This window comes from Lissotriton vulgaris, chromosome 5 (genome assembly GCF_964263255.1).
Source record: "Lissotriton vulgaris chromosome 5, aLisVul1.2, whole genome shotgun sequence".
NCBI classification, from domain to species: Eukaryota; Metazoa; Chordata; class Amphibia; order Caudata; family Salamandridae; genus Lissotriton; species Lissotriton vulgaris.
The window spans coordinates 158,430,301-158,502,389 of NC_141693.1; positions in this window are offsets into that span (position 1 = coordinate 158,430,301).

The following is a 72,089-nucleotide window of genomic DNA, read 5'->3' on the forward strand; positions in this document are numbered from 1 at the left end:
ATGCTTGAACCTACATATTCCTTGAGGTCTGTTACAGTTGCCTCGATTGAAGCCCCAACAGACCCCCCGCTTTCCACCATTCCCGCCGGTTTTCGGCTGGTGATCGCCACCGGCGCTTGCTCGAAAGGGCACCGCGGGCTTTTGGCGGGAAACCCCTGACCCACTCCCGCCCGGCGAGGATGTACCTGCCGCCCCCGGCAGGAGTTGCTTATGCCATGAGACCGAGTCGAGGCAGTCCCATGTCAGAGAGGCATCATATTGTTTTGCTTTTCAGAATTTCATGTCGTAACCTTTCCATTCCTCTCCCTCATACATTGCATAAAAATCCATAATACGAGTTTGATAGCAAGACAGTTCAGTTAATACTTCGGGTTTACGTTCCCCCATAACTGCAGTAAATATTGCAAAGGCCTTCGCCCAATTCGTTATCGTTTCATCCACCCTGAACTCTGCCATCTTGGCGCGCCACACGCTCGGGTGCCACAAATCTTTCTGGGTTTCGGGATATTCCATCTCGTGATGGTCAGTTAATAACGAAAACATATTGACATACTTGTCTCCCCATATCAACTCTTTTGTGGCCATAGGGATGTGCTGTGCCACCCTCTCCCGCCTTGAGGGTAATGAGCCCTCCCCCGCCATTGGCAAAGCGAGCTTACCCGGTTCGGTCGTTGTTCCCGCCGTTTTCTCGAGACCAACTGCCGGTCCTACCGGTGTCACCTGTGGGGAAACAAGAGGAAGATTCGCCTTTGCGGCATCTCGCGACTGCCGCAACTGCTGTATTAGTAACTTGGACTCTTCGGCCGTGTCTCCGGGCGCCTTGGCACCCCCTGCTTTCTTATTGAGCCATGCGGCCAACTGGGTGGCCAATTCAGGAGGCATATCCTCATCGTTAGCGGGGGTAATCACAACCGGGATCGGTTGACCCGCGTCTGGGATTGGTACCGGGCCGTCAGCTGGTGTGACCGGGGTAGGGAACGGGGCCTCCACTGAAACCGCCCTCTTTTTGACTCGCTTTCTTCCACCCTCGGGGACGATTCCCGGCAAGGCCGGGCCTATTACCTTCTTAGGGTTACCAGGATTGCTCAGTGCAGCCAGTTGCTTTTTGACGTCCGCCAGGCCTCGACCGATCGACGGGACTAGTCCGAGTTTCCGCTCCATGCCAGCCATTCGGTTCATCAACAGGCGTAGCACCTTATCCGTCTCGGAACCCTTTCCTGCTTTCTTGCCAGCCATGGTTTCGATTTATCGGCTCCTTAGACGAGCAACGAGGTCCTGGACTCTTCGCCTTCGAGTAACTGAAAGAAAAACAACAAGATTACAAGTTCTCAAAATTGCTGCTTGTTCCGTCGAGGGCTCACGAGCAACGAGTGGGTGCAGCCTTCAGAGCACAGGAACAAGAGGACGCTTCTTCGGATTTCCGCTCTATTTATTCTTCTGCGGGAGGGCGTGTACCCTCCTCCGGAACGCCTACTGGGCGTGGTCATCGGTGTAGGTGTCTAGGACAACCCCTCTTGGGCGGGAAAAAGGCGCGTCCCGGCTACGCCGCTTCGGGCATACCAGCCGAGACACGCCCCCCGCCCAAAATGGTTTCCCGTGAGGATCGAGGCACCCAAACATACGTTCGGGGGGACCGAGTGGTCGCCCCTTTCCATTTTTAAAAGCGCCAAAGTTTGGGCAAAGTCTGTCACAAATTCCTTTCTTTGTGGCATCATCAGTCTGATGTGACTATTGAATTGTTCACAGTGGGGGCAGGCAGGGGGGCCCGTTACTAAATGAGGTGTAAATGATTGCAGCAGCAGGGCCACCAAAGGAAGCCGTTTTCGCTGCTGATTGATTACTCCTCCAGTGAAACACTTCTCCTAAAGTGTTGTTGGGCAGGCTCCTGGCCCCAGATACTGAGGGGAAGGGGGAGGAGGTCGTGGCGACTACAAAGGCCTTCCTCAATCTCCATCACACAGGGCTGGACCGGCTCGCAATACTTTTTACATTAGACCATCCCTGCCGTCCCGGGACGCATTTTTAAAATAAAGAAGTAGGGGAACGGACTGTGTTAAATTTAAAAAGTAGGGGCACGCCGTGCCCTTCCGATCCCGCCCATTTCTAACACTGACTGTACCCTGATTTAGAAGAGGGAATTGTTTGAAAAATTCTTGAATTAGATTTAAGTTTTAATGTTAATGTTAGTGCTAGCAGCATCAAGATTATAGGCAATAATAGAACAATTTGCTTTGTGCCTAGACATGTTCTTGTCAACTGTATTTTGGTATCATTACTTGTCATGTATATAAATATATATATATATATATATATATATATGTATATATATATATATATATATATATATATATATATATATATATATATGCGCAATTCGCTGTCAACAGTCGCCTCACACGGACAAAAATGACGAAAACCGGACCCCAGATTCTTGGTGCCAATCAAGTGATGTTTATTTGATGCCCAGCAAGCCCGCCAATATGCGTTTTGAACCCCGCTCGGGTCTTGGGGCCATATGTATCAAGCCTTTTGTGATTCGTTAAGGCCAAAATTCACAGAATTTCGGCCTTAGCGAATCGCAAACAGCCTTTTTTCCGATTTTTAAATTTTGCTTAAGCATTTAAGGAATCGCAATTTTGCGATTCCTTAAATGCTATGTATGAAGCTTTTCAAAATTGCAAATTCAGGTTTAGAAATCGCAAATTACCACCAACTTGTAGTTGGTGGTAATTTGCGATTTCTTGTAAATATGCACTATTGTGCATTTGTGAGGGTGGCATATGACGCACATACATGTCCATTGGGCATGTATGTGCGCCATATGCACACACATGTCATTTTCAGGGGTGCAGCAGGGTGTCCTTGGGACACCCCTGCACCCTTGAAATAATTCTCAAATTGCCATTAGCAAATTGCGAATTTGCAAATTGAGAATTATTTCACAGTCATATCTATGGGCCTCCTGGCCCATAGAAATGAATGGGAAATTATTCCTTATTTGCGAATTCACAAATTGCGAATTCGCAAATAAGGAATAATTGGAAATCTCTTAAAAAATAGCGATTTTCAACATACATACCATTTTGCGATTTCTAAATAGCGATTCCTTAAAAATCGCTATTTAGAAATCGCAAATGGTGATCGTGATACATATGGCCCTTGATCACATGACCCCCCCAAAAAAACACATATATATATATATATTTCAACAAACAGGTGCCCCCAGGTGAGGACGCACTTGAGACATCAGGCGGAGGCTGTGATTTCCAAAAGCATCCTTTAATTTCGTTTCTGCTCGGTCCGATTTACAATGCCTTTCACAATTAGTCCATTCAGCCCTACGCGTTTCGGAGCTCCTGCTCCTTGGTCACGGGCATTGGATGATGTCAGCTGGGTGGGGAAGAGGAGCCAACCCGGTCTCTCCACTTTTTAATTGATGACAACCACAGGTGGGACACGCCCTCCGGTGGGCTCGGCCAGCATTAACAGGTTTCTGGGACCTGTAGTTCACCCCTCATGCTTCGTGCATTTTTAATTCCTTCAATGGAGTTTCCCTCCAGGGTGACATCATTAATGTTCATTTTAACCTCTCTGGTGAGGAGCAAATATCGGATTCCGACGTTTTGGCAGAGTTCTCAATATGATGTCAGCCTGCATGCGCTTCCAGGCAGTCTGTGCGCGCAGCCCATTATCACTTTTAATGGTAGTGCGATCCTCTCGGCCAGGACGGGCCGAAATATTTCAACAAACAGGTGCCCCCAGGTGAGGACGCACTTGAGACATCAGGCGGAGGCTGTGATTTCCAAAAGCATCCTTTAATTTCGTTTCTGCTCGGTCCGATTTACAATGCCTTTCACAATTAGTCCATTCAGCCCTACGCGTTTCGGAGCTCCTGCTCCTTGGTCACGGGCATTGGATGATGTCAGCTGGGTGGGGAAGAGGAGCCAACCCGGTCTCTCCACTTTTTAATTGATGACAACCACAGGTGGGACACGCCCTCCGGTGGGCTCGGCCAGCATTAACAGGTTTCTGGGACCTGTAGTTCACCCCTCATGCTTCGTGCATTTTTAATTCCTTCAATGGAGTTTCCCTCCAGGGTGACATCATTAATGTTCATTTTAACCTCTCTGGTGAGGAGCAAATATCGGATTCCGACGTTTTGGCAGAGTTCTCAATATGATGTCAGCCTGCATGCGCTTCCAGGCAGTCTGTGCGCGCAGCCCATTATCACTTTTAATGGTAGTGCGATCCTCTCGGCCAGGACGGGCCGAAATATTTCAACAAACAGGTGCCCCCAGGTGAGGACGCACTTGAGACATCAGGCGGAGGCTGTGATTTCCAAAAGCATCCTTTAATTTCGTTTCTGCTCGGTCCGATTTACAATGCCTTTCACAATTAGTCCATTCAGCCCTACGCGTTTCGGAGCTCCTGCTCCTTGGTCACGGGCATTGGATGATGTCAGCTGGGTGGGGAAGAGGAGCCAACCCGGTCTCTCCACTTTTTAATTGATGACAACCACAGGTGGGACACGCCCTCCGGTGGGCTCGGCCAGCATTAACAGGTTTCTGGGACCTGTAGTTCACCCCTCATGCTTCGTGCATTTTTAATTCCTTCAATGGAGTTTCCCTCCAGGGTGACATCATTAATGTTCATTTTAACCTCTCTGGTGAGGAGCAAATATCGGATTCCGACGTTTTGGCAGAGTTCTCAATATGATGTCAGCCTGCATGCGCTTCCAGGCAGTCTGTGCGCGCAGCCCATTATCACTTTTAATGGTAGTGCGATCCTCTCGGCCAGGACGGGCCGAAATATTTCAACAAACAGGTGCCCCCAGGTGAGGACGCACTTGAGACATCAGGCGGAGGCTGTGATTTCCAAAAGCATCCTTTAATTTCGTTTCTGCTCGGTCCGATTTACAATGCCTTTCACAATTAGTCCATTCAGCCCTACGCGTTTCGGAGCTCCTGCTCCTTGGTCACGGGCATTGGATGATGTCAGCTGGGTGGGGAAGAGGAGCCAACCCGGTCTCTCCACTTTTTAATTGATGACAACCACAGGTGGGACACGCCCTCCGGTGGGCTCGGCCAGCATTAACAGGTTTCTGGGACCTGTAGTTCACCCCTCATGCTTCGTGCATTTTTAATTCCTTCAATGGAGTTTCCCTCCAGGGTGACATCATTAATGTTCATTTTAACCTCTCTGGTGAGGAGCAAATATCGGATTCCGACGTTTTGGCAGAGTTCTCAATATGATGTCAGCCTGCATGCGCTTCCAGGCAGTCTGTGCGCGCAGCCCATTATCACTTTTAATGGTAGTGCGATCCTCTCGGCCAGGACGGGCCGAAATATTTCAACAAACAGGTGCCCCCAGGTGAGGACGCACTTGAGACATCAGGCGGAGGCTGTGATTTCCAAAAGCATCCTTTAATTTCGTTTCTGCTCGGTCCGATTTACAATGCCTTTCACAATTAGTCCATTCAGCCCTACGCGTTTCGGAGCTCCTGCTCCTTGGTCACGGGCATTGGATGATGTCAGCTGGGTGGGGAAGAGGAGCCAACCCGGTCTCTCCACTTTTTAATTGATGACAACCACAGGTGGGACACGCCCTCCGGTGGGCTCGGCCAGCATTAACAGGTTTCTGGGACCTGTAGTTCACCCCTCATGCTTCGTGCATTTTTAATTCCTTCAATGGAGTTTCCCTCCAGGGTGACATCATTAATGTTCATTTTAACCTCTCTGGTGAGGAGCAAATATCGGATTCCGACGTTTTGGCAGAGTTCTCAATATGATGTCAGCCTGCATGCGCTTCCAGGCAGTCTGTGCGCGCAGCCCATTATCACTTTTAATGGTAGTGCGATCCTCTCGGCCAGGACGGGCCGAAATATTTCAACAAACAGGTGCCCCCAGGTGAGGACGCACTTGAGACATCAGGCGGAGGCTGTGATTTCCAAAAGCATCCTTTAATTTCGTTTCTGCTCGGTCCGATTTACAATGCCTTTCACAATTAGTCCATTCAGCCCTACGCGTTTCGGAGCTCCTGCTCCTTGGTCACGGGCATTGGATGATGTCAGCTGGGTGGGGAAGAGGAGCCAACCTGGTCTCTCCACTTTTTAATTGATGACAACCACAGGTGGGACACGCCCTCCGGTGGGCTCGGCCAGCATTAACAGGTTTCTGGGACCTGTAGTTCACCCCTCATGCTTCGTGCATTTTTAATTCCTTCAATGGAGTTTCCACCCAGGGTGACATCATTAATGTTCATTTTAACCTCTCTGGTGAGGAGCAAATATCGGATTCCGACGTTTTGGCAGAGTTCTCAATATGATGTCAGCCTGCATGTGCTTCCAGGCAGTCTGTGCGCGCAGCCCATTATCACTTTTAATGGTAGTGCGATCCTCTCGGCCAGGACGGGCCGAAATATTTCAACAAACAGGCACAGACTGCCTGGAAGCGCATGCAGGCTGACATCATATTGAGAAGTCTGCCAAAACGTTGGAATCCGATATTTGCTCCTCACCAGAGAGGTTAAAATGAACATTAATGATGTCACCCTGGAGGGAAACTCCATTGAAGGAATTAAAAATGCACGAAGCATGAGGGGTGAACTACAGGTCCCAGAAACCTGTTAATGCTGGCCGAGCCCACCGGAGGGCGTGTCCCACCTGTGGTTGTCATCAATTAAAAAGTGGAGAGACCGGGTTGGCTCCTCTTCCCCACCCAGCTGACATCATCCAATGCCCGTGACCAAGGAGCAGGAGCTCCGAAACGCGTAGGGCTGAATGGACTAATTGTGAAAGGCATTGTAAATCGGACCGAGCAGAAACGAAATTAAAGGATGCTTTTTGAAATCACAGCCTCCGCCTGATGTCTCAAGTGCGTCCTCACCTGGGGGCACCTGTTTGTTTAAATATTTCGGCCCGTCCTGGCCGAGAGGATCGCACTACCATTAAAAGTGATAATGGGCTGCGCGCACAGACTGCCTGGAAGCGCATGCAGGCTGACATCATATTGAGAACTCTGCCAAAACGTCGGAATCCGATATTTGCTCCTCACCAGAGCGGTTAAAATGAACATTAATGATGTCACCCTGGAGGGAAACTCCATTAAAGGAATTAAAAATGCACGAAGCATGAGGGGTGAACTACAGGTCCCAGAAACCTGTTAATGCTGGCCGAGCCCACCGGAGGGCGTGTCCCACCTGTGGTTGTCATCAATTAAAAAGTGGAGAGACCGGGTTGGCTCCTCTTCCCCACCCAGCTGACATCATCCAATGCCCGTGACCAAGGAGCAGGAGCTCCGAAACGCGTAGGGCTGAATGGACTAATTGTGAAAGGCATTGTAAATCGGACCGAGCAGAAACGAAATTAAAGGATGCTTTTGGAAATCACAGCCTCCGCCTGATGTCTCAAGTGCGTCCTCACCTGGGGGCACCTGTTTGTTGAAATATTTCGGCCCGTCCTGGCCGAGAGGATCGCACTACCATTAAAAGTGATAATGGGCTGTGCGCACAGACTGCCTGGAAGCGCATGCAGGCTGACATCATATTGAGAACTCTGCCAAAACGTCGGAATCCGATATTTGCTCCTCACCAGAGAGGTTAAAATGAACATTAATGATGTCACCCTGGAGGGAAACTCCATTGAAGGAATTAAAAATGCACGAAGCATGAGGGGTGAACTACAGGTCCCAGAAACCTGTTAATGCTGGCCGAGCCCACCGGAGGGCGTGTCCCACCTGTGGTTGTCATCAATTAAAAAGTGGAGAGACCGGGTTGGCTCCTCTTCCCCACCCAGCTGGCATCATCCAATGCCCGTGACCAAGGAGCAGGAGCTCCGAAACGCGTAGGGCTGAATGGACTAATTGTGAAAGGCATTGTAAATCGGACCGAGCAGAAACGAAATTAAAGGATGCTTTTGGAAATCACAGCCTCCGCCTGATGTCTCAAGTGCGTCCTCACCTGGGGGCACCTGTTTGTTGAAATATTTCGGCCCGTCCTGGCCGAGAGGATCGCACTACCATTAAAAGTGATAATGTACTGCGCGCACAGACTGCCTGGAAGCGCATGCAGGCTGACATCATATTGAGAACTCTGCCAAAACGTCGGAATCCGATATTTGCTCCTCACCAGAGAGGTTAAAATGAACATTAATGATGTCACCCTGGAGGGAAACTCCATTGAAGGAATTAAAAATGCACGAAGCATGAGGGGTGAACTACAGGTCCCAGAAACCTGTTAATGCTGGCCGAGCCCACCGGAGGGCGTGTCCCACCTGTGGTTGTCATCAATTAAAAAGTGGAGAGACCGGGTTGGCTCCTCTTCCCCACCCAGCTGACATCATCCAATGCCCGTGACCAAGGAGCAGGAGCTCCGAAACGCGTAGGGCTGAATGGACTAATTGTGAAAGGCATTGTAAATCGGACCGAGCAGAAACAAAATTAAAGGATGCTTTTGGAAATCACAGCCTCCGCCTGATGTCTCAAGTGCGTCCTCACCTGGGGGCACCTGTTTGTTGAAATATTTCGGCCCGTCCTGGCCGAGAGGATCGCACTACCATTAAAAGTGATAATGGGCTGCGCGCACAGACTGCCTGGAAGCGCATGCAGGCTGACATCATATTGAGAACTCTGCCAAAACGTCGGAATCCGATATTTGCTCCTCACCAGAGAGGTTAAAATGAACATTAATGATGTCACCCTGGAGGGAAACTCCATTGAAGGAATTAAAAATGCACGAAGCATGAGGGGTGAACTACAGGTCCCAGAAACCTGTTAATGCTGGCCGAGCCCACCGGAGGGCGTGTCCCACCTGTGGTTGTCATCAATTAAAAAGTGGAGAGACCGGGTTGGCTCCTCTTCCCCACCCAGCTGACATCATCCAATGCCCGTGACCAAGGAGCAGGAGCTCCGAAACGCGTAGGGCTGAATGGACTAATTGTGAAAGGCATTGTAAATCGGACCGAGCAGAAACGAAATTAAAGGATGCTTTTGGAAATCACAGCCTCCGCCTGATGTCTCAAGTGCGTCCTCACCTGGGGGCACCTGTTTGTTGAAATATTTCGGCCCGTCCTGGCCGAGAGGATCGCACTACCATTAAAAGTGATAATGGGCTGCGCGCACAGACTGCCTGGAAGCGCATGCAGGCTGACATCATATTGAGAACTCTGCCAAAACGTCGGAATCCGATATTTGCTCCTCACCAGAGAGGTTAAAATGAACATTAATGATGTCACCCTGGAGGGACACTCCTTTGAAGGAATTAAAAATGCACGAAGCATGAGGGGTGAACTACAGGTCCCAGAAACCTGTTAATGCTGGCCGAGCCCACCGGAAGGCGTGTCCCACCTGTGGTTGTCATCAATTAAAAAGTGGAGAGACCGGGTTGGCTCCTCTTCCCCACCCAGCTGACATCATCCAATGCCCGTGACCAAGGAGCAGGAGCTCCGAAACGCGTAGGGCTGAATGGACTAATTGTGAAAGGCATTGTAAATCGGACCGAGCAGAAACAAAATTAAAGGATGCTTTTGGAAATCACAGCCTCCGCCTGATGTCTCAAGTGCGTCCTCACCTGGGGGCACCTGTTTGTTGAAATATTTCGGCCCGTCCTGGCCGAGAGGATCGCACTACCATTAAAAGTGATAATGGGCTGCGCGCACAGACTGCCTGGAAGCGCATGCAGGCTGACATCATATTGAGAACTCTGCCAAAACGTCGGAATCCGATATTTGCTCCTCACCAGAGAGGTTAAAATGAACATTAATGATGTCACCCTGGAGGGAAACTCCATTGAAGGAATTAAAAATGCACGAAGCATGAGGGGTGAACTACAGGTCCCAGAAACCTGTTAATGCTGGCCGAGCCCACCGGAGGGCGTGTCCCACCTGTGGTTGTCATCAATTAAAAAGTGGAGAGACCGGGTTGGCTCCTCTTCCCCACCCAGCTGACATCATCCAATGACCGTGACCAAGGAGCAGGAGCTCCGAAACGCGTAGGGCTGAATGGACTAATTGTGAAAGGCATTGTAAATCGGACCGAGCAGAAACGAAATTAAAGGATGCTTTTGGAAATCACAGCCTCCGCCTGATGTCTCAAGTGCGTCCTCACCTGGGGGCACCTGTTTGTTGAAATATTTCGGCCCGTCCTGGCCGAGAGGATCGCACTACCATTAAAAGTGATAATGGGCTGCGCGCACAGACTGCCTGGAAGCGCATGCAGGCTGACATCATATTGAGAACTCTGCCAAAACGTCGGAATCCGATATTTGCTCCTCACCAGAGAGGTTAAAATGAACATTAATGATGTCACCCTGGAGGGAAACTCCATTGAAGGAATTAAAAATGCACGAAGCATGAGGGGTGAACTACAGGTCCCAGAAACCTGTTAATGCTGGCCGAGCCCACCGGAGGGCGTGTCCCACCTGTGGTTGTCATCAATTACAAAGTGGAGAGACCGGGTTGGCTCCTCTTCCCCACCCAGCTGACATCATCCAATGCCCGTGACCAAGGAGCAGGAGCTCCGAAACGCGTAGGGCTGAATGGACTAATTGTGAAAGGCATTGTAAATCGGACCGAGCAGAAACGAAATTAAAGGATGCTTTTGGAAATCACAGCCTCCGCCTGATGTCTCAAGTGCGTCCTCACCTGGGGGCACCTGTTTGTTGAAATATATATATATATATATATATATTACCTACTGGCGGTCGCCAGTAGGTAGTTATAGTTAGGATTTTTTTCAATGTTAAATCTCAAAATTCTATTTGGAATAACTTTGGAGCTGGTTGACGAATCTGCCTTAAAATTTCCTCAAAATGGCCTCGCGGCGCCCCGGTCCTTCCTTGAAAGTTTGGGGGGGATTTGTCAAGCGGGGGCCGAGATAAAAGGGGGTAACAAAACGTGTTTTCCCCATGTTAATTTCCATAGGGCGATCGACCTCACTTTTAGCCCGAACGGCTGAATGGATTTACACCAAACTTGGCAAAATTGTAGGGACTGGTAGCCCGATGTGCCTTTGCTATGTCTCAAGATATGTGCTCCAGTGGATTTTGAGTAATTTAGATTCAAAAAAATATATATATCTATGGCAGCGCCCCGGTACGCGCACCGGGGAGCGCTACGGGCGCGCCATGCGACTTGCGCACGGAAAGCTGATTGGCTGTCGGGTGTCTGTAAACATTCTAAACAGTCCGGAGCGGCCGCCATCTTGTGTCTTGGTAGGATCGAGACACAAGAGGTGGCCAAAACAAAGGGGGAAATGACCATAAGGGGGCAGGGTAGAGTGAGTGATGTCACTGACCATGTCATGAGTGATGTAATATGTGACGTCATCAGCAGTGCATTGCAGGCGTGCAAGGTATAGTGAGTCCAACTAACTATAACGTGGAATTTCATTGGTTTTATGTCAGTAAAATTTCCCGCTAACTATAACTGCTGTGAAACCTATGGTTTTTTCAGTGAATATATATATATATATATATATATATATATATATATATATATATATATATATATATCGACGTGCTTTTCTTGTGAAAGAAAACAGAAGCCACCATGGGGAGGTTCCAGGGAACAGCCTTTATTCTCACAGCAACAGGCAACAGGCAAATGCATTTCGGCCGCGAGGCCTTTCTCAATGCCCCCAGTTGCAGAAAATGAGCACGCCTCCTATCCTCGGACTACTATCAGTGTCCTGCTCAGTCTTGATTGGCTGTTGTCTCCATTCCTCCCACTCCGGCCGGAGTGGGCTGCCCCACATGCAGCTCTCACCAGATTGCTGAACTGCATGTCCCAGAATGCCACATTCCAGCAAAGGGATTACAAGGTTCGAGAAGTCCGCCTGTTCAAGTGTGTGACTGGCAGGTGAGTTCAAGAGTAGAGCGTGCCTCCATTTCCGTCATTATCGAGTTAAGTGCTCCCTCGAGTCCCCAAGCCGCAGCTACCCTAAACACCCAGGTTGCGTTTTTGCGAGGCTTCGAATGACACAGCATCCGATCCACAGAGAGGCGGAATTGCCTCTACATCGCGTCTCTTCCTTCTGGGGTCACCAGGTGTGCACCGGACAATCTGCTACCGCAGAAAACAATCACGCATCAGCCGAAGCTGCCGCTGCCAATGGATCCGGTGTAGCTTGCGCTGCGGGTTGCTTCCAAACCGTGTCACTGGCGAAACACGGTAATTGATATCGACGTGCTTTTCTTGTGAAAGAAAACAGAAGCCACCATGGGGAGGTTCCAGGGAACAGCCTTTATTCTCACAGCAACAGGCAACAGGCAAATGCATTTCGGCCGCGAGGCCTTTCTCAATGCCCCCAGTTGCAGAAAATGAGCACGCCTCCTATCCTCGGACTACTATCAGTGTCCTGCTCAGTCTTGATTGGCTGTTGTCTCCATTCCCCCCACTCCGGCCGGAGTGGGCTGCCCCACATGCAGCTCTCACCAGATTGCTGAACTGCATGTCCCAGAATGCCACATTCCAGCAAAGGGATTACAAGGTTCGAGAAGTCCGCCTGTTCAAGTGTGTGACTGGCAGGTGAGTTCAAGAGTAGAGCGTGCCTCCATTTCCGTCATTATCGAGTTAAGTGCTCCCTCGAGTCCCCAAGCCGCAGCTACCCTAAACACCCAGGTTGCGTTTTTGCGAGGCTTCGAATGACACAGCATCCGATCCACAGAGAGGCGGAATTGCCTCTACATCGCGTCTCTTCCTTCTGGGGTCACCAGGTGTGCACCGGACAATCTGCTACCGCAGAAAACAATCACGCATCAGCCGAAGCTGCCGCTGCCAATGGATCCGGTGTAGCTTGCGCTGCGGGTTGCTTCCAAACCGTGTCACTGGCGAAACACGGTAATTGATATCGACGTGCTTTTCTTGTGAAAGAAAACAGAAGCCACCATGGGGAGGTTCCAGGGAACAGCCTTTATTCTCACAGCAACAGGCAACAGGCAAATGCATTTCGGCCTGTTAATTTCCATAGGACGGTCGACCTCACTTTTAGCCCGAACGGCTGAATGGATTTACACCAAACTTGGCAAAATTGTAGGGACTGGTAGCCCGATGTGCCGCTGCTATGTCTCAAGATATGTGCTCCAGTGGATTTTGAGTAATTTAGATTCAAAAAAATATATATATCTATGGCAGCGCCCCGGTACGCGCACCGGGGAGCGCTCCGGGCGCGCCATGCGACTTGCCCACGGAAAGCTGATTGGCTCTCGGGTGTCTGTAAACATTTTAAACAGTCCGGAGCGGCCGCCATCTTGTGTCTCGGTAGGATCGAGACACAAGAGGTGGCCAAAACAAAGGGGGAAATTACTATAAGGGGGCAGAGTAGATCCTCCCTGACCCCCTAGGTTTGATATGGGGGCTTTAAAAGGGCCCCGCGGGGCAAAAAAACTATTTTTTTATTTCTTTTTTTTTGCGGGGGGAGCGCCCGGTACACGCACTGGGAAGCGGACCGGGAAGTGTACTATGGGGAAAAAAGAATGATAGACTTTTCAAATATTGTATGTTTATTGATTGTTCTTTTTGTTGGGTTTTTTTTGGCTTTTTTTTATTTAAGTAGCAACATGTAGGTACCAATGCAGAGTCTAAAATTTAATATACACCGTCTCCTTTGTAGATATCTTGCATGTTGTTTCAGAAGTTATTGTGGTATATGGAATTCATACCATAGTCTGTCAGGAAAGCAGAAACAATATGGAGGCAGGAGATGATAAAGAGATGTTAAATACACATTGGAGATAATATAGTTGGAGAAAGGAAGTAACTATGAGCAAACTTACTATGTAACACAAAAAAGTTGCACAGTATATTTTAAGACTCACTTTATATTATATCTTTTTGGGTACTATTTCATAATTTTCATATAAAAAAGAATAATGTCTCAAACAATTTTAACTTTTTAAATTTAAATTTATTGTTGAGATTTTTCAAAATCTAAAATAATTTGCAACATTAATTCATCTGGTATTTCTTCCTTTTCATTCCATGATTCAATTTCTTCAACACATTTAATCAAGTCTTGGTCTACAGTATCATCCAAAAAGTCTATTTCTTCTTTGACTTCTTTAGGATTGTTTTCCATATTTATTTGAAATGAAATATTATTTTCATTTTGTTGTGCTTCCATTTTCTTGCTGTAAATTGCATAAAAAATAAATATATCAGTAGAGATAGGGCACTGTTGGGTTTAAGTTCAGACAGGTACATGTGAGTTTTTAACAGTGAAGTTATCTTTGGGCAGTGTATGGTTTCAGGCAGGAAGTAGAACTATTAAAAAGTGCCTGTGATGAAGCCTAAGTAAATTCATAATTATACCACAGAAGCCTAACTTAATCAATAATTTAAATAAATAAGCCTTTCTCAATGTCTAACTCTTATTGAGGGACATTATATAACTATCTGAAAACGTTTTCCCAAATTAACTTAAGGTGCATAACATAGTTCACCTTTCAAATTAACAACTTACCTTCTTCAAAGTAGTTGAAGTTTTCTGTCAAATTCTTTTCCAAATGTACCTTAGGCAGTGTTAGTCAAAATGGCTGCGTGCTCTCTCATTTTTTATATATATTCATGTACTTAACCAATCAAATGTCAGCACATAAAAGTACAAAATGTAAGTAACATTTTAATTGGTTGAAAATTCAAACAGTTTCATATGTGTTTTTGTCATGTAATTTACCTCAGGATATTTAGACAGGGCTACATCCCAAATGGCTCAATGGAATACCACCAAATTTGGGTAAATGGTAGGGACTGCTATGTAGTAGGGCCTATTCTATATTTAATGAAAGTGTCTCCAGTGTTTTTTCTGTAAATTACTTTCCCACCTTTTTTTAGCGAGCGCTTACCGGTGCGCGCCCCGGTACGCGTACCGGCAGCATTACGGGAGTCGTCCATTTTGTATTTCGGTAGAATTGAGACACAAGATGGAGGGCAAACAATGTTGGGGATGGGTAAGGGGGCACAGTAGACACTTCCTGACCCTCTAGGTTTTCTGAGGGGTGCTTAGGACGCTCATATAGGCAAAAAATAAAAAATAAAATAAAAAAAATTCGCGGGGGAGCGCCCGGTACGCGCACCGGTAAGCGTACCGGGGAGCGTACTTTGGTGAAAAATAGTGAAAAAAGTTAGAAAAAGATAAACGTTTTGAATGATCAGAGGTAGGGTAGCTCTGAAAAGAGCTTTTGGGTTCTGTGGCTGATTTAGGTACCTACAAGTAGGTTCCAATGCACAGTCTTAAATTCAGGAGGAATATTCTATTCCCCTCATCTGAGAAGTGCACACCATCTCCTCTGTAGATGTCTTGCATGTTGTAACGCATGTTGGAATCAATTGGTGACATCTCAATCCTCTCTGGCCAATCCAGTTGATTTCCACATTTTGTAAATTAAGGTTGTGTACATTTCTGTTATCAGCATACCTGTGAGCCCAGTGGATGTAACTATAAAAAACTGTATACATAAAAAAATTATATTAAATACATATAAAATATATTTTTCCTTTAAAAGAAGAATACATTTTACAGCTTTTGATATTTGCTATTAAAAAACCATTGAAATTCACTGAAAAAACCATAGGTTATATACCATATATAGTTAGGAATTAGCATTTACAAAACCTTGAAAATTCACTGAAAAAACCATAGGTTATAGACCATATATAGTTAGGAATTAGCATTTACAAAACCTTGAAAATTCACTGAAAAACCATAGGTTATAGACCATATATAGTTAGGAATTAGCATTTACAAAACCTTATTTTACTCACACAAAACCATTGAAATTCGCATATATAGTTAGTTGCACTAACTATATATCGCGCACCCGCAATCCACTGCTGATAATGTGACATATTACATCATTCATGACATGGTCAGTGATATCACTGATGACATCACTGATGACAACTCAAATGACATCACTGATGACAACATCCAGTTACTGTATGTTTCTGTAAAGTTAAAATATGTCTTACATATTGAAGAATGAGTGGATGTATAAGTGTCTGGATGAAGGATTTAGTAGGTGCATGACTGACTGTATGAGAGAGTGAATAAATGTGTCTCACTGAGTGCATGGGTTAGTGACTAAACTGTCTTAATTTGTGCATCATTATATCTGTTGTTCTGTAAACTGCTGCATGTGTTGATCAGTAGCTATATGATTAACTATATGGGTTATTGATTGGTTGCTCAAGTATTTGTATGGGAGGGTGAGTGTGTGTGTGGGTGGCTGGGAGGTGTGTGACTATGTGCATAGATGTGTGAGCAGTTGATTCACTAGATGTATGGGTTCAAAACTGCATGTGGAAACAGCTGTATGGGTGGTTGACTGTGTGCATGTGTGTATTGGTGAGTGAATGGATATCTCAGTGCTACATGTCAAAGTAAGTACATATGTAAAACACAGTACATGTGAGAGTTGACATATATAAATAAGTGTGTATAAGAGCCAGTGAATGTGTGAGTGGCTATATGGTTCATTGTAAACTTGTATCAGTGATAGTATAAGAGAGTAAATATGTGTTAGAATATGTTTGAATAAGTAAGGTGTGTATAACTGTATAGTTGAGGAAATGGAGGTGTGATTGATTCTTTGCATGACTGACTAGGTGTATGAGTAACTCCATGGATGAGTGACAGTCTGTGAGTGTCTGTTTACAATGAGTGTATCTAAGGTTATATTAGAGTCTGAAGATGTTCGGCGTATTATCACATGAATGATGTCATCAGTGATGTTATCAGTGATGTCATTTGAGTTGTCATCAGTGATGTCATCAGTGATATCACTGGCCATGTCAGGAATGATGTAATATGTGACATCATCAGCAGTGGATTGCGGGTGCGCGAAATATAGTTAGTACAACTAACTATATATGCGAATTTCAATGGTTTTGTGTGAGTAAAATAAGGTTTTGTAAATGCTAATTCCTAACTATATATGGTCTATAACCTATGGTTTTTTCAGTGAATATATATATGTATAACCTACTGGCGGTCGCTAGTAGGTAGTTATAGTTAGAACCTAAAAAAAAAGTCTAACAAAGGTGTAAAACAAGAGAAGGTAGAAACACCCTTATCCCCTAGGCCTGCACAGGGTGTCCCAGAAGGGCCCCATTTTATTTTATTTCGGCGCGTTTGCACAGTGGTGCAGGGAGGGGGCGAGGCCTGACATAGCAAGTGTGCAAATGCACCCCCTGGCACATTGTAAATTGGGGAATTAAGTCCCCTTCAATCCTGAGGGTCCCTGGGGGAGAACTAGCCCACCAGGTGCCTCCAGTATGCGCCAGTGAGCTGCGGTGTAGAGAGGTGTTGAGAGGCCATGCCCCTTTTTTACAATACTCTGCAACCCAGCTCTGTGGCGCTTACTGGAGGTAGCTGGTGGGCTAGATGGCTCTGAGGGACACTTAGAACTTAATCCCCCAATTTACAATGCAACAGGGGCTGTGTTTGCATAGTGGTGCAGGGAGGGGGCATGGCCTGATGTGACAAGTGTGCAAACGCACCCTGTGGCGCGTTTTAAGTTGGGGGATTAAGTCGCCTTGAATCCTCAGGGTCCCTGGGGGCCAACTAGCCCACCAGGTACATCCAGTATGCGCCAGGGAGCTGCGTTGCAGAGAAGTGTTCGGAGGCCACGCCCCTTTTTACACCTCTCCATAATGCAGATCTGCATTAATGCATTTTAGCAGCAGTTGTCCTAACGCCTCACCTTGCATCGCTAAAAAGTGCAAACATAGGAAGTACAAGCCTTGAAAGATGACGCTCTCAATCCTGGTCAGGGCCGGGATGCTCATCTGGAAATAAACATAGAAATACAAGCGACCCAGTAGGTGACAGCACTGCATTAACTTGCAGAAACCCAAAGCAAGTAGTGACGGCCCAAATACACTGCCAGGAACAACCTAATCTTCTCTCTCCAGTGCAGACACCGTCGAGGGGTACTTATAGTATCCGGTCTAACAAAAACAGGTGTGTCAGAGCGGCTGCAGAACTCTGGATACCTATCACCTACATTTCTCCGAAACTTGGAATCCAAGATACAAAGCACTTTGGAGCTCACCCCAAATCTCTTCAGAAGCACTAACGATAACCGGCGCACTCCTTCCCCCACTCCAGGCTTTCAAAGCCAGAATCTCTACGGGAGCAGTGCCATTCACGATCCGGGGAAACAGTTTAAAACATGGCCAGGTCACTGCTCTGGCAATCGAAGAAAATGGAGTTACAAATCGATCTTTTATCTACCATTGCGCAACGACTAGTGGAGCTGAACAATAAGGTGGACTTCTTGGAGAACAAGCTTAGCGAGATCCAGAATAACAGCATCGGCACCTGCTCAAGCGCCGCCATAATGGACTCATGGGCAACACTGACAGAAATTGTTAAAGGTTTGGTAGACTCATTAAAAATTCAAACAGGGAGCAGGATCGGCCCAAGGAATAAGAGCAGCTCTCACCTGCTTTAAACCCAGAAAGCCCTCTGGGAATCGCAGCTGGAGACAACACAGGTAACCCGACAACAAAACCCGAGACACAATAACATTTTGTATCTACCAAACCTTTTAGAAGTCCATCCAGCTGTAATTCGAGCGTTAGAATCTCATCCCGAGGGAGGCAAATTGTGGGTAACAACTCCAACCAGAAAAGGAAGGAGGAACCTCTTTCAAGGAGGGCTAAGAAAAAATTAAAGAAACAGGAAAAAAAGCCAAGGCATCAAAAACATGTGCTCCCCTATTACCAACACACACTCAAAATTCATAAATCATTATAGAGAAAAGACGTCTCTTCCCGATTTTCACAAAAAATCATGTTTCAAATAACTCAACATGCGTAGCGCCAGCCGCTTCGGGCAGCACAAAAGAGAGGGATAGCCCCACACAGCCAAACTCCGACATGGAGGTCTGTCATAGTCCAACAGGCCCGGCAACAACAGTACAACCACCTCACGTACTGCACAACAAGAAGGCAGAGCAAAGAAAGCCAGCGGGTTCAATTAAGGATCAAGGACCCGATATCAGGGTCAACATACTGAAGGGACACATAGCCCCGGGCTGGCAGAAAATCAGCTATCAAGCAGCGCAGCCATTCCAAAGTCCTGCCCAGCAATCAGAACCATGCCAACGGACTCCTGGCTCCAGTCATAACACAAGTACTCTGGAAGTAGACCAAAATAAACAGCGTAAAGGAAACCAAGTTAGCAAAACAACGCACAAGGTGATTCTCACCCCCAGATATTTAATTAAAGGTCAACACGATATTTTAAACAGGGGCAATTTACTCAGACTTTTTAAGCACATCCCGTTCCTCACGGAAATACTGTCAAACAACCTAGTCTGGGTTAAGTTTCTGAATCTAACCAGCTACTCCCATAGTGAATCAACCTCTATAGGGTTGAGTCGCCACGCCCAGGTGGGTCTCACAACAGATGAAATAGCAAAAATGGCTGTTTTGGGCATCGACATAGCATTCCCCATACCCGAGAAATACCCATATGTATTAGTAGTAACTTCACCAACAAAGGAGGTGTATTCGGTGTTAAGGGGGACTGCAGTCAATCAACCAGGGAAAAGCTCAGCCATGGAACCTAGACTTTACAACACCTACAAGATAATAAGCTCACTCGAGCAAAGGGCAGTCTACTACACTGAGCCAAAGCATAGCGCAACGCAAAGCATGCTGAACGGTCCTGGAGGCTTGTTCCCTCGAAGGCACTTCTAATAGTATAAAGGCAGCCAGCTACCCGAACATGAATAGAAGAGCAGGAAACAACACTCATCTGTCCATCCCATTATGGAACATTGCAAGGTTAAAATGACTGCTTAGCTGCAAAGTAGCATGCACGTATCTCCGAGAAAATGACATTCTGTGCCTGCAAGAGACATGGGCCACCAAACCCCTAATTCTCCCAGGCTTTTATGAGATTCACACCGCAGCAATAAAAAGCGACATCTTCGGGAGAGCAGCAGGCGGGGTCTCAACTTTTATCAATCATGCCCGCAAAATAGAGGTAAAATCACTAGCAACTAACTCCCCCAACCTGCAAGCAGCACTGATCGGCGGATTTAAAAGCAACAATATCTCAATCCGACTGTTGTTAATTAATTGTTATATAAACCCTGCCACACGGCAAAAAAAGCAAGCACTAAAAACATTGACTACCAAAATAGACCACCTTATAAAAAAATATGCCTCACATCTTCCAATCATCGTAGGGGACATGAATACCAGGGGCTTGGGATATGGTACAAGGGAACCTACAAACATAATAGAATCGGCGCCGCTACAACAGCTTCTTTTCGAGCATAACATGGTTTCCGCCCACTCCTCCATGAATGCAGTGGACCCTCTTTGGCTTCCCTTGCCCACCTTCAGGGACAAGTCAACAATCGATTACATCTTTATCTCCGAAAACTTACAAACACACTTTAATGACTTCGATGTGGGAAACAGGGACGAGAGTGATCACAAACCATTGAGGGTCACTCTTGATCTAAATGGGAAATCCGCAAAACACCTCGGAACATTGGATACCTCAACAGGTGAAGAGCACCATGAAGTATTGAATAGAATAAAATGGTCCACAAAATTAAGTCCTGTACTCATGGAGTGGGTCACACACAAAGAGCAGTGCCAAACAGATAAAAGGTTGGCACCCGCCTTGGAGCTCTGGAAGGAACTACTTGAGGAACTCAAAACAGCGCTAGGACAGGTCACAGGCAGCCTCAAAACTCAGGTCTTCTATCCGCAAAACCTCTCATTACAACCAAACTCTAGGGACTTAGAGCAAACCAAGCGGAGTCTCTTAAAGGCCTTGAAGGCGAGAAGAAAAGGAGCCAAAAAATCACCGCACATGGGAAATAAAAGTGCTTTGCTGGGAACACAGGAAGAAAATATGGGAAGTTCAAACAAAGAAAATCGAGGCAGAGTGGCTGAAAATATTTAACCTTCTCAAAGAAAAGGGTCACATCTGACTTTGGAGGCATATCAGACAACTGAGCCACACCGGTCAAAGCAAAGAAAACGGGGTGGCAGCTTCCGAGTGGGTTAAATATGTAAAGCTACTATACACAACAGACCAGAAAAAGACGGATACCCAAGACAACAAATCCCTCCAGCAACCGTGGGAGAGGATAAAACACCAGTTAACACCACAGTAGAGATAACCAACCTGATTAAGAAAACAAGGACAGACGGCGCGCCGGGTCCTAATGGACTAGCAGCGGCAGTGTTCAAAGTGTCCCATGGATTCTGGGCGGATCAGCTAACCCCACTCTTTAAGTATGCCTTTGAAACTGCCACAGTTCCATCATCGTGGAAAGGCTCAATACTTTTCCTGATTCATAAAAAAGGGGACTGCACAAAACCCGAAAATTATAGGATTGTGGCTCTTCTAGATATAGAAGTAAAGGCATACGCCAGAGTGTTGATGAAGGAACTAGAAACTTAGGCAAAGGATCACAACATTCTCCCATTCTTCCAAACCGGATTTAGACCTCAATGCTCCAATATAGATAACATCCTAGCACTGGGTCATCTGTCCCTACACGCGACTCAGACCTCTCAACTACCTTTGTTTTGCTGCTCGGTAGATTATCAGTATTATTAGTAGATTGACCAAGTGGATCGTGGCAAGTTATGGAGAAAACTTACCAACTGGGGCATGCCCCAAAAGTTGTTTTAAAGGCTATAACTGCTCTATACAAAGCGTCCTGGGTTGCGTATTAAAACCAGCCAAACGTCGATAACAACTAAGGTCCCAACTAATAACGGCCTCAAAAAAGGGTGCGTCCTTGCCCCTTTACTTTTTAACGTCTATACATCCGACTTGGGACAAGCCCTGGAGGGGGCAAATCTAGTCATTCCAAAGTTGGGGAATGTGCGGCTCCAAATCCTCCAATATGTAATCTTGGACCATACTAGGACAGGTATACAGAAAGCCTTGGAAGCGCTACACAGATTCAATCAAAAGAATAATCTACTGGTAAACCAGGAGAAGACCAAGGGCCATATGTATCAAGATACCCATTTGCGATTCCCAAATAGCAATTTCTTAAAAATCGCTATTTGGGAATCGCAAATGGGTATCTTGATACATATGGCCCTATGTACAAAATTGCATTTTTTTTGCGATTTATTAAAATTCCTTAATTGCGATTAGCAAATTGCGAATCGCAATTAAGGAATATTTTCCCATTCATTTCTATGGGCCAGGAGGCCCATAAGAATGAATGGGAAGTTATTCTCAATTTGCGATTCGCAATTTGCTAATCCAAAATTGAGAATAATTTCAAGGGTGCAGGGGTGTCCAAAGGACACCCTGTTGCACCCCTGAAATATGCATGGGTGCACATGTGGCACACATACATGCCCCAAGGGCATGTATATGGTTCACATGGCACTTTGAAAAATGCAACCATTCGCATTTTTCAAGGAATTCGCAACTTACCACCAACTAAAAGTTGGTGGTAATTTGTGATTCCTTAAGGGCATTTTGCTAATTTATTTTGCTACATACATTGCATTTAAGAAATTGCAAAATTTGCGATTCTTTAAATGCAATTGCAAAATAAGGAATCTCAAATTTTGCGATTCCTTATTTTGCACCAGATTTTGCTTAATACATACTATTTAGCAAATTTGCATTGGCAAAGGCCGAAATTCTGCGAATTTTGGCCTTTGCGAATGCGAATTTGCTTGATACATATGGCCCAAGATACTTATCTTTGGGAAGTACCATCGAAAGAAGACAGCTCAATGGCGCCTAGGTGACCTGCGTATTAGATCTTGTAAAAGCTATAACTAATTGGGTCTCAGGCTAACGGAAAGGACAAACCATCAGCTCACTTGAAATATCTAAGAAGCAAGGGGGCCGGAATCATCTGCAGCCTGAGAAGTCTCAACCAAAGACTACACAGTCTGTCCACTGAACCCATCCTGAAAGTCCTAAAAGCAAAAGTAGTGCCCTCAGTAAACTACGGCCACTTAACCTTTCCTGGTGCCCTTACTAACTTTTTCATGAGCTACCAAATCTCGGTACACAAGAAAGTATTAGGCATCTCACGACCGGCCAGGAGAGCTAGAGTAAGAATGGAGCTGGGTCTAACTCGCCCAGACATTACCTGTCTTGGGGACACTCTAAAATACTATATTAGTACCCTGCGAGCTCCAGCAACAGCCTTGAAAGCGCAAATTAAAACATATTTTGAAGAAAGCGGATCCCCATGGCATGTGGCCACAAAATCATTAGAAATAAAGGTGCAAAACCTGGACAAATCAAACATTCCAGTAGCTGCATGGAAAAGAGCTGTGAACAGACTGGTCAAGAATATATCACACGCAAGAGACCTGGAAAGCTTACATCACCAACTAAATCTCTCTTCACTGGATGCCTCCTACATAGTGGGAAAACCACAGCCTTATCTCGAGTAAACTCTAACTGTCCAAACCCGAAAAAAGATCACTTACATAAGGCTTCTCGCATTGCCCATCGTGGATTTTAACCAAAGCTGGGCCCATCCGGATAATTTAGCTGCATGCAGAGAGTCTGCATGCAGCTAAACGATCAGGAATCCTGGCTTCATCTGCTGTGCTGCTGTCCAAAGTTAGCTAGTGAGAGGCATCGTTTGGTCACTCCAATCTGCAGAGCTCAGGGCCTTATACGATGCAGCGAAGTCTCGGACTTGTGATTTTCTTCGAACTCAACTCAAACAGTTGCACAGCTGGGGAAATTAATAGAATTGATTCGAGCCGCACTGTCCCCGAAAATAGAGACTCATAAAGAAAACAGTCAGCACGGAAGTACGGGAGTCGCGGACATACCTCTGGTTTAAAACTAATGCACTTTGCACTCAAACTGTATACCCAGAATGTGATACTGTTTTTAAGGTTTTATGCTCTACTATGTTGCAGTAACAAGCAGGGAATTTAACTTTTTTTTATACCTTTTTTATATTGCTAGTATACTGTAATGATTTTAAGCAATCGAACAATAATAGGCTTTTTCACTTTTCACTTTTCACTTTGACATCGATAATTACATGCAGAGTAGGCGTTCCTGAGGAAAACACCATTGCAATACTCGCTGGCACGGCTTCGCCAAATTAACATGCCGGCAGAGGACCCGCGTAGTGATGCCTGAACTTGCGCTAAGACCTCATTATCACCTGATTTTAACGCCTGCAAAAAAACAGACTTAGCATTATGTTTAGGCTTTCCTGTTTTCAGTTTCTATTTTTGGTAAATTCTGGTGGGATTTTTTCAGTGTTTTCAATATCTTAAAAAACTGTTGTTATCAGTGGTTACACATTTTCACGCCACTAAAAACAACAGAAAAAGTGTTTTTCCGGTGTTTATGGAACGTTTTGCTTTTATTATTGCTTGTTTTCTGCACTGAAAGAACATGGCATATTGACAGTGTACTTATAGTGTATATGAGGTCCAACTAGAATTTAGCAAATTAATCTTATTGAGGGAAACCATACAATACTTCTTTAGTGAGTCTTTGGGTCATGTGTGATCGCTCTTTACTTCCCATGTAAACTTTGTGAAAAGCCCCTCTCAGCATTCATAGCCCCTTGGGCTGAGAACCATCAGCTAAGGGACACAGTTGGGATGACTCTTTCTTTGATGCCACATAAAGCACAAAATGATAAATATTTGCGTTTTAGTTCCTGTGCATAAGAAAACAGTGCACCAGAATGGACTAAAAAGTCAATAGCATCCCTCATTAACTCTGAAGATGGTAAATATGCTTTCAGCATACCATCTAACAAGTGGCAAGGATCTCCTACAGGGAATCATTTCAGCTCGGGTATCAATTTTGACAGGTCATCACACAACTTTTTTATATACGTAGCTGAATCACTGCAAATACAAACAATGTCACTCCAATCTTTGTTGAACTTGGAAAGAACCTTTTATGCAGAGCATTATAAGTGACACTGAGTTCAATGCTTTCCAAAAGTCTGGTGTCATGTTTTCACCACTATCCCAGATGCTTGGTGATACATATACTTGTCACTATACCTTGCATTGAGTGTTTAAAGCCTGAGGTGTTGGCAATTCACCTACTACTGGTGCTTGGGGACTTCAACTTTTGGCCCTCTGATCCTGCTGAAGACTCCATGTCGAAAGATTTTACTGAACTTCTCCTTAGTTTAAATTTCCTGTCACACGTTCACACTCCCACCCATGTCCGAGGTCACATCCTGGATCTAATCTGGTCACTTAATATCCCAGTTTCCCCCTCTACTGTCACGCCCTGCTCCTGGTCTGACCATTTCTTGATCTCGTTCTTTTTTGATCTAAGTCTCACTAAAAAACCTTCTTTTCCCAGGAACACTTGGTCCCGTAACTGGAATCACGTAGATGTGCCTTCCCTCTGCTCTTCCCTTTCAGCCTCCTGCCCCAACCTTGAAGCCCTAACCCCGTCATCCCAAGCAGACGCCATCAACAACAGGCTCTCTAAAGCGTGTGATCAAGTGGTCCCGCTTAGGCGTGTCAGAATTAGACGAGCCTTCGACGACAATAGATGGTTCAATGCGGATCTCAGGGACAAAAAAACGTACAGTTCGTCGGGCTGAGCGCGTTTGGAGGCGCACCTACTGTCCGGCGCTAAAATCAAAGTACATATCTATCCTGAATGAATATAAAAAAGCCATTCTTCTAGCTAAAACCGACTATTTTTCCTGTAAAATTCTTTCGGCTGAAAACCAACATAGGGAAATTTTTGCTACTGTCCATGAGTTGGCCTCCTCAGATAGAGCCACCCTGAACCCTCCCCTTCCCAATCCCTCTGTGATTCTCTCAGCAGTTATTTTATTGAGAAAATCGTGGTAATTAAGTCTAACATACCACCGCCCTCCCTCACTTTCATTGACCCTCAGCCTCCACCCAATGCCTTTCAGATGGATCAAATACCCCCCCTGACTAGGGAAACTTTTCTCCCCCTGCTTGCTCGTGTCAAGTCAGGATCACCCACTGACATCTGCCCTGCATATGTTTTGAGAGAAATTTTTTTGGCTTGTCCTCTGCCTCCTCTTACCTTTCTCAATGACTCTCTCAAGCAGGGCATAGTTCCTGACCCCCACAAATCAGCGATAATAGTTCCCATGCTAAAGAAACCCGGCCCTGATCCTTCCTCCCCCCGAACTATCGCCCCATTTCCCTCCTCCCGTTGTTGAGGTACCTGGGGCCCGGGTCGTGGAGGGCCTTGTGTGCGTGGGTGAGGAGTCGGAACGTGCTTCTCTTGCTGACGGGGAGCCAGTGCAGGTCTCTCAGGTGTCCGGAGATGTGGCTGTGTCGGGGGATGTCATGGATGAGTCGTGCGGAGGCGTTCTGGATGCGTTGGAGTCTTTTCTGTAGTTTGGCTGTGGTTCCGGTGTAGAGGGTGTTTCCAATGCGCAAAGCGTTGTTAATACAGCACTATCATGGCGATAAAATCCAGCGATAGAAAAAAATATGCTAAGCGCGTTAAGCGATAATTATCGCTACCTGTTGTTAATATGCCCGTTGTTTTTTTATGTTTTGTAATCATAATTTCTTCTTTGGGTGATATTGATGTAGTCAATTTTGCGTCAGGTAATATTTTTGACTGTGTATATGTTTATTTAAAAATTACAATATTTTTTTAATCCAATATCCAATATTATTATTAACGAATATCGATATTTTTCACAGTGATGTTTGGGTTCTCGATATTTGTGCTTTTATTAGCTAATTATAGGAAGGCAATATTTTGTTGAACATTACATATTTTGCAATATTTTTCTAAATCTTTATTGTGTGCATTGATATTTTTAAATTGATCCATATTTTCTGTGGCACATTAAAAAGTGATAAACTTGGGCCCTACATTTACCTATTTTCTACATAGTAGGACCACAATAATACTAACATTTTGAATTCCATTATGCAAGTTAATGGGTTGTGACAGGCAGATAGGCACAATAGACCATACCCTTCAACTCGATACTCTTTATGAGTCAACTATTCGTGCTCTATTCTCTGCATTTCAATGGAACATGAAAGCCTGAACCCAACCGACCAAGTTTGTTTTCTTCATTTTATATTTAGCTCTATTTTCAGGCTTAGTTTGTGCTCTTTTGATTTTTCATTAAATGTAAGTCCAGTTAGAAAATACATACATTGGTTTTGAAGACTTAAAGGTCTCTGCACTTTTTTCTTACAACTGAATTTAGATTTCTTTGCAAAGAACTTTTGATTTGTGGGGCTAATTTGGAAGCAATGCAGGAATCTTAACATTCACATGTCCTCCTGGAAGTACACTCCATAGAATAAAAATGGAATTAAATGCGCCTTGATATCATGATCGCCTCTCTCTGTAGACTGTGTAGCAGACTCACAAATAATTGCAGAAATGTGGACGTTGTTTGCTTGATACATAAAAGCGAGAGGCCTATACGAGGGAAGTTTGCAATGTTTGTAAATCCAATGCCATATCTCTGCGTCCCCTTTCAGTATGACTGTGGGTTTTCCTAATTGCCTGGCCTTAGGATATCTGCAATATTGTTTATTTTTATTTCCAACTCCAAACTCGTGATTTGAGAATAATGGGTGTTATATGTCCATTTCTCCATTTTACCTTTCTTCTTCCTGGTTCTTTGAGTTAAATGGTTAGAAAAGCAGATACATGTTGAAACGAGATTGCAAATGTTTGTATATACCCGTCAAGTTACAGTGGGGGTGTTCATTTGTATACAGCATTACTCTTTGAACAAACCACTGTTCATAGTGTCATTGAAGTTTCGAAAAATGTACATAGTAGATGGGACCTCTGCACGATTATTTTACATACATGCATGCAAATGTAGCACAATCCTATAATTTTAACCAAAAATGTTTTCTGCATGCTAAGTTGCCAAGAAAGAAAAAGGTTTTATTTTCTCCAAACTTTTTGCATGTGTTGACGGCACACAAACATGGGAAAAGCTTAAAAGTAAGTCCAAGCATCAGTGTTTGGTACTGGAACAGTACCCTTCGAGTGCAACACCAATGCTCGACTCAAACTGACATCTTTGCACTACGGTGCAAATTGTGTGCATCGTGCTAGGAAGCCAGAAAGTACACCCACACTTGGGAAGAGAGCCGCAGCATCATATATTAGCTTTGTAGGTTCCTGCACTGTTTTGTCTTAATGGATACGTATAAATCTGCCCCAGTATATGCCTCTGTCTTATCCCAAAACAAGCATATACCTCTGCCTACATCTGTCCAAACAGACATAGAGTTCATTACGACTTAAGCTGATTTCTATGTTTGAAATCTGTTCTTCACGTTGTGATTTTTCAAGCACCCCACACAGTGAATCTCATCTTCAAGAAAACAAAAGTAAAGATTGTTCTAAATTCAATTACAGTCTTCCCAAATTAGTTGTTTGCAGGGATCCAAAAATATTGCCTCCTGCTTCTCTATAATTTTAGTTATGTCATGTTTCACTAATGATTCACATTATTAAATCTAAAATGAACAACCAGACTGTGAATATAACCGTGTTGGGAAAACCTCCCTTTATTGTATAGAGAATGGTAACTGCTCCTTCTGTTTTTTTGGGTATTATACAGGGGCTCCCATTCGTACGCTTTATTGGGGATTGGATGAGCTGGGCATGCTTTTAGCTCCACAGTAGCAGTCTAGGATATAACATTCAGGAAAGTGTTCCCCATTAGTTTCTTATTGAGGGTGATTGGTCCACAGTTAACTTGAGAGATGAACATGAGTTAGTTAGGGTTGGAGACTAGGAACAAACAAGGGCATGCCATGCAGAAGGTACATCAAAGAGATGAGACTAGACACCGGGCACTTATGCGTTTCAGAAAACAAAACTATTATCAATTCTGTGTAGTAATAGACACCTGAAAAAGAAAGTGCAAGCTAAAGAAGATGCTTTTTAACTGACCTAAAATAAAAGAAAGACTTGGCGCCTGTTTAGAGCCTGGCCGTCAGCTACTCCGTTATAAACGTGATAGATATCCTATCCACTGTATTGAAAGTGCCTTAGGATATAATGGACTTGTAATATGGAGGATGGGATTCCAGTGACGTTTGTGATGGAGTTTTCCATCTGCCAAACTCTAAATCAAGATGTTGGCAAATAAAGTAAAATACGTTCTCACCTCGGATAAGCATCAGTTGCACAGAGTGGCAGGATATTACAGTAAAAGATCTGGAAAAACATTTTGCCTGCAGATCGAGGCTTAGGTAAAAATTCACCCGGTCATCCTAAGAAACTGGGCGAAAGTTATATAAAGGATAGGGTGATTCTGCTTTAAGCACTTGTAAAACTAATTGTTACACAATTAAAGGCCAAATATTAGTCCTATTTGGAGCCGTCAGGGGCCTTGAGCACTGGTACTGTGCACATGGCCTTATTTAGGGTGTCAAACGTGTTCTATCCAAATTACCAGTCTGGGCTGCTTCTTGGAAGTCCGCTTCTGTCAAAGGTGCAACGATGGTGCCATATCCCTTGACAAATCACCTGTAATACCAGTGAGGCCTAAGAAGGCTTTCATCTCTGTCTGGATCTTCAGGGGCCCCCAAGCCAGAATGGACTCAATCTTGGCCCGGAGGGGCTGTACCTTGCCTCTTCTCAATTGGTGTCCTAATTAGAGCACATAACCATGCCCCATCTAGCACTTCTGACCTTGATAATCAGGCCTGCCCTCTGCAGAGTTTGAAGCACCTTCCTGAAGTGGCACATAAGCTGAGGTGGAAGAATGCAATGTTGTCTATGTAGTCGGCACTGAAGCTCTCAAACCCAGCCATGACCTGGATCACCAACCCCTGGAAAGTGGCAGGGGAGTTCGTCATCCTGAAGGGCATTACTGACAACTGCAAGGGTCTTTATGGGGTACAGCATGACGACCTCTGGTTATCTCCCTTGGTCAAAGCAATCTGCCAGTACCCAGCTGTTGAGTCAATTGCACTGAGGAACTTGGCAGCTCTTAGTCAGTCTATGAGCTCATCAGCTCAGGGGACGGTATGTGCATCAGTCTTTGTGACTGCAGTGGGCTCCAGGTAGTCTATACAGAACCCGATTTCATGGGTGGCATCACCCATGAAATGGAGTGGCAGTCTTAGGGACCAGCACTAATGAGCTGGACCAAGGGCTGTTTGAGGGCTCAATAACCCCTAACTACAGCATCTTGAAGACCTCCTCCTTGATGCTGGATCTCACCTTATCAGACACCCTGTATATTTTAATTTACATAGGTGTGCTGTCCCCAGTGTCAATATCATGTCTACACCATTCAGTGAATCCTGGGGTAGAGGAGCATAAAGAGACTAACTGACCCAACTACTGTTGCCAGTCTTCCTGTTGCTTTAGGGTAGAGGTGCGGGAGAGGCAGACACCGACCACTGACCAATCCTGCTCCTTGGAAGAAATTAAAAGAGGTTGGGGAAAGGTTCACTCTCCTCTTTCACCCCATTATTTGTGATCAAGAGCATAGTTAATTTAGACTTTTCAAACTTGGGTTTGAGGCAATTGATGTGCAAATCCCTTAAAGTGTTCCTGGGAATTTTGAGGTCCACCTGGCAGGTGACTTCACTCTTGCACTCTTTCACCCCATAAGGCCCAGACCAGCTGTTTTGCCAGGCCCTGGGCTCCTAGGGCCCTATTCACAAAACTAACTTAAGACAACATTCTAAACATACTAATTGTGTTATTCACAGAAGGTAGGATTTTGTCGTAAGTTTGTCTTAAGACAGCCTTAAGACAGACTTAAGTTAGGATTTTGTCTTAAATCTGTCTTAAGACAAAATCCTAACTTCTGTGAATACCAAAAGTAGTAAGTTTAGGATTTTGTCTTAAGTTAGTTCTGTAAATCGGGCCCCACATGCTCAATCACCCACTCTTTTTGGCCGGGGAGTAACTCGACCAGAGTGGTCTTGTTGTACCACTGTTTCATTACCTCCTGGCTGTCTTCTAGATTCACTTTAGCTTGCTTACAGAAACACTTCATCTGGGAATGGAGGACCAGCATATAGCTGACAACATCCTGGGAAGCCTTCCTGGGAACTTGCTCTGACTCAACTTTTATCAGACAGAGAGGTTCTACAACAGGTACTAATATGGAAGCTTCAAGGGGCTGAAGCCAACCCACTTTTGGGGAACCTCCCGGTATGCAAACAACAGGCATGACAATAGGACACCCCACTTCTGCCTGAAAGTCTCTGACAGGCCCATGATCATTCTTTTGAAGGTCTTGATGAACCTCTCAACAAGCCCATTAGTATGTGGGTAGAAAGGGTGAAGAAGTGTAGATTACCCAGGGGCGGCTGGTCCATAGGGGCGTTGGGGCAGCGCCCCCAAAAGAATCGGGCAACAGAAGAACAGAAATGTAAGCAGACAAATGGACAGATTACAATTTGTCTGTTTACATTTCTGGGCCGCCTGTGCACTTCACTTGTGAAAGTGCTCAGTTCACGCACAGCGCACGCAGGCAGAGACGAGCAGGAGTTCCGAAGATGGTCTGCGCATGTGAGAGAGGAGCGTTGCCCCTCACTCACATTCACAAACCATAGGTATGCTGCGCATGCCCAGTGTAGTGCAGCAGTTTGAAGATAGGCTCCTGCTCGGGCGGTGATGCGTTTTACGCAAAGTCGCCCCATGCCCTATTAAATGGCAGGACAGAGTAAACAAGGTTCAGTCGCCTGGCACCCCGTCGCATCCAGTCTCCTAATTGGCCATTCAGCCTCTGAGCAGCCAGAAAAAGAAGGTTAAAAAAAATAATTCAGTCTTCTTTCTAGGTGAGTGTGCGAGTAAAAGTGTGTTTGATTGAGAGAGAATGAGATTAAGCATAGTGTTTGAGAGTGTCAATGAGAATGAGAGTGAGAATCAATGAGGGAGCACGAGTAAGGAAAAGAGAGGTAGTGAGTAAAGTAGTGGGAGTTACAATGAGTGTGTGATTGAAAGGGAGTGGGAGTGAGTCAGAGGTGCCTCTATCAATGGTGCAGCTGGTGCAGTGGTACCATGGCATAGAGGCCCTGGTGCAGATGCTCTCACTGCGCATTAAACAACTGTACCTTAGGATTTCAGATCAGAGACCCTGTATACCGATGGTTGTGATTGAGGGTCAGTGATTATAAAAGTGTGTGTGCGTGTGCGTTTGTGTGCAAGAAGCAGTGTTAGTGTATGGGTGCTTTAGAGTGTTAAGGCACCTAAGGCAATTTTTGACAGTTATGAGGGGAACCAGTGTCACGTATTACGCCTCACCACTTTCAGGGATCACCAGCCACCACTGAGATTACCTCATACTCCCTACACATGACCTTCATGTATGCTGACATAAAATTGGTACCCAGACGATCACCATCTCCTTGGGGAGCCTGGCACATGTAAATATCCCCATCAGTGCCCTGACTACTGTGGATGCAGTTACGGTCCTCAGAGGGGTGGCCTCGGGGTACCGGGTGGCCTGGTCCACCAAAACCAGAATAAAATTGGAATAAATCTCTTTTTTTTCGTATTATTTTTAAGAAAAAAAATTGATTCCCCCATCAGATTTATATCTGTTGGGCACCTATTTTTGACATCCGTGCGGTAAGAACTTTCCTATAAGACACTTGATAGGTTTACATTCTAGCGGTATTAAACCACACCTACACGCAAACACATGATGGCTACACAGGATATGTCTCCTTATGTGAATACATGTTCCCTAATTCCCTAACCCATAAGATAAGGGTAATAGTTCACGGAACGCTATTGAACACCGTGCTTCATCCCAGGCGTGCCGATCGTAAAAATAGACTGACGGCTTCTAATCCAAGTAAGTACTATTAAGATCACAAAAGGGAGCTTCTGGCCTTTGGCTTTTTATTCTTTAACAAGCCGATTAACCCTGACACTTATTTCTTCCCAGACCTCCCTTACTTCGCCCAACACTCCTATGATGAGCCATTTGAAAATTGGAAATTAACAGTGAGTCAGGCGTTATTCTTAACCCCACTCACCCAGCGGTTATCGGTATTATGAGATCACTTGAACATCCAGGTCCCGATTCACAGAACTAACTTAAGACAAAATCCTAGACTTACTACCATTTTGGTATTCACAGAAGGCACTTACTCATTCCGGTATTCACAGAAGTTAGGACTCCTAACTTTAGGACTCCTAAATGCATTCTGTGAATACCGAAAGTCTTAAAGTTAGGTTAGGATTTTTCTCAGTTTAGGAGTAGTAAAGTTAGGAGTCCTACCTTTAGGACTCCTAAGTGCCTTCTGTGAATGCTGAGAGTCTTAAGTTAGGATGTTTCTCAGTTTAGGAGTAGTAAAGTTAGAACTCCTAACTTTAGGACTTCTAAGCTGAGAAAAATCCTAACTTTAAGACTTTTGGTATTCACAGAAGGCATATGGGAGTTCTAACTTTACTACTCCTAAACTGAGAAAAATCCTAACTTTAAGACTTTCGGTATTCAATTTCTTTTTCAGTTAGTCTTTATTCGATAATTTTCCAATCATAAAAGACACAATACAATCATAAAAATGTCATTAAAAGGGTATTCACAGAAGGCATTTTGGAGTCCTAAAGTTAGGACTCCTAACTTCTTTGAATACCGAAATGAGTAAGTTCCTTCTGTGAATACCAAATTGAGTAAGTGCCTTCTGTGAATACCGAAATGGTAGTAAGTTTAGGATTTTGTCTTAAGTTAGTTCTGTGAATCAGGCCCTCTGTCAATATTTTTAGGCAGCAGGATCAACAGGGGTGCTGTCTCACTAAGGAGCTATCATTATATACCTTTGTGTGAGCTTACTCTGATCATGATTTTGACGGACAAATTGCACCATATGGTGAGTTTTCTTAGCAACAGAGTCACAGTGCACAAACTATTACAATCTGAGTTTGGTCTAATAAGAATACCATCCCCTTCCCTTTCTTAGGTTATCCAAGACCAGTCATATAAGAACATGTGATCCAGCTTCCTTGCTCTGTGCTCGATACTCCTGTTCTGAAGAGACTATCCCATTTCAAGTACAGTTGAAACGTTGTTGCTGCACCTAAGGATAGTCTAATAAAGCACCGGAGAGCAATCTGGATGCACAGGTCTTGTGCTTCCCCCTGACTTGCCACTAGCCTAGCAGGTAGAACATTACCCACAGAAAGCATCTGAGGCTCACCTTATCTGGGGGCAATAAAAGTGGGTGACATGCCTATCAAAGGTCTTGTCCTGCCCTAGGTGACCTGTCAGGGGTACATTGTGAGCTGGCTCCTGTAGGAAGGCCCTATAGCACTAGGAGACAACCAGCATGTGGGTGGCACCAGGCTCAGGAACCTTAGGCATGGTTCCATTATCTCACTAGATTAGGTAATCACTTGATGTGTTACCAGCTGTCCAGGGCCTTGGCATGCCGCTGTATGCCCTAAGGAATAAGACACTCCATTTGTGCCTTGCAGGACACCTGCCTGGTGGAAAGCCCTTCCTGCTGCCGGTTGACCAGCTCAGGTAGTTTCCCCTAACTGGCAAAATCCTCCCATGTAGGCACTGGGGTATCCCCCTCAGGATCAGGCTGCTCCCAGACCATGCACGTTTCTGGAACGTCTATTGCCTTTCTTCTTTCTGGCAGTCACCTGGTCCATTCTTCTGGTTCCAGGTCCTCCTGATTCCCCTCTTGACAGTCCTTGGTCCATGTGGTCAGGCACACCCACTCAGCCAACCCTAACATTTCCAAGTGTGACCTGAGCTCCTTACAGATTGTGTGCTCTGGATCATTGCCAAGCAGACAACCTACAGACATGGATGGAGTCACAGCCACCCTCAAGGAATATGAAACCCCCCTCAACAGGAACCAGAGCCACTAGGTAGTGACTCTCATGGTTGTTAGTGCAGCAACTTGGTGGAATGCATTAGGGACAATTGCCCAGAAGTTACAAGATGACAACTGACAGTTGTCATGGTGGCTCCCGTGTGTCTCAGAGCCTACACCCTCTGCCCATTGATGGTGACCTACTGCCTGCATTTCCTAGTGTTTCCCATCATGTGAGCTCTCTGCACCATCTCTCCAGTACCCAGGGACACTAAGGTAACCTCTACTCTGTTCCCCACACTATCTGGAACAATCTCCTCCCGAAGCGCTACACTAGCCAACCCCAGTCAGTGACTGCCCAAAATGGGGGCTGTACCTGCTTGGGACCCTTGGCATCCCCCTTGATGTTTCCTTCCTGTTGGCACTCCTAGCACTTGGGGATGCCTTCCCTGAGGAAATTTTGCAGAGAACCACTTTTTCTCAGTTGAGACCTGAGAGTCTGGACCAGTGAAACTATTTTGGGGGGCCTTGAGAGAATTCCTTAGGTTTATTTTTGTCCCCCCCTCATCCTTCCTCCCAGGGTGGTACCCCTGGCCACCTGTGTGTTGATCCCCTCCAGAAACCTTCTTGTTGACCCTGGTACTGACCCAGTTGTCTTCCTCTTTAGCAAGCTCCCCGGGTCAATGAGCTTACTATCAATTAGGTAATGAGGCAGATATGGAAAACAAAGACTGAACATATGCTCCTTTGCACCAAATTGTACAGCCCCTGATAATCCTTTAGCTTACTCCGCTTCACCCAACCACCAGTGCCTTGCAAAAGGAATCCACACAAATCTACCCAGGTGTGATGGTCCAGTTTCTGACTGTCCCTAAACTTCTAACCATGCTTCTCTGGGGTAAAGCCATACCTCCTGACAAGTATTTCCTTCATGGGGAATACCTCATCCTGTACCCCTCCTGTAGGGCCAGTAAGATGTCCCTCTTTTCGCTAGGGAATGCTTCCACAAACAAGCCCCCAAATCTCCTCAGGGATCCTGTCCGTCTGTAAAGCAATCTCAAAAGCTTCAAGCCATTTGTTAATGTCATCCCCAACAATAAAGTCAGGCACCCGACCTTTAGGAATATAGACCCTCTTGTCCCTAGAGGGCACTGCAGGTATGCTGCCACCATCAATGCTGAATCCTGCTCCCTTGAACTTGACGTGCAGCTCCTTCTGACTCAGATTCACAAAGGTTTAGCATTGGGTTAGCATTACTAAACCGTCGCTAAACCTATTTGGGGTTTAGCAAACCAGTGATAATTGTTATTCGCTTTGGTTTGTATAGAATAGCAACACAAAGCAGGACAAAATGCTGCTTTGCATTACTTTGCATCACAGGGTTGTTACATTGGGGGTACAGGAGCATTACCATGCAACCACCCATGCTTTTTGATGCTAAACCCTATCTACTAACATTATGAGACAGTTTAGTGTCAAAAATTAATGCCACTGTAAAGTAAGAGTTAAAAGGAGATATGTTTTCATTTCTTGTTTATTTTCTGACTTTGCATGCGTACTGCACTGTGCAGCACACATACAAAGTAGGAAAAGCTTTAAGGTGTGTCTAGGCATGGTACTCAGGCACGCACCCTATTACTATGGCGCTAAGGAGTGTGCGAGGCACATGGCAGCTGAAATCTTTGCAGGCGCTAGGCAGAGGAGAGGACATTGCTTTATGTCTATGAATATGGTGCTATCCTGCTCTCTCCATGGTACGCAAAGCAATGAAAGCCTCTTTGGGGGCTGCACTGCATTCTGTGATAATTTTCAGAATCTGGGCCACAGTTCATGAGCAAGCAAGATTTTTCTCTCCTCCGAGGCTCTCTCACCCTTAGTATTTTTCCTTTCCGCTTTCTGTCCCGAGCTTGGCCATCTCCAGCTTCAACTCACTTTTTTCCTTCCTACCCACTAAAGTCTCTGGACACAGGCCTTGGGAAGACACACTACTTTCTGCTCTGGCAGGGCGTCCCAACTCAGGAGGTACGTCCTCCACCTCAGCAGTCTGCTGCCTCTCAGGACTATTCAGATAAGGGGGTGGTGATGGACAGAGTATCTGAATTAAGCAGAAAACTCCTACCCAGTCAACAGATCAGGGCTAGATCCATCACCGTTTTTTAGCTCACTGCACCATCCCAGCTCAGAACCTGGCTACATGCAAATTAGTCTGTCCCTGGCCCAGTGCATCATGGGAACAGGGCAGACCAAACTACCAAGCCAATTATTTTACTGGAAAGGAAACAAGCTTCCGGGGACCGTTTTCTGGCATTACAGCCGTCTTCGGCCCGGCTTGCTTGAATCCTGATGGTGCTGTGAGCAAGGGACTCATGTCTGAGTATACCCTTCCACGCTTATGGTGGACAAAACGATTCAGAAAAGGGGGTGGTGATGGACAGAGTATCTGAATTAAGCAGAACACTCCTACCCAGTCAACAGATCAGGCCTTGATCCATCACCGTTTTTTAGCTCACTGCACCATCCCAGCTCAGAACCTGGCTACATGCAAATTAGTCTGTCCCTGGCCGAGTGCATCATGGGAACAGGGCAGACCAAACTATCAAGCCAATTCTTTTACTGGAAAGGAAACAAGCTTCCGGGGACCGCTTTCAGGCATTACAGCCGTCTTCGGCCCGGCTTGCTTGAATCCTGATGGTGCAGTGAGCAAGGGACTCATGTCTGAGTATACCCTTCCACGCTTATGGTGGACAAAACGATTCAGAAAAGGGGGTGGTGATGGACAGAGCATCTGAATTAGGCAGAACACTCCTACCCAGTCAACAGATCAGGGCTTGATCCATCACCGTTTTTTAGCTCACTGCACCATCCCAGCTCAGAACCTGGCTACATGCAAATTAGTCTGTCCATGGCCCAGTGCATCATGGGAACAGGGCAGACCAAACTAACAACCCAATTCTTTTACTGGAAAGGAAACAAGCTTCCGGGGACCGGTTTCTGGCCTTCGGCCCGGCTGGCTTGAATCCTGATGGTGCAGTGAGCAAGGGGCTCATGTCTGAGTATACCCTTCCACGCTTATGGTGGACAAAACGATTCAGAAAAGGGGGTGGTGATGGACAGAGTATCTGAATTAAGCAGAACACTCCTACCCAGTCAACAGATCAGGGTTACCCTTCCACGCTTATGGTGGACAAAACGATTCAAAAAAGGGGGTGGTGATGGACAGAGTATCTGAATTAAGCAGAACACTCCTACCCAGTCAACAGATCAGGGCTTGATCCATTACCGTTTTTTAGCTCACTGCACCATCCCAGCTCAGAACCTGGCTTAATGCAAATTAGTCTGTCCCTGGCCCAGTGCATCATGGAAACAGGGCAGACCAAACTACCAAGCCAATTCTTTAACTGGAAAGGAAACAAGCTTCCGGGGACCGGTTTCTGGCATTACAGCCGTCTTCGGCCCGGCTTGCTTGAATCCTGATGGTGCAGTGAGCAAGGGACTCAGGTCTGAGTATACCCTTACACGCTTATGGTGGACAAAACGATTCAGAAAAGGGGGTGGTGATGGACAAAGTATCTGAATAAAGCAGAACACTCCTACCCAGTCAGCATATCAGGGCTTGATCCATCACCGTTTTTTAGCTCACTGCACCATCCCAGCTCAGAACCTGGCTACATGCAAATTAGTCTGTCCCTGGCCCAGTGCATCATGGGAACAGGGCAGACCAAACTACCAAGCCAATTCTTTTACTGGAAAGGAAACAAGCTTCCGGGGACCGGTTTCTGGCATTACAGGCGTCTTCGGCCCGGCTTGCTTGAATCCTGATGGTGCAGTGAGCAAGGGACTCATATCTGAGTATACCCTTCCACGCTTATGGTGGACAAAACGATTCAAAAAAAGGGGGTGGTGATGGACAGAGTATCTGAATTAAGCAGAACACTCCTACCCAGTCAACAGATCAGGGCTTGATCCATCACCGTTTTTTAGCTCACTGCACCATCCCAGCTCAGAACCTGGCTACATGCAAATTAGTCTGTCCCTGGCCCAGTGCATCATGGGAACAGGGCAGACCAAACTACCAAGCCAATTCTTTTACTGGAAAGGAAACAAGCTTCTGGGGACCGTTTTCTGGCATTACAGCCGTCTTCGGCCCGGCTTGCTTGAATCCTCATGGTGCAGTGAGCAAGGGACTCATGTCTGAGTATACCCTTCCACGCTTATGGTGGATAAAACGATTCAGAAAAGGGGGTGGTGATGGACAGAGTATCTGAATTAAGCAGAACACTTCTACCCAGTCAACAGATCAGGGCTTGATCCATCACCGTTTTTTAGCTCACTGCACCATCCCAGCTCAGAACCTGGCTACATGCAAATTAGTGTTTCCCTGGCCCAGTACATCATGGGAACAGGGCAGACCAAACTACCAAGCCAATTCTTTAACTGGAAAGGAAACAAGCTTCGGGGGACCGGTTTCTGGCATTACAGCCGTCTTCGGCCCGGCTTGCTTGAATCCTGATGGTGCAGTGAGCAAGGGACTCATGTCTGAGTATACCCTTCCACGCTTATGGTGGACAAAACGATTCAGAAAAGTGGGTGGTGATGGATAGAGTATCTGAATTAAGCAGAACACTCCTACCCAGTCAACAGATCAGGGCTTGATCCATCACCGTTTTTTAGCTCACTGCACCATCCCAGCTCAGAATCTGGTTACATGCAAATTAGTCTGTCCCTGGCCCAGTGCATCATGGGAACAGGGCAGACCAAACTACCAAGCCAATTCTTTTACTGGAAAGGAAACAAGCTTCCGGGGACCGGTTTCTGGCATTACAGCCGTCTTTGGCCCGGCTTTCTTGAATCCTGATGGTGCAGTGAGCAAGGGACTCATGCCTGAGTATACCCTTCCACGCTTATGGTGGACAAAACGATCCAGATATTGTCCCTGCCTTTCCATTCTCTCTTCTCCTTCGGTGGCTATCTCCAGTGACTGGTGGACATTTTACCACGGCCTTCAGTGCCTTTTAAAGCTCCACATTCCTGGTTGTGCTCTTTGCTGAAAGTCCCCTCTCTTTGCAGAATTCCTAGAGCTCGGCCATAGTGCAGAACTCCATGTTGACCGACTTAAACTCCATACTTTAAGATGTGGATTTAGTCACATCAATCAGTGAGAGAAGTTAGAAAAAACGTAAAAGCTAATCAGGGAGAACTTAAAACTTGAATTGCTTTCAGACATGAGCGGGTAGAGTACACAAAATCTTGTTATGGCACAGCTCACATACAAGTCCTAATGCTGAAAGCTGATCACCAATGTAAGAAACTGCAGTTGCTGCTTCACCAGGCCTCACACCCCAGTCCACCAACAACCCAAGGGGCATATTAACAAAGGGCGGCGATAATATTATCGCCGCTTTAGAGCCGGTTTTCGGGCAAAAAGCGGCAATAATATTATCGCATTATCAACAAGTACACGCTAGCGTGTGTATCCTTACATTAGCACCCCTTATCAGCACGCCTCCCATCGTATCGCTAATGAGATGCAAAGAAGGCGTGCCTGACAAGACTCCCTTGGGAAAATATCGCTAAGCCAGCTTTGTCATATTAACAACGAGGGTTAGCAATATTTAAAATCACGTTAAGTATGCCTTAATGCAGGAATTTAACGTCTGTTAAATTCCTGACTAAGGCATACCTAACATGGGGGCTGGATTGTGTGGCTAGGACCACAGGTCCTATCACCAAGGATAGTGCCGTTTTCCATGCAACATCGCTGGAAAACCAGCGATGTCCCATGGAAAACATCGATATCACTAGAATAATTATCGCCATTGCGTTATGCGTTGGTAATACAGCGCTAGCATGGCAATAATTATCTGCAATAGCCGGCAACAGAAATCCTCACGCTTAGAGCGGCCAGCTTGTTGATATGACCCCAAGTTCCCACAACAATGATGCAAACTAAATGTACATTCACAAACAATTGAGTACATTTTATGCCCACATGTCATTGCAATTAATCAATCATTTAATTATGTGGCCATCGACATTTCAACACATTTCAAGATGATTTTGTGTTGGGTCTTCATCTGAACAGGAGGAAGGTAAACATGCTCAAAAACAATACTTAGGGAATTAAGTATATGTCTCCTTCTAAAATTCCTACAGGTATCCACTATGGTTGGATAGGTCACCACTGTTTTGTGGCATGTTTCATCATCAGCTAAATCCCACAGTGGTTGGAATCAAGTCACTATGGTGAACTCAACCTTAAATAAGGGGGTTCTGGATATAGGATCCAGTTCAAAAAATATATTGGCTAAATTGTAGAAGTTTTGCTTTAATGGTTGGTTCACCCAGCTAAATTTAAATAAGAGAATCAATTAAATAGATTGTTATTTTTTTTGTCCTCATTTGCCTCAGAATCACCTTACATAGCACGACTGTCTGATAACTTTCCCTTGTGCTTCATATATTGCCCTCTAAATCTATACCTTCCATCTGCACTTGTATTATCCACCAAGCTAGTGGTTTCAGTCGCTTACCCCTCTCTCACCATCCAATCAACCAAAGGAAGCCAAAATGCATATCTTTTCTTCCCTGTGGACACTACATCCAGCCTGAATGTATTTGTCAGCAAGGCCACCATCTCCTTATAACTGGGAGGGGAGGAATTACACTAAGCCACTTCCTACAGCTCTCTTTTTGTGCCAGCAGCATTGCATTAAATATTAATGTAGAACTCTCTTTATCAACCTCCCCTTGTGTAGTAGATAGACCAAAGAAGACGAGATGTAGGCTTACCTGAATCTGGATTTTTAGGATATTGGTTAAAGCCTTACTCACATCTTCCCAGAATGCCTGTATTCCGGGACATCCTATAAACATGTGTGGATCCATATTTTGCCCACATTTGAGACACGCTAAGACTCCTCCACTTCCAGATGTCTACAGCCTGAGGGGAGACCAGTATGCCCTGTGGATTGAATAACAGATGATTCCTTCTTAAATGGGCAGCCTTGACAACTCAATATAGCATAGAAAAAGATACTTGCCATAAATTCTCCAGCATAGACTCCATAAAGCTTCTTACCCACAACTCTTGCGGTAACCTAAACTTCTCATCTGCCTCCTCAATCATGAGCCAATACGAGCTTAATATTTCTTTCTTCCTTGACGAATCGAAAAGTAGTTTTTCTTCCAACTCATTTGAGCCCCCTATCTTTGTGGAAGACAATTTAAACCATCTTTGAATTTGTAAAAATTTTAACCTTGACACCATGTAATTTTGTTTTCACTCGACACTCCTCCCATGATCCTTTTAATATAGTGCCAAGTTTCTGCCATGCTCCATAAAAATTTTAATCTCACCTTTTTAAAGTACCTTGGATCAGAGAACCTTTGCATGAATCCGATGTTGCCTCCTTTCACTTCTTTTAGCATCCCTGAAAACATCCTACCAATTTCTGAGCATAGGGGTCTGTCTAAGAGCACTCTGACATTCTTAGTTTCAAATGTATTTTATTGAGCCAATAAGCATGGTAAAGCATCACATTACATAGCATTCGTAATAGGGAAACCACGAGATAACGGCATGCAGGCGTGATTTCAACACGCTGTACAATGTGGCGGAAATTATGGTTTCCAAATGAGAACAGTGCGATGCTCATGAGGCAAAAGGTAGGCAAAATTAGCAAACAATTTTGAATAAACAATACCCGCAACTCCCCCCCCCCTCAGAATCACCCCCCTACCCCCTCCCTCTCCAGTGTGCCGTATGTGGGAGAGCCCTCGGGCTCTGGTCAGAAAAGAGCAGTCGTGTTTACCCCTGAGGGTCCTGTACCCCGCTGCTCGCATCCGTGAGGCGAAGCAATCGGAGATATTTCGGGCAGGTTATTTCGTTGAACGCCTTAGACAGGAGAGATATAAACGGCTGCCAGATCTTTTGAAATGTATCCGCAGTTTGTATTAGAGTGGCCTGGATGCGTTCCATGCCCAGCGTGAGCCAGAGTTTATGCAGCCATCCAGTGTGTGTGGGTTTGGTTGGCGTTCCCCAGAATGATAGGACATGTTGTGTAGCCGCCTGTACAGCAATGCCCATCTGGCGGCCCCTAGTGGATTTCAAGGGGAAGGTAAGTGCGTTTGGGAGTCCCAGGATGGTGTATGCGGGGAATCTTGGAATTTCGGTGTCAAAAGTTGAGTCTATGTCATTCAAAACAGCGTCCCAGTAGTTGCGGACTTCTCTACAGTCCCAGAGGATGTGTGTTCGAGTGCCCAGTTCCCCGCACCCTCTCCAGCATAAGTCGCTCCGGGATGGATTGCCCTTGTGAAGCCGAACTGGTGTAAGGTGCCAGTATGTCGCCAGTTTCACGGCCGTTTCCCTGCCCGCTGTGTTACGTGAAGTGTGCGATGCCCTGTAGCACACCTGGCTCCATTCTTTAGGGGTGAGCGTTCTGCCCAGTTCAGCTTCCCATCTCTTCTGACCCGCTGTTTTGCCTAGCGCTAAGGGGGTATAAGCATTTTATATAGATCTGATATTAGATGTCGATCATTGTTTTTGGTCAGGAGACACTTCTCAAAGGGGGTTAGTGGGCGCCCCACCAAGGTAATGATCGCGGGGTCAGTCAGCGGGTGGCGCAATTGAAAGTATTGAAAAAGATGAGGGTCTGCGATATCATAGCCGTGTTTTACGTCTGCGAGATTGAGAAAGCCCTGTGTATCGAAGAGGTCCCCAGCGCACTTGCATGCAGTGCCGCGCCATTGTGTGAAGGCGCGGGGGCCGTTGCCCGGTGGGAATTCTGGGTTATCTAAGATAGGGGTGAACGGAGAGGGAAAGGTGGTCAGCCCTCTTTTGACTGCTACCGCCTCCCAGACTGTAGTGGCAGTGCGCGTTATGGGCGAATTTGAGAGGTAAGTCGGTCGGTGCTGCCTAGGTAGAAAGGGGACGTCCCAGAGCGATCTCTGGGCCATGGCCCTGTCTTGAAAGAGCCACCTTTTCTCTGACTCGGGTCTATACCATTCCACTAGGTATCTAAGTTGTGCCGCTTGGAAGTATTGTTGTAGGTTGGGGATCCCCAAGCCCCCCTCATCCATACTCCTATGGGACAGTTGTTTATGCAGACGCGCCCGTTTGCCCTCCCAGATAAAGTGATGTAGCGCTGTCTGGAGAGCCGGGATAGTTCCTCTCGGGGGGGTCACCGGTATGGTCTGGAAGATGTACAGGAGTTTGGGCAAGGTCGACATTTTCACAGCCGCAATTCTACCCAGGAGGGACAGGGGCTGCTTGGACCAGCGCGTTAGGTCCGCCCGGATCTGAGTGGTGAGAGATTTATAGTTAAGAGCAACGGTTGACGCTGTCGAGGAGGTAAGGGTAATTCCTAGATATGGGAGTTCTGTAGCAATGTGAAGATTACAGCCATATGTGGCGGTCGGATCTCGATGGCGAGCGTTTCTCCCCAGTGGTAATATTAGGGACTTCCCTCTGTTGATCTTGAAGCCTGCGACCTCGCCAAATGTGTCCAGCTCCTCTAGAAAGGCGGGGACCGAGCGGGCAGGTTGGTTGAGAGCGACTATGATGTCGTCTGCATAAAGGCTGATTGTATGGGGTTCACCGCCGAATGTGACGCCTATGATGTCTGGGTTGTCTCGGATTTTCTGCGCCAGGGGTTCGATGTAGAGGGCAAACAGAAGGGGGGACAGGGGGCAGCCCTGACTTGTACCGCGTTGGATCTCAAAGGGGTCAAAGCGCACACCTCCCAGCCGGACATGGCCTACGGGATGGTGGTAACAGCTGGCGATCCAGGAGCGGAAGCGGTCACCAAGGCAAAAGCGTAGCAGCACCTGCTGTAGGTATGTCCAGTCAACGCGGTCAAATGCTTTTTCCGCGTCTATGGCCACAAGCACAGCGTCGGATTCCTGGAAGTGTGCTTTATCTATGAGATGCAGCATTCTTTTGGTGTTATCGCTGCATTGGCGATTGGGCACGAAGCCCGATTGGTCAGTCTCCAGGATGCCGGGTAGGAACGGGCCCAGTCGGGCTGCCAGGACTCCGGTGAAGAGCTTTAGGTCTAGATTGAGCAAGGAGATCGGGCGGAATGCTGAACAGTGCGTTGGTTTCTTACCCGGTTTGGGCAGGACAATCACCTCGGCCGCCAGCATATCGGAGGGAATAGAGCCAGGACCCTCAAAAGAATTAAAGAGCCAGGCAAGGACAGGGGCCACAAGGTGGCCGAATAGTTTGTAAAACCCCGCCGAGAATCCATCCGGTCCGGGGGATTTCAGTGGGCGGAGCCTAGATATAGCTGCCGTGACCTCCTCCAGGCAGATAGGAGTGTCCAGCGCGGTCACACTATATTGGGACAGTTCCGTGATTGTCGCCGAGGACAAGTACGTTTCAATACTCCTACGGGATGGCGCTTCAGCTCCGTATAGGGAGGCGTAGTAAGTTCGGAACGCGTTTGCGATCTGGGGTTCCTCTGTGAGAGTGTTCCCAGAGTCGTCTGTGAGGTCAGCTATTTTTGCATGCTGGGTCTTAGCTTTGAGGGCGCTGGCCAAGAGTCGTCCCGTTCTATTGCCCCCAACATAGTACGTGTGCCGAAGGCGGAGCGCAGCAAATTCAGCTCTATCCGTGTCGAGGGAGGCCAGTTGGGCCCTGGCAGCTTTCAATTGCCGCCATACCCGCGGAGCACCCGTGCGACTATGCACCCTTTCCAGTTCAGCAACCTGGGTCGTGAGCTCAGTTCTCTTCTCTGTCCGAACCTTGGCCTCCTGGGCAGCGATTGCGATTAATTCCCCACGGACCACGGATTTTAAGGCCCCCCATAAGGCTGTCAACGACACCTCGGGTGTGTCGTTAATGGCCAGGTAATCAACAATGCATTTGTGTAAGCGTTCTCGGGTTTCCGGCCGTTGCAACATGGTTTCGCGGAGGCGCCATGCACCGCGGGGGCGGGAGGGCGTAGGGGCAGCGATAGTCAGTTCTACTGCGTCGTGGTCCGAGAGCGCCGCAGGCACAATGTCAATCTCAGCTAAGTTAGAGATCAGCTACGATGATCCAATGAAGTGGTCTAGCCTGGCATATGTGTGATGGACGTGAGAATAGAAGATGTATTGCGTTGCGTTCGGGTGTGCGGCTCGCCATAAATCCACCAAACCCCTGTCCCGCAGCCATTCCACCCCTGACTCAGTGAGAGCTCCGGTGTCTCCATAGCGGTGCCTTGATCTGTCTTTAGTGGAGTCCATGACTAAGTTGAGGTCCCCCCCGATAAGCAGAAGTGTGTTGGATGTTTGGAGGGATTCAGAGAGTGCATCTTTCAAAAATGCTTCTTGTCCTGTGTTAGGAGCATAAACTGACCCTATTGTAAGACCCATGCTGCCTAGCTGGAAATTGTGCGCGAGAAGACGGCCCTTGACCTCACCCGCTTTGACCCCCACCTTCCAGCGAAAGTGTCTAGATATCAAGATGGCCACCCCGGCTTTCTTTGTGGGAAGGGAGGAAAAGAATTGTTGGGGGAAGGCGCGTGAGCGCATCCTGTGCCAGTCCTTGGGTAGCAGGTGAGTCTCCTGAAGTAGACAGAGGTCGGCCCCAGAGTGTTCCAAATAAGAGAGTATCGCCCTTCTTTTAATGGGGTTGTTCAGGCCTTTGACGTTTAGCATCAATAACTTCAGTTTAGGGTTAGCCATGATCACAAGGTACGAGTCGGACAGCGTTCAGTAGCGCAGTATCACTCAGGGCAAGCCCTGGCTCTCGTGTGGCACATAGAAAGGGTATGGGTGTACTAGGCATATTCGTGTATGTTGGTAGATGCACCCCCCGAGGGAGGTATAGTATCGAGGTGAGGATAAACAATGCAGCTGCACTACAAAAATCATTGTCCCCCCGGCACACTAGTTCCTACCCTGGTTCCCACCCCAACAGTCCACCCAAAACACCCCAAACATTCACAGTCAGAGGCCATGAAGTTAAACTTTTGCAAACAGTCCCCTCCACCCCCCACCCACTACCCAGGCCCCAACACCCAAAAGTAAATAGGTATAGTCCCAGTCCTGGTACTCCACACAGGGCTGTGGTAAAGGTCCTCGTATGGGTCATGTCCCGTGGCGGTCACATCGGCCCCCCGCCCGAATCCCGCCCCTCACTTGGAGATGAGTTAAGCTAAGGTTGATCTCCCGGATAGTACAGACTTCACCCAGGAGAAGAGGTCTCTTTGGCTACTTCCGCCACTGCTGTCGCTTGTTCCTGCGTGATGATGGAGGCGTCCGGCTTCAGGTGGTGCGAGGGCGATCTCCTGCGTTTCACTGTCTGCCAGTCCCCTTCAGAAGGCCTTTGGGATGAGCAGGGAGTGAGTTCGTCCTCATCGTGTTCGATACCTAGGAGGGTGCACATGTCTTTAAGTGAGCGTAGCTGGTGCAACTTCCCGTTCCATTTGAAAATGAGTCGAAACGGGTGTCCCCAGGAATACGGAGTCTCATGTTGCCGTAGGAAGTCCGTTGCTTTCCTGAATTCTTTGCGTTTTTGCAGGGTGATGGCCGAGAAGTCCTGGTACAGGGCTATAGAGTTCCCCTGGAATTGCAAAGGTTGGGCCCGCTGTGCTTCTCGGAGAATCCGCTCTTTCAACGGAAAGTCGGGTAGAAAGGCCAATATGTCAGGTGGCAGAGCAGAGGAGCGTCTGGGCAACCCAACCCTATGCGCCCTGTCGATGTGTATCTCGAAGTCTTCCGGCTCGCCCAGAACGGCCCTGAATAAGGCCTGTAGGTAGCTGGTGACATCAGACCCCTCCGCTTTCTGAGGAACACCCCGGACCCGTATGTTGTTCCGACGGGAGCGGTTCTCAAGATCTTCTGTATGGGCCTGGAGGTCCATCTGTTGGTCAGTGAGTCGCACTATTTCCTGCTGGAGGTGTGTGATTTCCAGGCTCCTGGTCTGATCCGCTTCCTCCACTGCGACCACACGCTCCCCCAGGCCCTCCACGTCTCGCTGGAGTTCCCGGACCTCTCCCGCCACCTCTTCTTTTGAGGACCTGAAGTCGTCCCTGAGTGAATTAAAGAGTGTCTCCAAAAAGTTCCTAGTGATGGGCGACTGATCGTCCGCTGGTTTCGGCGATGTTTTCGCGGTGACCGGAGAGGGTGGGTCCTTGCTCAATTTCGGTTGGTTTTTGGCCAGGAGTTCTGGAAGTGTCTGTGACCCCTTCTTTGATCGCTGTCCCGCCATGTCGTAGCCGGGGCCCCAGCGGGTTGTGAGCTCGTCAGTGTGGGTGTCGCGGCGCCGCTGTGTGAAGGCAAAGGTGAGACTGGGCGTCTCGGGCGGTTGGTCGTTCCCTGTCCTCGGCTCACTGATGGTGTTGTATGGCCTCCCTGGCGGCGGTCAGCAGGGTGGGTGCTCAGGTGTTCGCCGTGGGTGGCAGCCCGGCGTAGGGTTAATATGGGAAGCGGGCGGCGCAGGAGTGCACAGGCGGGAATGGCCGCTTGGCCCCGTGGCAATGCTGGGCAACAGAAGTCTAGCGCTGATGCAGGCCCCCCCTACTGTCACAATAGGGATGCAGTTTGGCAGCCCTGGGAGACCCCTCGCCGGAGGCTTGATTCTGCCCCCCGAGTGTTGTTGCTCGGCCCACTTCAGCCCCTCTCACCTGGATATAGCTGAACTGAATGCCGATGCTGAGGTGTCCAGGTTCTGGCCTCAGTCCCGTAGTGCCTCGCGGACCCGCTAGGCCGTAGGCGATCAGCCCCCCATGTAGGCTCGGAGCTCAGCTCAGCACAGGCCGGTGGGGTGCCGTGGTGGTGCAGTCCGTTGACCCCAGCAGCGCCTCCCAGCTGGTGGGGGCCCTTACGTTCTCTGCGGCGCTGCCAGCCAAGCCGTCACAATGCTGGGCACCCCACAGGCCCACCTCGGCCCCGCCGGACCCGTCTGTCGGGTAGTGCCAGAAAGCCCAAAGCCGGGGGGTCAAGTAGCGTGGTGTCAGGTCGGCGCGCCCCTCTCCGCCGGCCAGGCCCTGGGAGCGGCGGCGTGCACCAGGCAGAGACGCTCCGAGTTACTGTCTGTTCATGTGGCGGTGCTGGGCAGCAAAAAAGTCAGTCATAGATGCGGGCGCGTCCCCCCTGTCGCAATGGGGACGCAGTTTGGCAGCTCTGGGTGTCTTCACGCCGGAGGCTCGGTTTTGCCCCCCGAGTGTTGCGGCGCGACCCACCGTAGCCCCTCTCACCTGGTGGTAGTTGCCCTGAGTGATGGTGCAGGGGTGACTCTGGTTCTGGCCTCGATCCGTTAGGCCGCAGTCGACCAGCCCCTCAGGTGGGCCTGGAGCGCAGTTCTGCACCGGCTGGTAGGGTGTCGTGGCGGTGTAGTCCGTTGGCTTCAGTGGCGCTGCTCTGCTGGTGGGGGCCCCTGTGATCCCCCGGCGCCGCCGGCCAAGCCGCCACGTCGTTGGGCGCCCCACGGGCCCAGCTCGTCCCCACTGGGCCTGTCTGCCAGGCAGCGCCAGAAGGCCCAAAGCCGGGGGGTCGAGTAGTGCGCCGCCCGGCCAGCGCGTGTCCCTCCGCCGGTCGGGTCTCGGGAGCCGCGGTGCGTACCAGGCAGGGCCGCAGAATCAAGGGGTGCAGTAAGGCCGTGCAGGTGGATGTTTCGGGCCACCGCCGAGTCCCTCAAATCCGGGGGCAGTGAACACGTTGAGCACTACGGGATCGCGGCGGCCGCCACTGCACTGCCGCCTGCTGTGGGTCTCAGCGTCCATGGACCCGCGCCCGGCTCCAAAATTTACAGTCAGGGCACCAGAGGCTCGGGCGGGCTGCAGGCTGCAGGCGCTGTTGTAGGGTTAGCCCCGGGGAGACCTGGCAGTGCAGTATGGTGCTATCCGGCGGGATCGGGCAGGGAGCCTTCGGGACTTGCGACCGATCACGCCGCCATCTTGGCCACGCCCACTCTGACATTCTTAAGCAAAAAAAACTCAGGCATAAAATTGCAAATCCTGAAGAGCTAAACCTCCTTTCTCTCTCTTCCTCCTGAACTCTTCCAAGCAATACGTGGCCCTTCAGCTGCCCAAATAAAACAACTGTTTTTCCCCTGAAATTTCCCAAACCACACTCCCTTAAAAGATAAAGGTATTGTATTAAAAAGGAAGATGCACTTTGGGAGTATGACCATTTTTACTAGATTAGCCCTTCCAAACATCGTTAGAGGAAGGTGTGCCCAACCTGCCATCAAATCGCACACTTCTTTCTTGACTCTGTTAAAATTGGTTTCTGGGAGTTTCCTAATATCCTGTTCACTCTGACTCCCAAGTACCTTATCTCTGTTGTAATCCTCTCTGTACCCTCATTCATATTCCAAGTCATTATCTCAGTCTTCCCTCTATTTATTTAATCGCCTGAGACCTTTCCAAATTATTTAGCTATTTTAATCACCTGAGGGATTGATGTCTGAATATCAGCTGTGTATATCATGAGATCGTCTGCATACAGGTAAGGTTTTTTTCACAGCCATTACTGAAAAGGTAGAATCCCCTGCCCATACCTTAATTTTTTTCACCAGTGGTTCCATCTACAAGTCAAACAGTAATGGTGACAAAGGGCACCCCTGTCTTTTCCCCCTAGTGATCTTGAAAATTGGTGTCAATATTCTGTTAATGAGTACTTTGCCCTCGGGGACTCGTAAATTGCAGTAAATGCCTTGCAGAACCCAGCTCCTAAATTCAAGGCATTCATCACTAACTGTAAGAAAAACCTGTTCACCCAGTCAAAGGCTTTTGTCGCATTTAAAGTTATAACTGCCAGAGGGGAATTATTTGCAGTTGCCAAATCTATCGCCCCTATAGGAGCATAAGTAAGCTCATGCAGCGCCCTCCTCGTATAAAACCCTTCTTGTCTTCATGGACGAAATCACCCATAATCCCATTCAGCCTTTCCACCAAGATATTAGCAAATATCTTGTAGTCTCAATTCAAAAGTGACACCGGCCTATATGAATCGAAACTCCTTGTGCAGCCGGTGAGGAGAAAGCAGCCTCCTGGTCACAGGAACGGGGATTGGGCTCGAGAAACTCAGGGATGCAAAGACCTTGCTCGGGTATTGCCGATAATTTTCGACAGCAGATATGGGGTTAAAGCACACTTGCCCAGCCTCGACCGTGCTCACTAATGCTTTTGGGCTGATTAAAACATTACTGAATTTGAGCTTCAACTCGGGCACCTGCTTTATTTATATCTAAGTGCTTCCTGTTGAGGTTTAATTTTTGTGACAGGAGCCTCATGCCAGAATGAATCCTGCCCTGCATAGTTATCCACGAAGATGCCACCGTTTTGTGCAATACCTCTACGCAACTGGAGTACTTTCTACTGGCTAATCCAGTAAGTTCCACCTCGTTGGGTAAATGATAGTGCTTTTGCTACACTGCAGCTTCGTAGGGCCTGAAAATTTGTCTCCACTGACCATGTGTGCCTGTAACTTTGCCACAGCGCCAAAAGGCACCGAGGTCCCTTCGAGTGAGCTGTCCATCATAGTTGGGAAAGGGCGGGAAGACGTTTGATACCGCTAGTGTGTGGTGCAGGGCTTTTATGCGTGTCAACATGCCTCTTGTGTATAAAGGGTCAGAGAGCAAGAAGGGCAGCGGGTGAGGAGAATGCAGCCTCCTAGCCACAGGAACTACACGGGGATCACGCTCGAGAAACTCATGAATGCAAAGACCTCTCCGAAGTATAACAGCTAATTCTCGACGGCAGAGACAGGGTTAAAGCACACTTGGCCAGCCTTGACCGTGCTCACTAATGTTTTGGGCTGATTAAAACGTTACTGAATTTGAGCTTCAACTCGGGCATTTGCTTTATTTATATCTGTAAGGGCTTCCTGTTGAGGTTTAATTTTTGTAACAGGAGCCTCGTGCCATACTTGTAACTATTCTTTGACCCTGCTTCGAGGGTCAGAGCAGGGTCAGAGAATAGTTGCAAGTAGGCAACTAACTCTGGAGGCGCCGCTCCGGAAGCACTTACAGGATTACAGCAGGTGCCCAAGTTGAAGTTAATTTCTTGTAAATGGTTACAAAGAAATTAGCTTCAACTTGGGCACCTGCTTTAAACCTGTAAGTGCTTCATGGAAAATTTGTCCCGCTTGCGGATTTTTCTGCAATTTCGCGAGATTCGCGGATCACAAAATTGCCGAAAATCCGTAAATTCCGCAAGCGGAACTAATTTTTGGCCCACACTTACTTAACATACTCTTTAGTTGTTTGCACCGTACTCCTAAGCTCTTCTATTGTCTCCTCTAAAATTGTGGTTCTGCTTGCAAGATCATCAATCTTTTTTCCCAAACTCTCGCAGGCTGACCTATTATTCTTCTGGTTTCCCTCTGAGGTCTCAAACCTGCTCTTTATCTCTGAGGAGAGGGCTAAAATTAACTCCCCTAGTGCCAGGGCAGAGGGCACTCTCAATCTTCCCCTCCTTCCTCCCACACCGTGCCTCAATCTCCCTCACCTCGGATGTAAAACTGTGCTCCAGACCAGGCATTTGGATGTACAAAGTAACAACTTCAACCTCTAAATCTGGTTGAGGAGCCCTACCAAGATCCAACGTCTCTGAAATTTCCAGATCCCTGACTGGCAGTATCTGGATATATTCGGGTTACAAACACTCTCCCACAAATGGATTATTATTGATATACAATGTATCTTTTATCTACTCATTTTTATACTATTATATACAAATATCCAACATAATTTGGTATTTCTATCTCTGTATGGTTGAAACAGACTTCATCAGGGCTCATCCTTTAATGTCTTTTTCATAATAGAACACCCCTAATCTGGGTGAGTGAGGTGCCATGGTGATGGCAGGGTGCACTTCCCTGTAGTCACACACTTATCAAGGGTAATTTGCCAAATAGCATATCCAAAGTTGTTTTATGGGGAAGTGCCTATTTTGCCAATGTTAGAAACATGGTCTCTAGTCGGCAGTGGTTTGCATCTTGTCCAAGTTGGGACCCTCACTCTAGTCAGGGTAAGGGGATTACACAGCTAAAATAACCCCTGATCACCCTTTGGTAGCTTGGCACGAGAAGTCAGGCTTATCTCAGAGGCAATTTGTAAAACATGTGGATATACACACACAGTAACTCAGTGAAAACACTACAAAATGAGTCAGCACCACTCTAGACAAATAGCCAATATTTATCTGAATAAAGCAAGACCAAAACAACAAAAATAAAACATAAACAAGCCAGATATCACTTTTCAAAGTTTCCAGGGGCCCGATTTACAGAACTAACTTAAGACAAAATCCTAAACTTACTACTTTTGGTATTCACAGAGAAGGCATTTAGTAGTAGTAAAGTTAGGATGTTGTCTTAAGTTTGACTTAAGAAAAACTTAAGACAGACTTCAGACAGACTTCAGACAGACTTCAGACAGACTTCAGACAGACTTTAGACAGACTTCAGACAGACTTCAGACAGACTTCAGACAGACTTTTTTTCTTAGGTTTGCCTTAAGTCTGTCTTAAGTTTGTCTTAAGTCAAATTTAAGACAAAATCCTAACTTTACTACTACTAAATGCCTTCTGTGAATACCAAAAGTAGTAAGTTTAGGATTTTGTCTTAAGTTAGTTCTGTGAATCGGCCCCAATCAGTTCAGTCCATAGAAATCTATGGATGCATTACTTTTGAAACACAGTACCTGGAATTCATCATCAAAGACAACAATGGGTAGTGCAGGTGAGGCACCAGAAAAGCAAAGCAATACATTGTTTCCTTTCTCCCAGGGGATATGATGTGTTGGTTCCTTACTGCCAGGGGAGGTGGATGTAATGCATCGGCTCCTTATTGCAGTACAGGGGAGGTGATGCATCAGTTCCATAATGTGAGGCGAGGTGATGATTTGATTCCCCAAAATGCAGCCTCAGTTCCTCACTGCTGGGCAATGTCAATGAAGAACTTGGATCCCAGAGACGATGGATCAAAAATCCAGACATACTGTGTTGATACTTTATATAGCAGTGGAGGAACATGCGTTTCATCAATTTGACAGCCGCAAATCAGGTGATGCATTGATTTCTTCGGTCGCACAGCAGGGTCCGTGTCAGACTTGGAGAGTGCGCCACAGATGTCAGTGACATGGTGCTTGGGACTCGTGTAGTGGCGATCTTTTAGCTGCATGGCAGATGCTACGTCGATGTTTCGACCGCACAGCAGAAATGCGTTCATTTTTCAACCGCATGTGGTGCTGCTTTGAAAAAACAAGCGCTGAGAGTCGATGCATGACTTTTCTTCTCAGGTTACCAGATTTTACTTCCAAGGGCCCAGTAGCTGATTTTGACATCACTCTGCAATTCAGGGCTCTCAGAAAAAGAGCTCAGGTACTGGTAGGTGAAGTCTTTGATGAGCCTGAGGCTTCTTAACCGGTTATAAACATTCACAATCCCTTGGGGAACCTTGGAAGCAGGATGTCGAAAACAAAGCCTTGTCCTTTCAATCCCAGGACAGAAGCAGCAATCAGCGGGCCAGCACACAAAGCACCAGGCAGAGTGGCAGTCTCTTCTTACAGCATCCAGCTCTTCTTCCTGGCAGAATGCTCTTTAGTCCAGAAATATTCTGAAGGTATGGCATCTCAGCTCCAGTACTTATTCCAGTTTCTACCTTTGAAGTAGGCAAACTTCAAAGGAATGTCTCTGTAGTGCACATGACCCTGCCTTTCCCTGGCAGGGCTCCAGACACACTACAGGGGGGTAGAGAAAGCTTTGTGTGAGGACAGACACAGCCTTATTCAGGTGTCAGTGACAACTCCCCCAACCACCCCAGCTCAGGAAGATCCATGAGCCTGGTGATGGGCCATCGGGATATGTAGGGTACACCTCTGCTCCCTTTGTGTGGCTGTCTAGAGTGAATGCACAAACAGCCCAACCGTCACCCTCTCTCAGACAGGATTCTGCAAGCAGGCAGAGTCACAGAATGGCTATGCCAGAAAATTCTCACTTTCTCAAAGTGGCATTTTTAAACATGCAATTTAAAAACCAACTTCACTAAAAGATATATTTTTAAATAAAAAATCTCTATCTTTTCCCAAATGGAAGCTACACTTGTAAACTGTTAAAAAGCAGCTCCAATGATGAAATATGGGAGAGATAGTCCTTGCAATAGTGAAAAACGAAATTAGCAGTTTTTCACTATCAGGACATGTAGAAACACACAATACCTGCAGCCTGCCCATATAGCTACCTTGGACCTACCTTAGGGGTGCCTTACATGTAGTAAAAGAGAAAGTGTGGGCCTGGCAAGTGGTTGCACTGTCCAGGTCGACATGGCAGTTTAAAACTGCCTACCTGGACCATACAGTGGCAGGTCTGAGATATGGTTATAGGGCTACTCATGTGGGTGGTAGAATCAGTGCTACAGGCCCGCTAGTAGTATTCTACTAACAAGCCCTGGGAACACCAGATGCACTTTACAAGGGAATTACCAGTAAATAAAATAAGCCAGTAATGGATAAACTAATACAGATACATTTTACATAGGGGACCCTTGGACTTTAGCTCTGGACATCAGTGGTACTATAGTGTTCTTCCTATATTCCCAATAGACTCTGCGCATTGGAATACTATATCCTATAGATATGACGTAGGACTTAGCTCAGTAGGTCTCTATCGATTATACTTAACTTAATTGGGAGTGCCAGCTAGCGCAAAGGTCATTAGAAACTTTCTTGAATTCACAAGAAGGGATTAGTTTCTGACAACTGCATGAACATGACAGCTTTGTTTCCCTTGGACTGGAATAACTATCTTCAGAGTTGTGGAAACAATAGATAAGTATTTCACTCAGTCAATCGTGCATGCTTTGTTTCTACAGAGTTGCAGAGAATTAGAGAGACAGGCATTTTCAATAAAAGGATTTATTGAACAGTCTTCTTTCTCATGCAAGAGAGGTGAACTGCTACAATCATTATGCAGAATCAAAAGTATAATGCGTACAGTAATATGAAATAAAACTGTAAGAGCATTGTATGGTTTCTAAGCCATATAAAAATACATACATAAAGGATCTCAACTGGTATTTTTAAAATATGCCTACCCCAATGTACCTAACCTAGGTCTAGTACGTAGGAAGAAGTAAGTATGGTATTTAGCATAGGTTTAGGTTTGCCAAGAATCTACCAAAGGTTTCTCTGGGTTCTAATCATCTACATACCCTAGAATGAAGGAGGTCGGGTTCTCTGTCTCGGAACTCGATTTCCCAACACCCCGCAAGGGTAGCCAGAAACACTGGAGCTGGATTTCTCAGCAGAGGAGGGCAGCTTCCTGATCAGTGCGTCAGCTAGAGAGTCGGCTTCCTTCGGCACTTGCGGTAGCGAGCTGGGTCGGGCAAGTAGGTCGTCGAACTGCACCGAACAACCGTGCTTTGCCATTGCAAGTGAAGGTATATTTATACCTTGAAGGTGTTTAGGAATGCCATGTTTGACGTAAAGTTGGGCATATGAACATCATGAATGAACCCCTAGGGAATAGTTGTTCATTGTAAAAGTAACTGAGTTCTTGGAGAAATCAATATTCAAGCAAGGGGAAGTCCGTAACGGCTTAGGCTGGTTTTTCAAGAAATCGTGTGACGTTTGGTGAACGGATGGAAGTAGCCATGCCTGTATTTGGGTAGCATGGGCTATGCCTAAATAAGGGATTGATTTCTATGCCTATATAAGGGCAACGTGAATTGTACCTATATAAGGGCATGAATCAGGAAAAATCCATATGGAATCTAAAACGCCACACAGCAGTACAGTGTCCAGAGTCCTAAAACCAGCAAAAACAAAATGCAGCACAAAGTCAAAAACATAAGGTCAGAAGCAAAAAATAGACAAGGCAAACACAAGCCGAAGATGCCAGGTCAAACAGCTGAGTTTAAAGCACTGTAATTAAAGCCAATTGGCCTACTGGAGAAACATATATCCAGGTGCTGGGTGTACCTTTGGTTGGAAATCATGCATCAGAAGAAGCTGATGGCAACTAATGCAACCCATGTCTGTACAAGTACGAGGTGCAAGCCCAGTAAAGTGGATACTGAAGAAAGGGGATAAGGGAAGTGGTACATGATAGCAAGGGCCACCTCGGGTGGTGTCAGAGTGGGAAACTGTGGTAGTCATGAAGGACTGTAGCAGTGTGAGGGTGAGGTTCAGGGATAATGTTTATGTCTCCTTCTAAATTCCTACATGTATCCAATATGGTTGGATAGCTCACCACAGTGTTGTGGCATGCCCGGTGGTGGGGTAGAGGAGGGATACACAGGAGCTAATATTTTACCCCCAGGTGCCACTGGTGAAACGATGACTTTGTATGTCAAAGTATCATGTTTTTTTTAAGTAACTGCACAGCTGATTTTTAAGCATTTGTAATATGATGACAACATTGGAGTTAAATAGCAAAACCCTCTACACTCCACCCTTTTCAAAACAATAAACCTTTTCTTTCTATTTTCTGCTGCCTTTGAATTATTAAAAAGAAATCAAATAGTACATCTTGCCCCCAAAAAAGTTCACTTTGCATTTTATTCACTGCATGACGCACTTTGTTCCTTAGCAAAACATCCCCTAAACAAAGGATAATGAGTCTTAAATATGAACCTGATAGCTTAATAGTATTCCTGCCTAAGTGTAATGTATGCAACAATGAACTGTCTGTATGAGGCTTTCCTCTCTGAAATGTGTCATGGTATTGTTTAAAAAAATAACTAATTTCCCAACTTTTTACTTTAACTTTTCTAAAGCATCCTCATTCTTCTTTATCATATTTCTTTGTCACTATCAGATCTCATTTCCATTCCCATTCACAGCCTTCGGCGCCCCTTCCTTTCTCCTTATGGTGCAAACTTCCTTTCTTTTCACCCACAGTGTATTGAAACAGCCTTATGGTTGTATAACCAATATACATATAAACTGCATGACAACAATAGCCCACCAAATATGTGACAGAGACACTGGGGTGGGGACAAAATACATAGGGGCAGTGACAACAGGTCACAGATGCCATGGCAATGTTACAAAGATACTGCCATTAGGACTGGGGTATTGATCTTGGGGCATTGATCGTGACCCTCATACATCATCGAAACACCTGGATAACAACACTACTGCATTGATTATGGCACACTGAAAGAGGTATTAGGACACCGACACTGCAACCCTGCCATGGTCACTAGAAGTCCACTATTGATGCTGGAATACTGACATAGGAAATGGACATGAATAAAGATAGTAGCACAGGGATACTAGCATGACATTGGGGGATTAATATACAGCATTGATGTGTTGACACTTATGGCCTAATTTATGAGGAATTGGCATAGGGCAGCGCTGCAAGTCCTCTTGCTGTGCAGCTCTATGCCAATGTGAAAGGGCAGGAGTGCACCGCATTAACGAAGTATGGTGCATTCTTGTCCATTCCCCCTGCACTGGTGCACACTTTGCCCCCTAGCGGCAATGTAGGCACCCTTGCACCTCTGTTGCAGGCAGGATTGTTATTGTGCAGGAAGGGGCACTTTCCTGCATAAAAACAACCCAGAGAAGTGTTTTCCTCCTTCCATGTGTGCTGCGGAATGCAGCACACATGGAAAGAGAACAAATGGATGTTTATGTGATTGAGTAAATCTGGGGCAGAGTAAAGATCCATGGGTGTTGCATGGGAAAATCCACTGCAGCGCCCATGGAATGCCTCCCAGGGGCGTAACACAGGCCCCCGCAGCCCTTGCGTTGCGGGAGGGAGGGGGGCAGCACTCCAGGGGCACCCCGGGGCCCCTCACTCAGCAGTGGAGGTAGCAAGGGCAAGCGCAAGCCTTTTCTTCATGATGGTGCGCACCGCAGTACGCCCTTCTTAATAAATTAAATGGTGCGCAGGGCCGGGCACCGGCGGGGCCTCAAGGGACTGTGAAAATGTTGCATAAGTTCAACTGCGCATGCGCAAGGCCCCAGCCGGGCCTCTGAGGCTCTCATTAATTAAATTGAGGGCGCGGAGCTTACTGTCTTGGCGTCTGAGCAGTCTTCAGGGTGAGTGGGGCTGGCCTGGTCCATTGCCAAGGGCATTGCAGACTGGAGCACAATTTAAAGTTCGTGTGAATTGACGTGAGCCATACGATCCCAGGCCAGGACCGTCCCAGGAACGCCAGAGATTAAGAAGGTCCCGGGAGTCAGGACCTGGAAAGTCCGTCACCGGACACACACCGTAATTTAAATTGTTGCTGCAGGCCAGGCCGCTCTCAGCCCTCCTCAGGTAAGTGAGTCTGTGTCCGAATTTGGAATCAGGCCCAGGGAGGCAGGGGCTGTTGACGTCACACTCATATAGAGACAGTAAGTACTTCTAGCCAGGCAGCCTGCCACTAAGACTAAGGTACTGTGTTGTCACACTTACACTCTACTGTGTACTCCGTGACACGTAACTGAAATGCCCTAGGGGTGTTGTAATGACTGTACATGTAACGATCTACCGGCCGCCAAGTTCGGGAGGTTCCATTTGCCCCCGTGCAAGACATTTAGGATCTTCTGCTCTAATTTCTTCAGGCAGCTCCACGGTCTGCCCAGTTGCAGCAGTCTGCGTTTCCAAGCTCTATTGGCAGGATACTTTGCCTTCCGAGTGTTTCTACTTTTAAAGGCCGTCTTTTGCTGTACCTCAAAGTTTATTTTTGTTCAATTGGCAAACCTGACCTCCCTAGTTCTGTCTTTTTTTCTATTTTTGTTTTTCTCTGTAGGCTGCTAACCCCAGGGTGAAGGGTGCAGTCCATAGGAAACGCACACCAGGTGTTAGATTCAGTGGGGAAAGTCAGAGGTGAAGTAGTGTGGCTCACTGGTTAGAGGCGGCAGACTCGAGAGCAGAGGACGCCCCGGGACCAGGGTTCGATTCCCGGCGCGGCAGGATTCTGGACCAGGGTCAGCGGACTCGATAATTCTCTCGCCTCGGTGCAAACTCTGATCAGCGATAACACTCGGCAACTCTGGGCATTAGCTTGCCTCATCTTCACTAACGGCCCCACCAGACTGCCGGGGATGCCTGGCCTCACCCTGGAGATACCCATTAAGGGACCCTCCGGGTAAGTAGTGCGCTATATAAATGCCTATACATACATACATACATACAGAGGGAGACTTCAGTGTAGTTCAAAAAGCGCGGCATAGCTCATACAGCTCGTATTTTCACCAGCAGGTCATAGTAAGAAAGAATAGGAAGCTATCCCCAGTGCAATGGGGATGGAGCCAGCGACGTGGCCATAAACAAACTATTTTTTTAACTATTCTGCTTACCTTTTACCTGCAGGTAACTGCATATAAAACCAAATGTACACACATTTAATGAAGAACATAAATGCAAGTTAAAATAGCAGTTGGGAAATGCACTGTTTGGTCGTGAACCTCGACACAGAATTCAACCCATGTTGATGCATTGGAGATTAGAACAATGTTTTTGAAGTGATTTGAAGTCCTAGCCTCTGGCATCACTATGGATATGCATGTCATTATTTTCAAATACTATAACACAGAGTGTAAGCTAGGCTACGATAAAAATGTGCACAAATCACCAGAGACTATTTAGGGTTTGGCAAGGATATAACAACACCCTCCCTACCGACAGAATAGAAGGGGGCCCTTGGGACCCAGCCCTGAAAGTGGCACCGTAGCAAATGTGTGCATGTAGGATGGTGTCTGCTTTGTTAAATGTTCAGCATGTTCTTTACTCAGTCCTCGATCAGAAATGGAAAAACAAAGTTAGTTTAGCATTCAGTTTGGCCGGTCTCGGAGAGGCCGGGTTTATGGTATAATCTCCAAATTGCACTTGAATAACTTTATTGTGTGGTTACTTAAAACCATTACAAAACCAAATTGCACTTGCTATGCTATGAACTTAGTTTTTTAGGCTAGCATGCTGTCATGAATGATCAAATCAATTAGATCTTCTGACCAGCTGCAGTGCCTGCTTGCATTATGTTACTGAGAACTGCAGTCACGCAGTCTATATCTGGTTAGTGCCCTTCGATTTCTGGTGCTTTGTAGTAGTTTAAAGATCTTTTTAGAGGTTACCATTACTCAAATGAGTGTCATTTCTGATTTTCATACATTTTCCTCAACTTTATCGCATGATTTTGCTCATGATAAAGTGTCACTCGTAGATATTGAAATGTCACTCATAATTACAATGAAATTATGAAAATGTCACACATTGCAATCTGAAACCTTGGCAGCTATGATATAGTCTAGGGTTATGTTATTTTAAATCGTGAGGTTGCAGGCTGATGCTTTTGAATAGGCTGATTCATGAGTGATATCACAGACTGCGCAGTGAGGCTGAAATGCGCTGGATGACGAAAAGACGGGGGCTTTCGATACAGAATCTGAGTGCCTATTCTCATAAGGCTTTAATAGTTCATGCATGAAAAATTAGGATTATCTAGTTTTCTACATTTACTTTGTTCCTGGCAATTTTCCCCTCTCCAATTGGTTCTCTCTGATATTTTACCTTATTATCTTTTGACACATGTCTATGACTTAAGGATGGACATAGAAAGAAATGTATGTTAAATCGAAGCCAGTCTCGGAGGAGATAGATATTAATGTCAGCACAGAAATTCCATTGTAAATTAACAGCACAAATGGCATTTTCAGTAGCAGCAACAGCAGTCACACTACCTTCAGCATCCTCTGGTTTATCTCAGGGCATGATTCCTTGCAGCTATAAAGTTCCAGCACTGAGCTGCAGTTACATTGAACAATATTGTGGCCCCAGCCTTATCTGCTTTCAGTAGTGCCATCATCAGCTCAGAGAACAGCAATACCCAGGACCGGACTGGGAACCAAAACCGGCCCTGGCAAAGTGAGCGGCCCGGCCCTTAACAAAAACGGCCCCCAGGGGCCCAAAACCGGCACCCACCCATACGGCCCACCGGGGGATTGACCTGCCCGCAATGGCCATTCCGGGCTTGGCAATACCACTACCAGTGGCAAGGAACTCCTGGGTCTAAAAAAAGACCTCAGATGATTCTAAGGTCAGAAGTTGGTTTAAGAATACTCTAGCTCAGGAGACGTTCAGTCAACAAACAGCAGTTATCAAATGTAGGGTTACTTCATTTTCTATGTGGAAGGCAGAGCCTTCATCCCTTCCAACTGTTCAGTCTGACAGTTTGTACGTGCATATGTTTGATATCAAGGCAATAGTGCAGATACAGTAGATAAATATGTGCAGTGGCCACTAAGAAATATCAGTTGTTGGAGAATGCTAGTGGCCGTCAACGGCAGCAGCTAACACCATTGCCAATGCATCTACTACCTTCAGACAACAGTAACACCCAGCACCCCATCCCCCAGTTCATGAAATTAATAGAGAATGGATAATCCACACCCAATCTCATCTTAAAATAATAACAGCCAATTCCTGTCATATGATGCTGTTGATAGTAATGTGTGGTAGCTGTCATTACTTTATCTTGGGACTAATACAGTAGATTAAGCCTCAAGGACTAGCAATCCGTGACACAGAAGCCTTATTTTGGTAGCCTTGATACACCAATAAAAGAGAAATAGTATTGAAGAGAAATCAATAGTTGCCTCCTACCATGTTATTTTCATCATGAAAATAGAAGCACTTCACCTACTCCAGTAGAATTCAATATGGTGCAGTGCAAGCACCAGTCAGAGGGGAGGTGAAACTCCCAATATTCTTGCATCTTCTACTTTTATTGCCTTTCAGAGCTCCTGCAAAATAGACACAATCCTGGCTAAGATGCTGCCCATACCTGCAATAGGCTACCAGCAGAAAATATCAGCTGTAGCCAATACAGAACAAGAACAAAGATGAGGCTGCAAGATGTGAGGGGAAAGGAACTGCACCACCAGCCTTACAGATTAGCTAAAATTAATAAGCATTCATTAAATCCTACCAGATTAGAGTGAGAAACAGTAAAGTAATTACCAATAAAAACTAATAAAAATGTATTAAAAATAAGAAAAACAATGCACACCTCATAATTATATTAGTGCATTAACAAACATAAGGACGTTTTGCTCAGTAATACAAAGAAGTCTTCCTGGCCCCACTAGCCTAAATAAACTAAAACAATTCTTGTAAATCTAGCAGTGGGGGCTTTAATGATGGAATTTTATGGAGATTTAGATTTCATATTGGTAACCGAAATCTTGGGTTGTGAGGCCTTATTTTATTTTTAATAGTAAAATAAGGGCCACTTTACAAAACATAGAAGAGCGTCCTCATTCACACTCTGTTACAGTCACTACAAAAAACATCAAACGCCCTTACAGTTCCATCATCATGGTGGCAAAAAGAGAATACACTTCTCATACATTGTTGACATCCCAAACAAGAACTCATTTCATCAATCACTATGCTAGTGGGACACCAGAGAGACCTGGAGCCCTGAATTGAGGACTCATAATGACTTAAAACCCCCCATAGATGGCAATACTTGCACCAACACCCTCTCACAACCACAATTACCCACATGAGAAACAATGTTGGTATTCCCCCAAGTTAGGATAACACCTTCCTCTTTACTTTAGTCTGTAGAAATTGAATCTCCTCCCCTTCCTGTGAGAAGTTGGCCTGGCATATGCTGTCTACTATTCTAGTTGGTTCCTTGCACCAGTCCAAACGACCCCTTCCTGATGGTAGGTTAAAGACAACCTTCTAGAAAGCTATCCTAGTGGTAGCTGTCGAGAGCAGCCTTCAGGCTAAGTCTTTAAGGAATGTAAAGCAGCTTGTTTTACCAGTCTATAATCTCAAATGAAAGGAGAACCACACCAGGTATATATATAAAATGTATTTAATCTAAACACATCCCTCTAGTCTCCTTATGAGGCTAGAGGCAAAAGTACATACAGTAAACTTATTTAGCACACAATAAATTAGCACATACTTCTCATGTCTATGGTCAGCCGAGTTTTTATGGAATTGCAGGTTTGGGTTTGTCTTTTCAAAAGTTTCCAGTTATTGGTCATTAATGTCAATTCTATTTCAGAACCTTCATAGTTGTTCTTTGTTCTTCAGCCATAGGCAGTCCCTGAGACAATAGGATCGATCCTTGGCATTGTTCTGAAAATCTGCTTTTGACATTATTGTTAAAAAAGGCGTAGCTTGGATGCTAAGAGTATTTCCCATTTTCTCATTAGAACTTAGAGAAAAATAATGTAGAGACATTTTATTTAAATGTTGGAGGTTTCAAATTGAATTGGTTTATTACTATTTTTCAGTTCTATGACTGTTAATCAAGGTATCTCCTCTGGGCTACCTGTTGGAGACGACTATGTTGAATAAACATTAGCTTAGGATTCCTCACATGGCTTCCTTGAAAATACTGTCACCAATTGACCTTTAGTAGATATGACCTTTGTGCATGTACTCTGAAATGGTGATTTAGGCCTCAGATGTGCACTGTATATATTGTTTTATATTTGATATAGTTGTGAAAGATATACTTGCGATGTAAACAATAAAAATCTGTATTGATCTCAAAGTGCATATATTCTTTTTTTGTTCATGTCTTAGTACCACAGACCTCTGAATCAAAAGGCTTATGCTAATACTCAGCACTACCACCACATTCTTGTAGGACCCACACATATTTGTATCCCATGTGTTATACCCTGGGCAGGTAGATTGTAGGGGCCTAATTTTTGAAAAATTAAGCATCACTGCGTGAAAACACCACTTTTCATTGCACCCTCCATGTGACATGCTGGATGCATTATGTTTACAGAATGACGCCTCATGTTGCAAGGAGTTACAGATGCGTCATAAATACTGACATATCTGTAGGGGCAAAAATGACGCATTGCTGGAGTGTGTCACAAAAGTGATGCAACTCAATCAATGGGTCAATTGAAATGAGTAAGTCCCATTTCAAATGTGCGTACGCCAGTCTTACGCCTGCTGTGAGGCAGGTATATGGCGTATTTAGGATATCCTCTCAGAAACTAGACAACAATAATATATAAAGGTGAAAGAATGTGTTATTTTTTATTTTTGAAGGTATCTCTTTGTGGGATCTACGTTAGTAGATGTTAGAGGGGGTTAGAATGTTTCTTCCTCTGTAAACATATGCCTGCTTAGGTGTGTTAGTTCCCTACAGAGATGGCACTGAGTATGTGGACAAATGCAAAAACCACAGTTGATGGACAGAATGCAGAACAATGTCATACATTCACTCCAGTACAGAGATCTGGGCCCAAATCCATCGTTTTTCTGCACTCCACCCCACCACAGTTCAGACATGGCCATATGCAAATCAGTCTGACCCTGTGCCTCATGGGATGAGTCCTGTCCGAACTGCCAAGCCATCCTTCCCTGGACCGGAAACAAGCTTCCGAGGACCGGTTTCTGCAATTCCAGCCGTCTTCAGCCCAGCTTGCTTGAATCCAGTGGTGTGGAGAGCATGGGACTCACATCTGAGCATACCCATCCCACTCGGGGTGACAATTGCAAAAACCACAGTTGATGGACAGAATGCAGAACAATGTCATACATTCATCCCAGTACAGAGATATGGGCCCAAATCCATCGGTTTTTTTTGCACTCCACACCACCCCAGTTCAGACATGGTCATATGCAAATCAGTCTGATCCTGTGCCTCATGGGAACAGTCCAGCCCGAACTGCCAAGCCATGCCTTCCCTGGACCGGAAACAAGCTTCCGAGTACCGGTTTCTGGCATTCCAGCCGTCTTCAGCCCGGCTTGCTTGAATCCAGTGGTGTGGAGAACATGGACACAGGTCTGAGCATACCCATCCCACTCGGTGTGACAAATGCAAAAACCACAGTTGATGGACAGAATGCAGAACAATGTCATACATTCACCGCAGTACAGAGATCTGGGCCCAAATCCATCGTTTTTTTGCACTCTACACCACCCCAGTTCAGACATGGCAAATCAGTCTGACCCTGTGCCTCATGGGAACAGTCCAGTCCGAACTGCAAAGCAATGCCTTCCCTGGACCGGAAACAAGCTTCCGAGGACCGGTTTCTGGCATTCCAGCCGTCTTCAGCCCGGCTTGCTTGAATCCAGTGGTGTGGAGAGCATGGGACTCACGTCTGAGCATACCCATACCACTCGGGGTGACAAATGCAAAAACCACAGTTGATGGACAGAATGCAGAACAATGTCATACATGAGTATGTGGACAGCACCTTGTATCTGTGCGGACTATTTGGTATGGTCTATGCTTTATACAAAGAATGGATGGCATCAACTTTGTCTGATGTGCAGAATGCGTGCAGATCATCTGGAGGTGTGAGTCTGTGGGTGTATGCATGAGACTCACTGTTCAGTGACTGATTGATGAGTCGAGGATGTTTCATGAAATGTGCTGTTTGAGTAATGTGAGTGATTTGTAAGTCACCTCTATTGCTGTTTTATATGTGTTATGCATTAGAGGAAGTACATTTTCTGTGGAGAGGGGACCGCTGGCTCTCTAAAGGAGATAACCAACGCGTCTCTGCTTTTTAGTTCTGGATTATTCTTTTAAATAGACCTACTGTGGGCATTTACACCACCAACAGGAGTATTTCTCTCTCACCTTGTGCTATTGACTGCTTGATGTATCATTCCACTGCCCATGAAGTGCTTGAATTTGAATGCAGGAGAGGCTATTTTACATTTCCATCATACACTGGGTCACATACATGAAAGTATCTATCGCATAGATTAATTGTAAGAAGAAAACAATTATTTATTTGTTATTGTTGTCACTTCAGGAGATTTTTTATAGTTTTATCCCAGAATGAAACTAGAAGCAAACCTATTGGCTTTGCCATGACTGTTTCCTCCTGTCAGACGATTGCTGAAAGAACTGTGGGACTAATTCATGAGAGGCTTGCACCACCGGAACATTACTTTTTTTTTACACTGCAGCGTTGCAAGCCTCTCAATCATATCTATGATGCAACACAAAGCCTCTCTGCGTGGCTTTGCATGGCTTCATAGATATGGGGTAAGACAATGCAGTGCAAGTTGCTGCCTTGCCTTATCCTGCATCAAGGAGGTGTTCAATGGGCTTTGCAGTGGTTTTTTTCCATGCATTTTGATTATGCCTGGGCAGAGCACTATGCTACGCTCACGAATTGCACATAGCACACTGCAAACACGCGTAGTGCAGCGGTCATTTTTTGCTTGCTCGCGGTCCTCAGCGTCAAGTTGGCGACCGTGAGCAAGAAAAATGTCATCCATGCGAGACTTTTTCCTCATTCGCGATCAGCAATTTCAAGTTGCCGATCACGAGCGTGGAAAATAAACCTCACAAGATTCTCAATGCAGGGAGGTCAGGTTTCTCATTGCGAGAGGTCGCGTAAGCTCGCGACCGCTCGCGATGAGAAACTACCAGTCCGTGTTGGGAAAGTAAAAATCTACTTGAGCTGCAGAAAACGACAGCTTGCCCTGTGCAAGATGCAGTTTTCAATGATTGCACAGTGCGGACAAGCATCCGGCACTGTGCAATCATCGCGAACAGCGCACTATGGAGTTAGCTTAGTGCTACGCGTAGCTCGCGCAGTGCGAAGTACACTTCGCGTAGCTTTGCATAGCGCTACTTTGTGAACTACGCCCAGGGTTAATTTTGATGCTGCCCAGATTTACTTAATCAGTATCACCTAAACCTGGGGCAGCACCAAAACCTTACACCTCCCCAGAGCATACATAACGGGGAGAAATATTAATATTTATGCTCATTTTCTCCTTCTGCGGCACACATGGAAAGAGGAAAAACATCTCTCTGGATTGTTTTTGTGCAGGAAGGTATGCCTTCCCAAAAAAAACAATCCGGCCTGCAATGGAGGAACTCTTGCACCATAATGCAGGGTACCTACATTGGAGCTAGCCAGCAAATTGTACTCCAGCACAGGGGGAAAGGACAAGAATGCACTGTATTTTCGTAAATACGGTGAATTCCTGCCCCTTCACATTGGTGTAGGGCAGCAGAAGAAGAAGACTTGTGGTGCTGCCACATGCCAATTCTTGATAAATGAGGCCCTGTGTTTTTAGTGCTATATGCTGTTGTGGATTGTCAGATTTTTTTCAGAGTCTACCAATCTAGGAGAAGCCAGTTATCTTCTTGTTTACTGAGCTTCAGCAGCTGGACAAAGGGACTGTGATTACCCCTCACCAGAACATGGCAGGATTGAACTATCCACAGAGTCTGTTAGGCCCATATTGTCTGTGCCCTCTTCCAGGGTGGGGACAGCCACTATTGTTGTTATCACTACAGATCTCGGTGAGACTAGTCTTCTCTTTTCAGGTAGTCCTATGTGTTTCTTTGGATCACAGTATGCATGCTGAGCATTTGTTATCTATGAACTCGGGGCCTCATTTACAACAAATTGGCATGGGGCAGTGCCACAAGTCTTTTTGCTGCGCTGCCCGACACCAGTTTGAAATGGCAGAAATACACTGTATGTAGGAGCTACAGTGCACTCCTGTCCTTTCATCCTGTGCTGGTGCACAGTTTGATGCCTAATGCCAAAGCAGGGTGTCGGCATTGTTGGCAGGATTGCCTCTTTGGATTGTTTTTCTGCAGGAAGGTGACCCTTCCTGCGCAGGAAGGTGACCCTTCCTGCACAAAAACAATCCCAAGAGGCATTTTCCTCATTTTGTGTGTTAGGCCAGCCCTGAGAAAAAACAAGGTTTTAGCACTTCCCCCGATCTATGTGATTTTGTAAATCTGGGGCAGTGTCAAAATCCATGGGTATTCTGCTGGAACACCCACTGTAACACCCATGAGACACCTTGTTGATGTAGAGTAAGCGCTTTGTGCTTCCTTGCCTTACTCCATATCTATGAGTCCATGCAAAGTGACACAGTTTGGCTTGCGTTGCCTCATAGATATGATTGAGAGGCCTGTGCCACTGGAGCATCGCAAAAAACTGACGCCTCAGGGAAGCAGGCCTCTTGTAAGTAAACCCCCAGATTCGGTTTAGGAAGAAGAGCCTGAGCATAGGCTTTGGGTAGCTGTTAGTAATCCTTATATAGAGGTGATTGTTTATTACCCGCTTAACAGGCATTTTGGTGGAACATTTCTCACTTTAATCTCACAACAGGGTGGACACAATAACTACACAAGGTAGCTATTTGCATTAGTCTCCACACAACCTTCCACTATGGGGTGATGGTAACAAATGGTGACAATACAAATGCAAGGAGACCAAATATCCTAAAACGCTGGGCTTTTTCTCTAGCTGAGATCCAGATCAGGAAAGTTTTAAAGTCACTCCAATTAGTAGCTACTGGCCAGAACAGGCCTGCACTTAGCTACCTGATGCATGGAAGGAATAGAGAAGGCCCCCACTTAGCCATAGCAACACTGTCCTTGACAGACTAGAATGGTTAACTCTTCTGCTGTTTAAAAAGGGTATCAGATGTAATGTAAGGTGGATTTATAGAGCACTGCTTGACAACCGTGAGAGTATCCAAATGCTGAGATCAGATGAGATCCAAATACATCTACACTTTGATTAGAAGATTTCCACTTATAAATTAGGTACAAAGACGCATGTGACAGTATGCAGTGCACAAACATACATTTTTTACACACATCACTCAGATATCAAAGTTCACTGATGGTGCCAAATTTACCTCTTCGAAATCTATGTAAACATCAAGTCTTTTCTGAAAACGCTGAGAACACAATGCCTGTCCCATGTGACGTTACAGAAAGCACCTACCACATTTGACGGATGACTGATTTAATTATTGGAATTATTTAGATTTTTTAAAGTATTTAACTTTTCATGAGTGGCTTTGAAGGTAGAAACAAAATGACAGGTATCCAGCTGCTTTTAGTGTAATGGGGGGATTGATTCAATTAAGGAGATCAGAGGTTGGAATCTATATCAATATTTCACAACAAAAATACCTCTGACACCATAAATAACAATGGTTACTTTTATCACAGTAGTCCCTTTTATTGACTCTGCGTTGTTACACATTTAACTTTAATTTGTGTTTCTTGTTATATATTAGTATCTACATTCATTTCAAAGGCTCTCCTTATGGCACATCAAATCGTATGTTATTATCGCAATACGAAGTGTATTTACATCACAAAACATTCAACTTTACATAAAACATATATGCACTTTATATGCAGCTGATAAGGTCCGTATGTACATTTGCATTTGATCAGTTAACTTAAGTCGTTCAAAGAAGCATAAATATCATCCAATGCGTCCTACTATGTACATTCAAACAATCGCTAAATCGGGAATTGAGTTATTTGTCCCTCGGATTTAGACTATATCTCTGGTCCTAAATAGTGTAGGAGGGGGTTACTATATACAGATATGCTCTAATCAGAAAGTGTCTATTGTTCCTCATATATATATATATATATATATATATATGTAGTCATAGAGCATAAATATCTCCAATCCACTGTTCATGCCAACGCGTTTCGACCGTCTTTAGTTAGGACAAGGTAAACTTTTGTAGTGCGGTCTTCATCAGGGCTGTTTGTTTTAGTTGTAGGACATCACCTGTAATTGGTAATAATATTGGTTCAGTATGTATATATGCTTGACTTTTGCTCAGCTGTATGTCCTTTTAAATGAGGTTGTATGATCACGTACCCTTGGTTTTCTTAATCCATTGGGATGAATTTGGTGTACCCACTCTGGGGTTCCTGGTGTGTCTTTTGCCAATGTCTTGTCTTTATCTGCATGGGGAGACAAATCGGCAGGAATTTAGCTGTGTGTGTTATGGTTTATTATTTCTTATCTTTCAATCGGTCTATATTCCGATTATGTTAGGGCTGGTTATTTAGTTTCATGTTCTCTGGTAATTTACACCCGTTTTTTTAAAAAGAAAGGTGGCGTACTTCAGGGCGGGTCGCTCCCTGCTCTTAGTCAGAGGGCGTTCATATGGCGTGAAGGTTCGAGGGACTCTACTCTCGGGGTCCTCTCTTTTTGGGGGAGAGGGTCGGACAACGTGCATTCTCAATCTTAAATGACGGGTTGGCAGTACTTTTCTCATTTCATACCTTTTCTTGTTCTCTCCGGTTCCGGGGGTTATAGCGTTCTTGTTTCCAGCTTTGCCGTCGTCTCCGTGCAGCGTTCTTGTTTCCAGCTTTGCCGTCGTCTACGTGCAGGATGTGGATGTGAGTCAGTGTTCTAGAGGTAGACGAGGGGTGATAGGTGCTAGCTATCTTCATTGTGATTGGATAGTACCTTCCGGTAATGTCACGTGAGGGTTGCTTACTGGTGGAAGAGAGGTTGCTAGGCAACGCGGTTATGTTGATCTTCACTCTGTTTGTTTACATGCCTGAGGGGGATGTTCCGTGTTAGTTAGCTCCGGGCACTTTGCTCCGTTATGTTTGCTTGCTTTGGGGGTGTCCGGGACATTTACCAGTAGTTTGTCAATTCTGACATTTCGTTGAGTCCGTTGTTCGTTGCTCCCAGATACAGAATGGTTTTAGCTTCCAGTCTGGATAATGTGTTTTCCCTGTTTTTGCCTTTGATGTGAATCAAGACAGTCCATTTTAAATCTTCCGGTCTGTGACCCTTCTCCAAACAATGTGTTACCATGGGTGCATTAAGGGTATTGCACCGGATTCGAGAACGGTGTTGTGAAATTCGATTTTTGACAGGTTGGCTCGTTTTTCCAATATATGCCATTGCGCATGGGCATATCATGCAATAAATGACATTATGTGTGTTGCAGTTGGTGAATTCGTCATGGCGTATATATTTGTTTCCATATACGAAGTTTGTTCCTTCTAGGGTACTATCGCATGAAACGCAGTTCCCGCATTTTCTATGACCTTTGATGGGTGGTAGGCTCAACATGGACCTGAGGGACATCTCTTCTCTTGGAAAATGGGTGTCGGCTTTCACCAGCAAATTTTTTATGTTGCCATTTCTCTTTAAGGCGAAGATTGGTAAACTTTCGAGAGGTTTCAGGCCTTTCACTGTGTTCCAGTTCTTACGGACGATTTTCTGGATATCGTTTGTGGCCCCGGAGAATGTGGTGACGCAGACCAGGGGTGTGTCTTTGTTTCTTTATTTTCGGGTGAGGAGAGACTCGCGTGGAAAGAACCAAGCTCTTTTCATAGCTCTTTTTAGTCATTTTTTGGGATACATCCTTTCCTCCAACTTTCTTGAGAGTTCTTTTGCGTTGGTGAAATAGTCCTCTTTTTTGGATCAGTTTCTCCTAAGTCTGAAGAACTGACTTAGGGGCAGGTTTTCTCTCAAGTTACGTTGATGAAAACTTTTGAAGTGTAGGAAAGTGTTCCTATCAGTTTCCTTTGTGTACAATGATGTATGGATTTGGCCGTCTTCTTGTTTTATCATCAGATCAAGGAAATTGATTTCTTTTTTGTTATGGGACATGTGTGAACTTGATGATGGGGTTCCTGTTGTTAAGCCAGG